General features: G+C 37.3%; 1 protein-coding gene across 4 annotated transcripts; it reads right to left on the bottom strand.

Moving 5' to 3' along the window:
* Positions 1-19,734: 19,734 nt before the first annotated feature.
* On the bottom strand, positions 19,735-50,994 carry BTLA (B and T lymphocyte associated). Of its 4 annotated transcripts, XM_074331957.2 has the most exons (7): positions 50,546-50,984; positions 49,909-49,995; positions 35,214-35,522; positions 27,489-27,524; positions 26,180-26,338; positions 24,667-24,713; positions 19,735-22,080 (listed from the first exon to the last, which is right to left on the bottom strand). In XM_074331957.2, the coding sequence occupies exons 3-7, from the start codon at positions 35,479-35,481 to the stop codon at positions 21,823-21,825; spliced, it is 768 nt and encodes a 255-aa protein (XP_074188058.2). In that variant the 5' UTR covers positions 35,482-35,522; positions 49,909-49,995; positions 50,546-50,984; the 3' UTR covers positions 19,735-21,822. The 4 variants fall into 4 exon arrangements, with proteins under 4 accessions (XP_074188058.2, XP_019590441.3, XP_019590442.3 ...); XM_019734882.3 differs by lacking the exon at positions 49,909-49,995 and having other exon boundaries at positions 50,546-50,994; XM_019734883.3 differs by lacking the exon at positions 49,909-49,995 and having other exon boundaries at positions 26,180-26,320; positions 50,546-50,990.
* Between the last annotated feature and the right edge of the window lie 6,895 nt (positions 50,995-57,889).

Raw genomic sequence — 57,889 nt, 5'->3', positions numbered from 1 at the left:
CATGTCAGTTTGCAAATCCTTTAGCGAGCAGTCATCCCTCCATCTGTCAAAATCAAAAGTTTACCAAGCTCCACAAAATATAAAAGAGAAGGCTACTAATTCACAACAGTCTTTGAGATCATTAGCTACTGATTCTTTAGTTGGAAACTGATACTCTTTTAATGAAGGAAGAAATTATGGCAAAAAAAAAAGTGTGAGGGTGAACCATGGAAATGAATCAACAAGCAAAAAATAAAAGTATAATACTATTAATAAAAGACTTCAAAGATAATGTAGTTTTTATATTTTTGCAATAAACTCTTTAATTTTATTAAATTTTCATGTTTTGTTATGTTCTTTTTAATGCCCCTCTTCTATTTTTCGCTACTTTGTCTTTTATGGAAAAATCACCTTAAGGCCAATTAGTTGCACTGTAGGAATGTTTGCACCACAATGCTTGCAGCAATGATGTTTATGGCAAAGATGCTTAGGGCCAAAACACCCAGACCCACATTATACATATAGCCAAAGAATGGAAACAAACTGCCATAGACTGAATGTTTGTGCCCCGCTCCCAAATTTGTATGTTGAAATCCTACCTCTCAATGTAATGGTATTAGGAGGTAGGGTCTATTGGAAGTGATTAGGTTATAACAGTAGAAACCCTATAAATGGGATTAGTACACTTATAAAAGAAATCCCAGAGAGCTCTCTCACCCCTTCCTTGATGTGACAATACAAAGAAAAGATAGTCGTCTATGAACCAGGAAGCAAGTTCTGACCAGACACCAAATCTCCTGTGCTTTGGTCTCAAGCTTCCCAGCCTCCAGCACTGTGAGAAATAAATGTTTGTTGTTTAAGTCACCCAATCTATGGTATTTTTGTTATAGCATCCTGAACTAAGACACAACCCAAATGTGTATCAACTGATGAATGGATAAACAAAATGTGGTATATCAATATGCGTGGGGTTTCCTGGACCCAGTTCCAATGTATGTGTGTGGAGGCTTCTCCAAACGAACAAGCAATTTTTGGATACCAGCAGAGTGTCTGAGAAGCCAACCCAATTCTGGCACTACCTGGAGGTAGAATCAGATTCCACAGATAAGAACTCAGTTCCACAAGACTGTCCTCCATTTCAGACATGTTAAAAGCCTAGATTACTATCTGTGCTTCTGACCTACTGGCTGTAAATCAGAGGTTCCCATGCCCCGCTCCCTTACTTTGCTAGAACAGCTCACAGAACTCAGGGAACTCATTTACTCACAAGATTACCAACTGATTACAAAAAGTATTAAAGAATACAAATCAACAGCCAGATGAAGAAATAAACAAGGTGTGTTCTGGAACAAAGGAGCTTCTCTCTTTGTGGATCTCGGAGGCTGGCACTGTGGCACATGAAAGCATTCTGATTCCCCAATGTGAAAGCTCTTCAAAATAGAAGGCTCAAGCTACCCTTTTAGATTTTTGTGGAGGCTTTATTACATAATCATGACTGATTAAGTCATTGACCATTGGCCATTAATTCAACCTCAAACCCTTCTTTTCCACCCTGGAAATTAGGGGGTGGGACTAAAAATTTCAATCCTCTAACCACATGGTCGGCTCCTTCTAGCAACCAGCCCCCATCCATAGGTGCTTTCAGAAAGTCACTTCATTAACATAATGAAAGATACCTTGATCACTCTCAACACTTAGAAAATTCCAAGGGTTTTGGGAGCTCTGTGCCAGAAACAAGAATGAACACTGAATGAATATTTCTTACTATAAATCACAATATTCCAGTATACAATGGGGTATTATTCAGCCATAAAAAGAAATGAAGTACTGACACATGCTACATCATGAATAAACCTTGAAAACAACATAATGCTAAGTGAAAAAAGCCAGACATAAAAAACCACGTATTGTATGATTCCATTTACATGAAATGTACAGAATAAGCAAATCCATATAGAAAATAGATTAGTGGTTGACAGGAGCACAGTGACTGCTAATGAGTATGGAATTCCCTTTTTGGAGTGATGAAAATGTTCTAGAATTAGATAATGGTGATGGCTGCACAACTTTGTGAAAGTACTAAAAGTCACTTAATTGTATATTTTCAATGGTGAATTTTATGCTATGTGAATTATATCTCAGTAAACTGATCAAAAATATATTAAGATGTTAATGGTAGAATCTAGGTAGTGGGTATATGGCTGCTAACTTTAAAATCTTCTCAATACTTTTGTATATTTGAATATGCAAAAATGTTGTGAAAAAAATTAGGGGCAGGACTTTCCTGATGTTAATCCCTATTATTTCATGGTCTGGATTTTGATGGATCTTTTTGCTTAGCAGAACTTTGAATTTGATTGCACCAGGACTCACTTAACTAACTTTATTAAGCGCTCAGGCAGGCATGGAGATGGTGAGACAAACATGGCATAGGAACTACTCTTAAGAAATACCAAGCACCAGTAGCCTGGAAGAACAGACACATAAGCACAACAATGCACCTCCCACGGCCCAGAATTTGAGACTGCACGGAATGAAAAACCAGTCAAGGACTCTGAACTAGAAGCAGGCAAAAAACACTTAAGTAGGGACTAAAGCAATTCCAGGGCCCATCAGCCATAAGGACTTTGATACTGAGCCAAACTTTTGCCTCAATGTGAGATTTTTTAATTGTGTTCCCTATGAAAATAGAACTTTTCCTCCAAGTGTGCTTGGCCCAGCACCTAGAGAAAAGTGAGACTGTAATTGGAAAGTGGGAGCAGAGAGAGAAGAAATGTCTTCTGCCTATGGATTTTGTGTTGTTATGGAAGAAAAACTTATTGGGGCAGTAGTATCCTGTGAATCTCCACCATAATGTGAGCCTCTCAACAGACGTAGATAACTTGACATGATTCAGATATATTAATGTAAAATTCATGTATTTTGGAACTTAGATATAATCCATTTACTGAGATCCTATAAAGACATGGCTAATATCTTGAAGCTAACAATACCCAGAAGTGGCATTCCTCCTGTGTGCTTAACCTCTCTTCCTCAGATATGATTGCAATTCAAACTATTTACTCAGCCCCTTTTCACTCCCATCAATAACAACAGTGTTCTCTATATTTAGTATTGAATGGATACTCATATTAGAAACTCCCGGAGAAGAGGGAAACATTAGAATGAAGAAACATACTTGTATTTGAAGCAAGTTATTGGGTAAGGTTTTGAGAATCTTCATTGTAGATGATTCTAATGGACAGTGTTGGGATATAGTGATACCAATACATAATCTTCTTCCTTTCCCTTTTGATATGGGCAGTTAAAGAATTAGACTCATAGCTGGATGATGAAGATCAAAATATCAATGCGCTGCAATCAATATCTGAATTGGAGCATGTAGCTTAAATATGCAGCCACAGTGAGTTTCTTAATACTTCGCTGTAGACTTAAACTGGTCCCACCTATCAACATCCCCCACAGAGGTCAGACCTGCTCTACCACAACCAAGAGCAGGAGAGCAGAGTAGAATGAGCCTGTTTGCAGCCAAGCTGACTCAACGTGAGAGCAAACCCAGAAGTTCAATTTCCTCTCACCAATTAACCAGGTACATATATTACTCCTCTTCTCATAGGAAGGTGTGAGGAAGTGGCAGAGAAATAGAAGTGTTTTGTACATAATGTCCCCTGTTGAATGGAGTAAAAATTCATTTCCTTTTTCATAAATATAAGAAGCAGAGATTGTGTTCCTTCATTAGATATCAACCTGTTCAAAATGATTTCCTATAATAGTAAGCATGTGCATGACATTTTGCAGTTTCCAAAGGATTTTTCTCATAATTATCTCATTTGATCTTTATAAAGTTTTTCTGCGATGTAGGAAGTTGGAGGATCAAAAAAGGAATTCTGTAAGTAACTAGAGCACCCAGCTCTAGTGACCAGGAAGACTGTGCCACTGGGCCCCACAGAGCACCTACTACATAAGGGCACCCAGCCAAGACTGGGAGACATGGAAGAGCTACATAATACACAGAAACAAACACAGAGAGCCACCCAAAATGAGGAAACAAAGAAATGTGTCCCAAATGAAAGAACCAAAGAAAATGCCAGAAAAAGAACTAAATAAAATGGAGGCATGCAACCTACCAAATACAGACTTCAAAGCAATGGTTATAAGGATGCTCAAGGAACTTAGTGGGAACTTCAACAAAGACAGAGCGAGCATAAAAAAGGATGTAGAAACCATGAAAAAGAACCAGTCAGAAATGAAGTCTACAATAACTGAAATGAAGAATGCACTAGAAGGAATCACTAGCAGACTAGATGAAGCAGAGGATCAAATCAGCAATTTGGAAGATAAGGCAGCAGAAAACACCCAATCAGAACAGCAAAAAGAAATAAAGGAATATAAGAAAATGAGAATAGTTTAAAGGACCACTGGGACAATATCAAGCATACCAACATTCGCATCATATGGGTACCAGAAGCAAAAGAGAAAGAGCCAGGAATTGAACATCTATTTGAAGGCATAATGATGTAAAACTTTCCTTACCTGGTGAAAGAAACAGACATACAAGCCCAGGAATTGCTGACAATTTCAAACAAGATGAACCCAAACAGGCCCACACCAAGACACATCATAATTAAAATGACAAAGGTTAAAGACAAGACAGAATCCTAAAAGCAGCAAGAGAAAGGCAACTAGTGACTTATAAGGGAGCTCCCATAAGACTGTCAGCTGATTTCTCAACAGAAACTGCAAGCAGGAAGGGATTGACACGAAATATTCAATGTGATGAAAAGCAAGGATCTACAACCAAGATTACTCTACCCAGTAAGGCTATCATTTAAAATGGAAGGACAGATAAAGAGCTTCCTAGAGAAGAAAAAGCTAAAGGGGTTCATCATCATCATACCGGTATTACAAGGAATGTTAGAGAAACTTCTTTAAGATGAAAAAAAAAAATCAAAACTCTGAATAATAAAATGTCAACAACTACATATCTAGCAACAATTACTTTCAATGTAAATGGATTAAATGCTCCAATCAAAAACATAGGGAGACTAAATGAATAAGAAGACGGAACCCTTACATATGCTGCCTACAAAAGACTCACTTCAGATTGAAAGAGACACACTGACTGAAAGTAAAAGAATGGAAAAAGATATTTCATAAAAATGGAAATGAAAAAGAAAATTCTGGAGTAGCAGTACTTATACCAGACAAAATGGACTTTAAAACAAAGGCTGTAAGAGACAAAGAAGGATCCAGTAATCTCACTTCTGGGTATTTGTCCAAAGAAACCCCAAAACACTACTCTGAGGGGATGTGTGTATCCATAAGCTCATTGCAGCATTTTTTATAATGTCCAAGCTGTGAAGGCAGCTTGGGTGTCCATCGATGGATGAATGGATAAAGAGGAGATGGTACATATATACAATGGAATATTGCTTCGCCATGGAAGGGAATGGGTTCTTTCCATCTTTGGCAGCATGGATAGATCTGGAAGGTAATGTGCTAAATGGAGTGTGTCAGAGAGAAGGACAAATGAAATGTGATTTCACTTATATGTGGAATCTAAAGAACAAAATAAACAAACAAGTAAAACAGAAACAAACTCATAGGTACAGAGAACATTGTGATGGTTGCCAAGTGGGGAGGGGGTGGGAGAGGGTGAAAAAAGAGAAGAGATTAAGAAGCACAAATTGGTATTACAAAATAGTCATGGAGATGTAAAGTAAAGCATAGGGAATACAGACAATAATATGGTAATAACAATGCATAGTGCCAGGTGGGTACTAGACTAGTCAGGGGGGTCACTTCTTCAATGATATAAATGTTTAACTACTACGCCATACATCTGAAATTAATATAAAATAATACTGAATGTCAACTGTAATTGAAAAATTAAAAAGGGTAGGGGGAATGTTAAGGGGAACAAGCGGTCCAAATTTCCAGGTATAAAGTCATGGAGCTGTAACATACAGAATGGGAAATATAGTCAATAATATTGTGATAGCATGATATGGTGTCAGATGATTTCTGGACTTATCATGGTGATCACTTCTTTAGGAATATAAATGCTGAATAACTGGTGTATCCCTGAAACTAGTATAATATTGTACGTTAGCTATATTTTTTAAATAAAAATCTTTAAAAAAAAAAATATCATTGTCTTGCTCTGAGATGCTCTACTGGAAACAGCATAATTGTATTTCTCCCTGGTATTGTTATCCTTTTATAAGTGCCTTTTCCTTCTTCTGTGATTGCTCACTGGTTTAAATTATTACCTTTTTAAAGCACATATACTTCCCTCCATAGCTGAATGTTTTGACTCAGCAGATGTATTATTTACCCACATAGCTGTTAAGAATAGCAGTTATAGTAATGGATTCTCCTTGGCTCCACCTCCAGGAAGAAGTCACAGTATTTGATTAAAAAAATTTTCCCCAGCTTTGTTGAGATATAATTGACGTATAACATTGTGCAAGTTTAAAGGTGCACAATGTAATGATTTGATATATGTACTCAATACAAAAAGATTACCACAAAAAGGTTAGTTCACACATCCATCCCCTCACATAGTTACAATTTTTCTTTTTAGGTGAGAACTTTTAAGATCTACTCTCTTAACAACTTTCAAATATACAATACAGTAATGTTAACTATGGTCACCATTTTATACGTTACATTACCAGAACTTGCTGATCTTATAACTGTAAGTTTGTACCCTTTGACTACCTTCATGTATTTTCCCAACATCACCACCTCTTCTCCACCCCTGGACTAGAGGCTACACTCAGCTGTTGAACAGGGCTGCAAGTATGCTTCCCTGCCTGGGGGAGCCATAGAATGGGCTCTATTGAATGCATGGCTTGTTAGTTAGGGACCTGGATTAGGTAGAACTGCCCACTGCGTTCCCTGGCCAAATGGGGCCCCTGGCTCAGCTCTGCAGATAGTCAGAGCTCTGGCTGGGATCCTTGCTCAGGCACTGCTGTGAAGAAAAATGTGGTCCCCCAAGATGTGAGCACTCGTTGTTTTGAGCCTTGCCCCACTTTTCTGTCTCTATCTGATCCCCAGTGATAAAGCCCTCCAGATTCCTCCAGTGATTTCTGTGAAGCGAGACCTGAGTAGGCCTCCCAGGAAGTGTCCTGCAACACTGGAGGAGTTGTATGTTCATCTTAGGCTGTCTTTTTCCCACTGGAGAAACTGTGGCCCAGGGGACCCATAAGGTGAAGGGAAGTGCCAGCCTGGGGTAGGGGAGATGTGGCCAGAGTGTAGCTGTTCCTCTTATCCAGCTAACGTGGTCCTTGTGGATCTCTGTGGTCCAGGGGTATGCTTCAGCCTCACCCCCAGGATTCTGGGATTTTCTCAGTGGTGTCTTGTCCCTGGATAGTTGCTAGGTGATCTTTTGTAAGGGGAACTGAAGTCAGGAATGACCTATGTCAACAACTTCTTTCTTATTTTATTTATTTTATTTTTTATTGGGGAAGGGGAACAGGACTTTATTGGGGAAGAATGTGTAGTTCCAGGACTTTTTTCCAAGTCAAGTTGTTGTCCTTTCAGTCTTAGTTGTGGAGGGCGCAGCTCAGCTCCAGGTCCAGTTGCCATTGCTAGTTGCAGGGGGCACAGCCCACCACCCCTTGTGGGAGTCGAACCGGCAACCTTGTGGTTGAGAGGACGCATTCCAACCAACTGAGCCATCCGGGAGCTCAGCGGCAGCTCAGCTCAAGGTGCCGTGTTCAATTTTAGTTGCAGGGGGTGCTGCCCACCATCCCTTGCTGGACTCGAGGAATTAAACTGGCAACCTTGTGGTTGATTACCCACTGGCCCATGTGGGAATTGAACCGGCAGCCTTCAGGAGCTCTAACCGCCTGAGCCACTGGGCCGGCCCCTGTCAACAACTTCTTGATGTCTGTTCCAAATGTCATAGTATTTGAATGATAGAGGAATATAAGACTATATCTGTTGCTTGGAAATGGAATTATATTTACATTTAGCCCAAATTTGGTTACATAGGGTGAAGTGATGACCTACCCAAAAGTACCTTTCGGAATACACACTGTCAAAATTAACAGCATAGGTATTATGTCTTGTTAATTTATATTACCTTTCTTGGGCACATGTAAATTGAAACCAAAGCCTGGTATCATATCATGAGATCAGAAAAATAGAAAAATTTTGTGATGTGGAAAATTTGTAAAGTACGTAATTACATTCTCTCCCACCCATGTTTCCCATCTCCAGATCTTAGAAATAGTTTCAGTGGAGTATTCACTTTACTTTCCCTTACAGTCAATCATTTGAATAACTAACATGACCCTTAAAAATCTTTCCTTTCAACTTTTGAGAAACAAGTGTTTCAAATTCCATTCTAATTTTTCAATGAAATCAGGAATGTGGGATAGCCACGCAATATTATTTTTCTTTGTTCATTTCTATACATTTGTAGAAGAAAAACATGTACCTTAATCAGGACAAATATATCCAACTGAGCCAAACTTGCTCTTCCAGACCTTTAATTGTATTCTCCAAGGTTGCTTCTATTACAGGATGAGCAAACCCATTACAATGTAATCTCAATTCTAGTTAAAACCCACTTGTAGGATGCTGGGACTACCAGTAATGGTAGAATGCAATCTATAAACCAACCTTGCACAGGCAGTTGCCTCAAGCAATCTTACCCAAGCCTCTTCAAGGCATTCCTTTCTTATAGACAAACATGTTGTTTCTTATCAAATTAGCCCATCAATTCATGATGTGAGTTCCTTTATCCCTATTTATTTCAGGGGCCCAGGTAGCTTCTAGCTAGGGATATGACTAAAGCTACATGCCTTAGTCGTCTACTCCCTTTCTGATCCAGCAACTGAGGTTTTTCCATGGGCATGACTCACTTCAATTTTCCCTCTAAGTTTCTACAGGAAATTAAAAAACTGAGTTCCTCATATAGGGATGTTCTTTATGTTCATTCATGTAGGTCTCATTTGCCTGGCCATAGAAGCAAGGCCAATGGCTATAGCCACAGTTTATAAGTATCCAAAGTTTTACACCGCTTCTAATGTTAAATAAACAACCCCTCCTCTGCCCATTGTACAGGTTTGTGTTGACTTCTCCCTTTAAGGCTATCCCTCTTTGGGTGCTGCTGATTTTCACACAGGAACATAGCCCTCAATCCAGAAACTCCAATCAGAGAACAATGAACAAAGTCAGTAATCTAGGCCTTGTTTTAGCTGGAAGAAAATCATAAGGTTCTGACAGTGACGGGGCTAGGAAGATCCCCAGAAACCTCTATCATTGTCCCTACAGGCAATAAATCAACTTGCTCCTTCCTGTATGTGCTGGACATCCCCAGACAGCCCCTTTGACACGCTCTTGAGTATACCACTTCCACTGTATAAGAGAGTCTGAGGGCTAGTTCTTCCCTACTGGGCCGTCTCTCTGGCATCATTCAAGACATGATCTGTATCACTGGCCTCAAATTAGTTGATGTTTTCTACCATCAGGGCAGTTTTGACCAAGGCCAAAGAATAAGCTAGCAATTGTTTTTCAAATGGGCAGCTTTTGAGTTCAAAACTTGAGAGGTATCTGTTGAGTAATGTATTTGATTTCTGTCCAAAGCTGCAACAATCATGAGCTGCCGCTTGCCCTCAGCCTGCTTTTCTATAAGACAAATAAAACACACAATTATCAGTTACGAGATTAACTGAGATTGGTTAGATTTCCTAGGAATGGAGCCTAAGAAAGGGATTCATGTGCATAAGATATATTGCGGGAGTACTGTTCAGACAAATCTTTAGAAAGAGTATGAAGCAGAAGAAGGAAATGGAAAAAGGTAAACAGGATGTGACCTCAGGTACACAGTGGCTTTGGCTGGATCCCTGGGGGTGAGGGTGTACTAGAGCATAAATTGCAATACAGAGTTATCCCCCAACTTAACTCTTTCATTGCATTAATTGATTTCAAGTGTTTTTTCCCCAAAATGTGTCAGAAATCCACAAAAAACAAAAAGTTGATATTTTGACTATTTCATGCATTTAATAACAATTTGAGCTGCTTTGTATATAAATGATATTAATTTTATGTATAAAAATTTCCTACTGTTATTCATTCTTGAAAAATGCAAAAAAATAGAAAAATGTACGTCTACTTTCCTAAACTTCCTTTCTGGGAGTTTCCATCCACAGTCAGCAGATAGAAATATTCATTCGGATATATCCGACCATTGCGGCAAAATGGTTAAGGTAAGGAGTTAATCTATCATATTTAGGATCAAGTCAGTCATTGGCCATAGGCTGTGGCGAGGGAGTTGGTAATATTCCTGAGAAGTGACTGGCGTCATCTAAGGGCCTTTCTCCCAGGAAGTGGGCAGGTAGGAGGCTGTGAGCCATTAGCAGTCCACATTTATAACAGCTTGGGGATGTGTGTAGTTGTCGGTAAAGGCATTTTGGGAGAGGAGGCAACACCATCCAGTACACATACTCTATTCCATCTATTTCTTAAACACATAATTGGCTTGAGAACTCCAAATATGAATTAAAGAGGAAACTAAAAATAGTTTAGAAATGTTGTTGGTGAAGTGACAGGTGTATAATACAAGGCAAGTTGGTGTGTTTTGTAAAATGAAATAGACTGCACTCTGGGATCCCTCAGACAAGTGGAAGCACACAGATTTAGTAAGGGTAAGCATACTGATAAATATGGGCCCTCACCCATTAGAGTAGAATTTTTAAAATTCTGGTGGTAGAAAAATTGTCACAAGAATTTATATAATTTGAACTTTTTACAGCCATTCCTTTTGAATAATCACTACCGTTGCCCAATCCGAGGTGATTGTGGAATGAAGTCTAGAGCCAGCCTTTCTTTGTTTCTATATAAAGATTATAAAATTGATCTCCAATATGCACGTTATGTATTATACATACTTTCATCACTGTGCCTCTAATGCTCTTGTACTGTTATCTCCACATCTTTCCTTTCTTGGACTATAACTTTCTTAAATGTAGAGGGCATGTCCTACACATCTTCCTACTTTATTCTCACTTGAAAGCCAGTGTACTTTTGCGGCATAAATGAATGTATGGAGTACTGAGGAAATGTTTTCAGGATTCAGTTTATCATTGGCAAAAAAAAGTCATCATTATTGTGGGGATTGTGTGTAGGATCCTAGAATATTTGTAGTTTCTCAGGAAGTGATTACTTCTTTTCTGGTAAATAGTCATCATAATTCATGAGAACAGTTTCAGTTTTCAAGTTGGTTTACCTTATTTTCATTCCCTCGGCATTATTAGGGCAGATTGAGCTCTAATTATGGCTTGATTCTCAAACACAAGGGAAAAGGGGAAAGCCGGGAAATAAGCAATCAATGAGACATCTCAGATAAGACAAAAACAAATCCTTTGGAAAAATAAACAATACTTAAATTCTTCTTTGACTGAAAGAATGAGAAGTGAAAGTAAACCAATTTATATAATTGACAGAATAGTTTTTAGGGTTATTGACACTGCATTATAGTTGAGTAGAACTTAAAAAAATCATGGATTTTTAATCTTCAGCTTCAGAAATGAAGTAGCAAAACTGAGAGTTTTTCTTTTTAGCAATAAACTATGTTAAATTGCCAAAGTGATTTGCTTTTTGAAATTTTCCTGCATTTATCAGGGTTCTCCAGAGAAACAGATACAATAGGAGATATACATATCTCTATATATGTTCTGTTCTATATAATGAAAGAGAGATTTAAGTAATTGTCTCACATGACTGTGGAGGTTGGCAAATCCAAAATCTTCAGTGTGGGTTAAAAGGCTGGAGACCCAGGGAAAAGTTGATGTTGCAGTTGTAATCCAAAGGCCATCTGATAGTGGAATACCATTTATTTTGGGAGAGGTCAGTCCTTTTCTCTTAAGGCCTTCAACTGATTAGATGAGGCCCACCCTCAGATTATGGAGCTCAATCTGCTTAACTCAAAGTCTATTGATTTAAATGTTAAATTCATTTACCAAATACCTTCACAGAATCTTTAAAATAATACTGGCCAAATATATTGGTACCATGGCCTAGACATATTGACACATGGACTTGATCATCATATTGCCCCAATCCTTTACAATCCTATCAAGTATTTTATTCCTTTTTTCTTCTAATATTTGCATAATTTGTCCTACTCTGAGTCTTGTGCATTTATGCACCATTTAATTCCTATTCTTAAATTTTCCTGGTTGCTTCAGAGTGTTTCATATATTAATCACATCCTCCCCTGAATTAGCTGGAGAGTAAAATTTCCTGTACTTTTGACCCCTCTATAGTTGAAACACTATTTGAATTGTGTTTCAAGAATGCTGAGGTTAAAGTCATAGCAATGAAGAAACAAAGAATGAACAATCATTAACTCATCTAAAATTGCAAATAAATGATTCACAGGATAAAGCTCACACCACAGGTAACTACACACCACTAATCAAGGGAATTAGTCAGAAAATTCTTAACTGATGCACATGAAACTCTCAAAATGTCAATATTAAATGGCAGCTTCTAATCCTAAATGGTATCTATAAGATGATATATATATATATATATATATATATATGTATATATACAATACATATATGAATGTGAATTTTAATTATAATATATAATTTTAATTATAATTTAATTGCATATGAATTTTAATTATAGTATATAATTTTAATTTTAATTTAATTATCCAAGGATATGTTAGAAATGCTCTTCCTATTATATATAAACCACGAAATCCCATCTGTCAAGAAATGTTGACCCATATATACCATTAGAAATGCTGGAATGGCGTTTTGGTATTCATAGATTGGTAGCAACATTACACAAATCTCCATGAGAACAATGGCAATAATTAATGTCTTTTCATTATCCATATATTGTAAACATAGTGGTTGGTAGTATTAGTAGATCTGATCCATTAATTAAAATTTAATCATACGATTTGGTAGCTGGTCCAAAATTTACCAAGTCTTTATTTGGTATAAGTTGGTCAAACTTTCACTTACTTTCTGATTTCTATCACTTATCACTGTGGTACTCTGGGGATGTGGTTGAGTACAGTGTGATGAAGAACCACTTCAAAGAGGGCTTGAGGCCAGCTCTCTTTGTTTTTTTTATAAACCCAAGGGTATTTTAAAAAGTGATGGACATTGAAAGTCATAACATTATTGATAAAAGGGTGAAGACCAACAAACAAAAACTCCTAGACACAGACAACAGTTCAGTGGTTACCCAAGGATGGGGGGGGTAGTAAAAGAGGGTGCAGAGGGTCAAATATATGGTGATGGAAGGAGATGTATTATAGAATTCTACACTTGAAACCTATATAATTTTACTAACCAATGCATCCCAGTAAATTTAATGAAAATGAAAAAAAAAACAAAAAAAAAACGAAAACAAGATAAATCAAACTAACTTTGAAAGAGAGATAACACAGGCAAATGTCCTGCTGTGGTCTGGGATTGGGCTTGGCCACTTTGAAAGCTGAATCAAGCCCACATGTGACTAAATCCCTGAGACCTCACAGCTTAACCCTTCTATTCCTCTGAGACCCGATGACCCGGGGAACCCTCTGATACTCTAGGACCTGTACTCAGGGCTGTGTGTGGAACAGCAGAACCAAAAGGGCCACTTGGGAAAAGCTGGAATTTAAATTCTACTTCAGCCAGTTTTGTTTGTTATGAACATTTTCTTTTCTTAGCTCATTGAGCTTTCTCTCAGTCAACAGATCTGTCAAAAAACCTTAACTGTTAATATGGCGATAAATCACTCAGACATGGTTACAGTAAACGTGGGACAAGAGAGTATTTCCCCTGACAGAATTTCTGCATTCCAGGCCTCCAGATAGCCCTTTCGCCGCACACCACTGGAGCTGATCCTGCCCATTCTGAGTGAGAAATCGACCAGATTGAGAAGGAAACTTTGCTGTTGGAGTTGTGAACCAGGAATAGACGTAAGACTCCCCTGGGACCCTCTACTGCCTGACTTCTCTGCAGCCTCTAACTTAGCTGCCCACCCACTCACCCTATATAAACAATTGGTATAAAGCAACCCCAAGGCATTTCCATCAGGTGAAGCCAAGTTCAATGTCTGAAGATCATCCTTTTGGAAGTTCAGGCATTATGTTTTTTGAGGTCCAGTCCTTCAATTACATCCCTCTGATGTATTTAGCCATCAGATTTAGGCTAATCCGTTCCCTCCCACATGTGCCCCAGAAGGAACACTAAAGGTACAATGGATGGCAGTTTATACCCAGGGAGCCACCTTCTTTTACCACCCCTGGCTGAACATGCTGATAGATATTAATGTAAAGAGGCCCAGTCGAGGGCTCTGGCCAGGCTCCTACAACAGCCTAAATCTAATGGCTATCAGAATGATTTTATTTTCTACTTAGGCTTACAAAATACAACTCTTTTAAATGATTATTTTCACTTCTCTTTTTTTCACTGTTTTAAAGTTTTTAAAATTTTTTTGTTTGTTTCAGGTATACAAAGCAACGTAATAATTAGACATTTACATTCCTCACAAAGTAATAACCCTCCAATTTACTACCCGTTTAACATCGTATATCGCTGTTACTACACCAGGGACTATATTCCCTGTGCTGTACTTTCCATCCTGTGAGTGGGAATATAATCACTTTTTTTTCACATGGTTTATGAAAGAGAGAGAGAGGCGTGTCATTTCCTGTTGTTGAATGTATACACTTTCATGGGGAGAAGAGTTTTATATGAAACCTTCTTGTCTTAGCCTAGTCAGACTGCTGGAACAACATACCATAAACCTGGTGGTACTAAGCAACAAACTTGTATTTCTCTCGGTTCTGGAGGCTGGAAGTCCAAAATCAGGGAGCCAGCATGGTTGAGTGAGGGCTGTCTTCAGGGTGCAGACTCCCTCTTGTATGTTCACACGGTAGAAGGGCCTAGAGATCTCTGTGAGGTCTCTTTTATAAGACACTAATCTCATTCATAAAGGCTCTACCTTTTTGACCTAATTTTAGTTTTTATTTTTTAAGATCTCACACACACACACACACACATTTATTTGTCTGTGCCTATGCTTATGTATGTGTATATGTATGTGTTATATGTATGTGTGTGTATGTGTATATGTAGATATGTTATATCTACAACTGATGCCATTTTTGAGGTTTCTGAGATGCTGTAAGATACTAAAGATATTTACAATGCAGAATAGGGCAGTGTATTTTACTATTTTACCCAAAAAAAGAAAATAACAAATTGTTTGAATTGTGAGGCTCTTCTGGCCTCCTATAGAATCATATACCACGAAGTCAGCATATTTTAAAAAGACTTGTCACCAAAAGAGGTTAAAACTAGGACGTATTGTATGATATGTGGTTTTTAGCAAGTGGGATATCCTCTGATTTCCCCAAGTTGGTTTTTAAACTTATGAGATGTGGGTCTTACCCTTAACTGAAATTTTGGTCCAATGATTTCACTCCTGAGTCTCTGGAGCTCTCCGTTCGTTGGCTTCATCACTGTTTGTCATTGGTTTTTGCAACACACTGATACTTCTAAAGGGAAAGGAAGATGGAGTTGTGATGAGAAATCTCAGGTCTGCCTGACCCCGTTGTCTTCTCCTATCACTGTTGCTACTGTAGCAACCTCCAGGTTTTCTAGCCTCAATTCCCTTCTCCAGACAAGTCTGCATATCTGTCTTTATCTTCTATTTTCTTTATATCTTCTATATCTGTCTTACCTTCTATTTTACACCCACCCCACTCTGGAATCAAGCCTAAGTAATAATGTTAGAGACTCCTGCATTCAAATACAATTGGCTCAGAATCACATCCATTCATGTTGTTGGGCCTTATGCTAGTTTCCTATACCTCATGCCTAATCTCTGGTCACTGTTATTTGGCTTACGGACCTCTTGATTATAGCCTGGTCATTTTGGTATTCTCCTATACATATTTACCCTGATGACCATTTCATGATCTGTCTTTGATATCATCATGTGTACTATCCTTTTCGATGTAGTTTCAGATCCCTGCCAGTACTGATTCCTTCCTTCTACTGATGGCCCAGAATTTATAACTGAGAATTCAGAGCATTACCACAGTTACACAGGGCTTAATCCCATTGCTAACTCAGTTTCGGCAGACAGATCTAAGACATGATAGAGCCTTCTTGTGTATATTATAGGGTTCAGACAGCTTAAATCTTTCTCCAGTGTCCCTCAAGTTGGTGTTGCAATAAGAAGTTGTCATAACATCCCTGGCTCTCATTCATTTGTAGTTAAGTAGATTTTAGGCAGACTGACATCTCCCACTTGTCTGGTTGGGTATCTCTTTTTAGACCTAATTCTTCCTATTATTGGGTCCCAAAGTCAAGCAGTATTTAGGTGGAGAGATTGGTAGGAAACTAATTATGTCTTTGGACCTAAACAATGCTTGCCAATTCACCTTTCCTATTAATATGTTCTCTACTCTGACTCTTTTATTTTTCAAATGATTAAGAACCTGTAAAGACAAAAGGCTCTGATCAATTAGGTTCCCTCAAAAACCCCAAACAATGTCTCAGGACCGCAGATTCTAATAAAGTGAATATAAATGGTCCTTACAGGGAAAGGAGCATACAGTCATGGCATTTTCATAACACTTTTCACTTATCTCCGTGATAGAATTCAACCGTCAGTAATTTTTTTTTTAGTTTCTACCTCTTCATCTACACTGTAAACAATGAAAGGCAGGAATGGAATCTTTCTCAACCACATCACCTCAAAACTTATCAAAGTTGTCTGGTGCCCAATATGTGGTCATAGATTGTTTGCAGATAAAGTGATTCCCATGGAATGTTTACCCTGACTAACTTCAGAATAGGGCCTGTTTTTAAAGATCGATCCCCAGAACTTGTAACTGTATCTTGAAACTGTATCTTGAAACTGTATCTTGATTTCTAGCACAGGATTTTCAATTCCTGTGTTCTCAAGTTCAGCACAAGCCTTCTGTAAACTGGTAATGTTTTCTTTCTTACTTGCCATTTTTACTTTCTGGGTTGAGTGGTTAGGCCTTTCCTGTTACTGCCTAAAATAGAACTTTCCAAATTAATGACTTGGCTTCCTGCCACACCCGACTCCCACTGGGGTAACATGGGCTTCACAAATCTCTTGAGGGATCTTGTGAAAATGAAGATTCTTATTTAGCAGCACAGCATGAGATTCTGCATTTCTAGCAACTGCCAGGGGGTGCCCATGCAATTCATTTGAGGGCTATCCTTTGAATAGCAAGGAAATAGACGACTCACTTCAGAAACACAATCTTTCATTCTTGAAACATTATTTAATTCTACTATGGGCCAAGCACTGGGAAAAGCAACTAAAGAGGAATGGGATATAATCTTTGCCCATAAGAAGCCTACAGTCTAATATTGGCAGCAGACATAATAACAAATCATCGCTACAAATGATATGACCATTAACAGAATGAGAAGACAAGCCACAACTGGGAGAAAATATTTGCAAAGGACATATTTGATAAAGGATTCTTATTCAAACTATGCAAAGAACTCTTAAAATTCAACAATAAGAAAACACACCACCCGATTAAAAAATGGGCCAAATACCTTAACACATATCTTACCATGAAGGTACACAGATAGCAAATACACATATGAAAAGATCATCAACATCGTATGTCCTTAGGAAATTGAAAATTGAGATAATGAGAAACCACCACACACCTATTAGAATGGACCAACTGAAACACTGACAACACCAAATGCTGGTTAGTATGTGGAGCAACAGAAACCCATCATTCATTGCTGATGGGAAAGCAAAATGGTATAGCCACTTTGGAAGACAGTTCGGCAGTTTCTTATAAAACTAAACAGACTCTTACCATATGAGCCAATAATCATGTTCCCTGGTATTTGCTCAAATGAGTTGAAAAATGATATCTACACAAAAACCTGTACACAGATGATTATAGCTTTAGTCATAATTTGCCAACATTTGGAAACAACCAAGATGTACTTCAGTAGGTTATTGGATACATAAACTGTAGAACCTAAAAAGGCTACATACTGTATGGTTCCAACTTTCTGGAAAAGGAAAAACTATGGAGACAGTAAAAGGGTCAGTGGGTGCCAGGAGCTTGGGGGAGAGGGAAGGATAAATAATAGGTGGAGCGCAGGAGATTTTTAGGGCAGTGAAACTTTCTGTATATTATTGTGGTAAAGGATACATTTCACTATACGTTTGTCAAAACCCATAGACTACAGCAAGAGTAAATCCTAATGTAAACCGTAGACTTTGGTTGATAATAATGTGTCAGTGTTGGTTCACGATTGTAACCACTCTGGTACAGGAAATTGATGATGGGGAGGAGGCATGTGTGGGGGGAGGAGGCATATGGAAATTCTCTGTACTTTCTGCTCAGCTTTGCTGAACCTAAAACTGCTCTTTTAAAAAGTATATATATATATATAGAGAGAGATAGATTAATAAATATGATCAGGCCAGAAAATCAATTCTGAGGCCTAGAAAATCTTCATTGGTGGGCAAAATAGTGTGTGTGTGTGTGTGTGTGTGTGTGTACATGTATTTGGGTATAAGGACAGGAGATTAGACCACTGGCCCACTGTCTAGATGGTCACACCAACTCTAGATGGAAACGCACCAGCAATACATTACTTCCTCCAGCAGGCAGGACCATTTTCCACAAAGGATTAATTAAGTGCTAATGGGAGACAATGAGTGACAGTCAGTGACAGGGATCCCCTTCTGAGGCTCTTCTTGCTCTCCCCTCCAAAAAGCCTTTTATTGGGGTCATTACTGTAGATAGGGTCCGCTATCACCAGCATCTTGCTCTTGTCCCACATCCGTACCAAACTAGCCTCTGCACTGGGAAAGCTGTATCAAAATTATCTGGGCTGTCTTTAAACGGTGAAGATTATAGAGCCTTATCTTGGATCTTCTGCATCAGAACTTCTTAGTGCTGAGAGATGGTAATCCAAAGTTTAGCAAGTTCTTCAAGTTGTTTTTATGTGCCGTAAGATTTGAAAATCACTCTTCTATTTCATTTCCGCACACTTTCTGGTACAAAAGCCGATACCAAATTGATTCCAAATAAGTTTTAATAACTTTATCTTCTTATTGGTAACAATCAACAAGTTTAAATTTTGCAGAAAATCATTAAATTATCTACATATTCTTTTTCTTATATTTCATTAATGAAATAGGCCATGCAAATAATACTGATAGGGTAGGTAAATAGATAGAAATGAGCAGGAGAAGGAGAGACCTAACCTGGTTAGAAAGCCCCTTGCAGCTGCTCCTACTTAGATCAAGACTCTTGCAGCTGCCCTCACATTGGGTACCAGTGCCTGACTAGGCCAGCAGGATTCCAGGTTCACAAATGCTTCTAAATCAAAGGGATGTGTTGTTAGAAGCTAGAGAGAGAAAGAAACCATCCTGCTTATCAGAATATACACTCCGCTTCTCAGGGCCATCGCAATGAGCTCAGACAAACTTGGGAACAAGAAGGGAGTATGAAGCACTCCAGCTGGGAGAATGAGAGGTACTGGGGTCGGGGGCGGAGGGGCCGGGACAATTCTACCCATAGAGATAAAACCCTCACATAATGTAAGGAGAGGCTGCTTCCCTCTCTTGGGTCAGCCCCCTCCATGTCTCGGAGTGTACATGCTTTTACTAATAAACTTCTTGCTGTCCTATGCTGCACAAACTCTCTCTTGACTGATTCTTTCCTTCAAGAAGACAAAGAGCCGAAGTACAACATCCTTCCCGATGACAATACTGAAATAGATTTATTTGTGAAATACAGATAGAATTCTGACATTTTTAATTAAGAAGGAATAAAAACATAAATGATTTGTGATTTTGGCAGCATTGTACAAATATCAGTATAAATCATTTACAGAGATGAAATCGTTATCAACATTATCTTTACTGTAAGACATGTCAAGGATATTCTCAACAATAGACAGAAATTTGTTTTGTTTCAATTCAAGAAAATTTTGAAGGAACTGTTCAGCTTTGTGTGTTTATCTGATAAGGACAGCTAAATGTATCCTCCCCATACTTCCTGTTTCTATTTTTAAGAACACCACCAGTAGCTGCTCTAAGGTATCTTTTTTACGTTAGCTGCCCATAAATGCAGCTTGGCTGAAAAAGAAATATAGTACTGGTTGCTCAAAATCCTAGGAATAATGATATCATACTGGCTAGATAACAATAACTCTGAAACAATACCTGCAACCCCAATTTAAGGGGCAAAATCTTAATGCCAGTGTTTGTAAGAAAGGCTCTGGCACAAAATTTGTTTTGTCTTTTTGGGAAAAAACTTTTATGGGCTGTCATACTTCTATCCCCATAATTCCATACATGATTTTCATACATTTTCTTTAATGACTCATTTACTCTAGTATTTTTAGTTTCTTTAGCAAACTGAAATGGTATGTCAATTTTGTCAGTTTTTCTTTTACTGTTTCTGTCAGTCACCTACCCTTCCTTCTATACACTAATACACACACTAATACACACACACACACACACACACACACACACACACACACCCCACATTCATTTGTGCAGCAGCTCTATATTTGTTCAAATGGATCCTAACCTTTACTATCCACTTTGTATGAGGTCTATTGCATTAGTCAGTAGCAGCACCTGAGAAACCTAATAGCCCCAAGCAGTTGAAAAAAGTTGTAGGCTATTTTTTAAACAATTAGACTCAAGTACTTTGGAAATTCAGAAAATGGAGCCCATATCTTCTTGCTATACTTTTAAGTGGCCGCAACCTCATATGGTTAAAACAAATGATTATCAAACTATGCTAGTTTATTGTGTATGATTTGCCCTGATTCCTTAGTAAGAAGAACAGCAAGATACAGATGTGGTGAGTAGAAGTATGTTGACCCATATTGGCCAACAGAATACTCTGGACGTTTCTCCTTTCCATTAATGGTGCTTTTATTTTCCCATCGGCTCAACCGTGAAGCAGTTTAAGCCATCAATCCACATTCGCCTGATGATAACTACTCTTGCTGAGTTTTATGTTTATTCAGACACCCACTCGTATATTAATTCAGCAGCATTACGTCAATTCATATACCTTAGTCTATGTGACCCAAACACCGAGTTATCACTTTGTTCATAAATGTACTATAGATTAATTGCTCCATTACTACATCTATTTGCTTGGCAGTCTAACAGGGTAGATACAAGCATTTGTTTGTCCGGTGTGGGAACATCTGCCCACACCCAGTTAGCATATTCCACATCTTTATTGCACAATTTATTCTTTCCATTCTTGTCTTATATCATCAATGCTAAAATTATCTCTCTTTTACATTTAAGAAACCCCAATATTAGATTGACAGAGGAAAATATCTTATTATCAAAGATTGACTGGAAAGAAACATACTATCATTACTCTATTTATGGTTAGTTAGTCGAATGGGGACATTCTTTTTCAAGAGTGTGTAGTGAATTGATCCGGAAACACATGTCTCTCTTTCCTACGTGTGTTTCTGATAGCTCCAAAGAAAATACTGAGTTTGTATGCTGGGTAAAATGTAGCTAAGTTTAAATATTCTGCTACTCTTCTATTTGTGATATCACTCAGTTTTGGAGAGAAGATTTTGTTGTTCATGGCTATAATATAAAAGACTCCCAGAGAAGTTTCTGGGAGAAATTTTAGTCATTTGTTTTACGGACCGTTAAGACCCAAGCACCAACATGAACCTCCTTAAAGTGAAACTTCTCAGGTCATGAAATACTATTTGACATTCTGTTGGTATTAGATAACGGTGCTGACATGATGATCATCCAATGATCACTAGTGAGAGATCAGAACCAGATTTAATTCCTCACGCATATGGCAGCGTATTCTGTAGGTGCTTCTTCTACGTGTCTTGCCTGTCTTGGGTTCATTCCAATGACGGAGTGGTTCAGCGAAGCATAAACAATGCTTTGTTTGTTTTCCTTAAGACTGGGGTCTTCCTGGACCCCGAACCAGGGTTCGTTATCATAAATTCTAGTTTCTGATGTTAGTGTTTGGGAATTTTGCCTGGTGCCCACTTCAGTTTGCTGACTCTGAAAGGGCTGGGGAACATCAGCCTGTAAGAGAAAGAAAAAGATTGCTTTCATTACCATTTAAAGATGTGATAGTGCATATTCATTAGCAAACTTTGAGTGTAGGCTAAATTGAGTCATTATATGTGGAGAGAAATAATCAACTTTTCCTCATATATGCTGTTGACGTCCACTTTTTTGTGCTTTATAATAGTTATTTTGTGCTTTGATAGTCTCCATGCCTTCCCTGGTCCTTTGCTGCTCTTATTGTGATGTTTGCAGTAGTATGTCTCCTCCTCCTCCTTAGCAGAGTTCTACCATACAGCATGCCTGGCCCTCTCCTGAGAAATGAGGTATCAAGTGCTGAGTACACTGCCTCCCTCTGACGAGGTGACTGCCCAGGAAACACCACTAAGGCTGGGTGACTGAGACAGGCTTTAAACTTCCCTGCCTCTTGGCTCAGACTGACAGTGGCCCAGCCTCTGCTTAAAGGAGCCTGAATAAAGTCACTGGAGGAGCACTGAAGAAGACTGTTAAGTGACCCAGTAAATAGCTATAAATCCTCAATAGATCAACAAGATCCCTGTCGTACTTTTCAATCAGTGTAAGTCTGCCAACTCCGTTACCTGGCTCCTTCCTGAAAGATGGCTTGTTTCCATGGAAAACTGTGTTAGAATGAGTGGGATGAAAGAAAATACGATGCTCTGTGGCTGAACCTATCCTGTGGGCACCTCATCCAAGTGGGTGGTGTCGCAAGGCCAGTACACCGTGCTGGGGTGGGAAGAGATGACAAACACCAAAGCAGCTGTCCTATTCTATGTGTGTCTGACACTTTACAGTTTACAAAGCACTTAAAAAAAAAAATGTATTGAGGTATAATTTGCATACTTTAAAATTCACTTTTTTAACTGTGCAATTCAGTGGTTTTTAGTATACAAACACTTTTATACTCTCAAAGGACCAAGATGGAATAAGATGAGAAATTTGGCTTTATATTTTTACCAGTTCTTTTCTCTACTTTGAATTTCTGTTCCATGGTTCTCATACAAGTTCCTTCTTAAGAAATCTTTAGTCTCAAAGACCTAATATGGCATCTCTTTATTTTATGAAATGTTTGATAAGTCAAAGCTGTGAATTCCTGTGAAAGATATGAGCATCTTAAAACAAAATTCCCAAATAATTGTTTGCACAGAAAAACTTCTTTTGAATTCAAGTTCAAATCATAAATAATTTGCCCAGTTTATACAGGAAGAAATATGACTACATTTTAACCAACCTGGGCTTTATTTGCTCGGTAAATTATTTAGATTATTGTTTTAAATGGTTTCATAGCTTCCAGGCCTGGTTGTAACAGTATGTAGTTTGCTGTTATTGTTCATTATAGGAAGAAAGAAAATAGTATTTAAGAAAATTTCCCTCCTTGAGTAAACAAAGCCTTAGCACACATCACAATGATGCCTACTAACACTTACTAAAAACTTAATACCCGTTTATTAAGTTGAATGTATCTGATTTGATTTAAAATTAGGCAACTGGTAGGGAATGATGAGTGCTATTTAATATTATATGTAGAATTATTGGCTATATGTGCCTGGCATTTCTGAAACTTTCAAACATCTTTATCTCAATTCTGGTTTACTGAAACACACACACGTTCCTTTGCAGTACCTCATTTATGACTATAGTATTTGGTTTTGTTTATGTTTTTAATTTTTTGTTGGGGAATATTGGGGAACAGTGTGTTTTTCCAGGACCCATCAGCTCCATGTCAAGTCGTTGTTTTCGATCTAGTTGTGGGGGGCATAGCTCAGCTCCAAGTCAAGTCATTTTTTATTCAATCTAATTGTGGAGGGCGCAGCTCATTGGTCCATGTGGGAATCAAACTGGCGACCTTGGTGTTGTGAGCACTGCACTCTAACCAACTGAGCCACCCGGCGGCCCTAGTATTTGTTTTTAATTAGAGTTTCATAAAAAAATTTTTCAGAAATATATTGCCTCATGTTGTATTCATTTTTGAGTCCCAATGTTTATACACAAAGGAACTCAAAAGAAAGGCCTTAGGTTATAAAGCCAAGAACTTGTAGGAAAATGGCACTGCCTCCAAAACACCCTCTCCTTCTCTGGGAGGTCTTGATGAGCCCACACACATTATGAGGCACTCACTTTTGCATATAGTAACTAGGTCTGTGATCATGCTTCTTTATCTGCTTGTGCGATTCACACCCCATTTTATGGTTATTTATGGTTCATTCTTTCATTAACTCTCAACTGTCTTCCAGAAAGACTGTAAGGTATTTTTGTAAGAATAAATGAATAGCCTGAAGTCACATAACAGGCCAAGAGCAGTGCCAAGGTTATGCGGCTCAGTTTGGGTTTTCTGCCTAGAGTCTACACTGCCACCCATGCTCTTCTAAAGGACCACTTATTTTGAGACTTGTTAATCCTGAAGAATCTTTGCAGCAGATGGAGGTGAATGTAAAAAAAAACACATTTTTAAAAATAAGTCAATATATATAGCACTTAGAACAGTGCCTGGCACATGGTCAGTATTGCAGAGAATTAACTTTAAAAAATGTATAAATAGTAAGATAACATAGATTGTATCTGTTTTAACAGATACATTAAACATACCAGATTAATTTCCCTTTCTTCTGTATCTGAAGACTTCTTTTGTTTCCCTGGAATTCAAAAAGAAAAATAAGAAACCAAAGGGAGTAAAGGACCACACAAAATTCTTCTACAAGTTGCTGTAAATTAGGGTTATGGTAAGAATATGGGCTCTGGAATCATATTGCTAGGTTGAACTTCAGTCCCTGGAGCAGAAGTGGAAGGCCCCTCCACTCACACCCTCCCACTTGCATGCCAGTGACAGTGTTACTATTAGTTTCGGTTTGTTTATTTGCTGTGACTAGCGTGGCACACGCACATCAGTTTGTGAAAACTCATGCTGCCCATTTTGTTCACTGGTTGTTCACCTCTCACTCCAGAGATGCCTCTGGCATATTCAAGGGGAAAGGGCAGGATCTGGTACTCGACTTTAAAAAGGCTGGAATTCCTTGTTCTGGGGACATTCTATACTCAATGCCCGACACACTGCTGGCCTGTCACCTACATAGCCAGGCTCTACTACTGCCCAGTTCCCTTTGGATGTGGTAAATCAAAGGATTTATCCCTGACTCTCTTTCTGAAGTTCTGAGAGAAGTTCCAACAGCATCAGGAAAGGTGGTGAAATCTGGAGAGAAACCATGGAAAGATCCTTGGAGTTGCAGATGTGAAGTTAAGGTTACAGAAGATTCCCCTCAGTATTCTGAGAAGTTTCTGGGGTTTTGGATGTTCTCACCACAAAACACCAGAAGTACTTTTGCCCAGGCAAAGATTTCTCTCATGGCAAAAATAAGAGTTTCTCTGTTTAGCTTAGTGTTTATAGCTACACTGAGGCTACTGTTGTGGGGAAAGGGATGGGAGGAAGAAAGAGAGAGAGAGAAAGAGAGAACTATGGTGGTTTAGACCAGAGCTAGATCAGTTTTCCATACATCTGTCTCTTACTGTGTTTAAGTATTTCCTCATGACATTGAAGGAATTCTTACAAAAGCAAAAGGGAATTGTTTTTAAAATATCATACTTCACCCATTATGGCAAAACCCACATTTTTCAAATGTATTATTGTTGGGTGAGGGTTCAGTTTAAGCATGTGTTTGTAATGGCAACAGAAAGTACAAGCATATGAATTTCTTCTGAGGACATTGGATCTTCATTTAGACAATGGTATGTATGACTGACATGTTAATCTGAGAGATTATTTCAACCTCCCTTTCAACACTTTTGAAGTTTAGAAGAGCTTTTCACACAAACCTAAGACTTACGCAAGCAGAATGAGTAAGCCCCAGTAATGTTCCCTCCTTACCACAATTCTTGGCTGGTGCACTATGCTGTGGTGAGCATGCCTCACCATGACTAGAGCGAACCTGAATTAATCTATTTGGCTTTTTGGTGGAAGGATGAGTTATCCCCCAGGAAATCATTATCCTTGGTTTATTGCAGAATATTGGGAAAGAAAACAACAGGAACCAACTAAAAATATGTCAGTCCTAGTAATTGAACCCAAATGTGTGGCACAGAGCAGCAGAGGGAAGATGGAACCCACCTTGGTGCCTTCGCAGGCAGCAGAATAGGTAGAAACAGGTAATGAGTAGAGGCAATCCTCCCAAAGGAATCAAACCGTAAAGGATCCATTGTCTGCCCCCCATATTTTCCATGGGGGCTGGTCCTGGGGCACTGGCTGTATCTGAAATGTTAGTCAATGCTAAAGACAATTAGGAAATCTGAGATATAGTAGGATCCCCAACACCTTCTACATTGTTAGAACTTGAATGAAGGAGATTTCTAGCTGATGCCTCCATTTCCCTTCCAGTAGGCCTTCCCTAAGAACCCCAGTTCTCAGTACTCTCACCCTTCTCTTTATAGCTGAGCATGTGTGAGTGGGTCTGGGTTATAATTTATCTTTTCCAAAAATTCTTGTTCTGCTAGGGTAAATCCCCTGTAAAACAATATCCATAAAGCTCTCAGAAAGCACTTCACCAAGGCCTTTCATTCACATTGTCTTATTTAACTCTCATATTTATCACTTAAGAAAAGTAAGGAAGCCATTATTTTTATCTAGTTCCATGCCTTGAGAAGAGTATTATTGTTGCAAGACTTGCCCAAGGTCAGACAGTTAGTGAGTGGCAGTTCGGACTTAAGTCAACATGTTTCTGATACTAAATTCAAGTTCCTTGAACACAATGCTTTCTCATTGTCTCATAACTCTTTGGTATCTCCAAATACCAAATATTTTTGATAATTCCATATATCTTTGGTATTTCCAAATATGGTATGCTGGTCATATAGCTGATGCTCATTACTTTTGATCAATATTACCATGCATCAAGGCCTTGTTTGTCCAATGTAGGTTGCAACTTATTTGTGGGTCATGAAACAATTTAATAGATCACAAATAATATCAAAAAATGAAACAATACAGAATAGAAACTATCAGAATGCATCATATATCTTTAATTTTGTACTGGGGTTGAATTTTTTTATGTAGCAAAGCTTTGTTTCTAAATATATTAGCATAGTTATATATTAGCTTCTCCATATGCTTGATTTTGAGGTAAAGGTGATCAGGAGTTACTGGAGCTGGGCTTAAAGTGGTTTGGAAATTCAGAGTGGTAACACATGTTGTATTGTTCATGCTACAGCTGCTATTTAGATTGGGCAAGCAGCCAAGTCATTGCCAAGGGTGACAGACACAGCTGTTTGGGGGAGGGGTATGGATAGGAATAGGAACTAAATTTTCTACAACAGATAACCTAATACAAACAAACCCACTCAAGGAAATCCAACTTTTACTATTTCTCCCACCATCAAACAATCTAGTTTCCTTAATTTTATTTGACTAGCTTGATACTTACTTATTAGAGGATGTTCGGAATAATTTTGAGTGCGTTCTGAAATAGAAAAACATAGATAGATACTGAATTTGGTTGTGAAAATAATGCAAGCATATACTCAGTTATGTCCAAAATCAGAGCTAGTACTGAGAGGACTCCTGCATTTATTTGCACACTAACAGAGAATCCAATAATCCAGCAAAAGGCAACTTGAGTGATTTGTAGATTACTTGGAGATCATGGACATAAAGTAAATTCCTGGATTTATTCTGAGGCTCAAAAAAGACTGTGTAAATACAACACAACCTTCATTTGTCTGCTTTGATTCTCTCTTTCCCATTCCTTAAGCATAAGGACACAATATAGCCTGTATGACATCTTCTGGTACCTAGAATAACAAGACACACATTCAGCAGGTATTCCAAGTGAATGTGGAAAGACAAAATGAAAGGATGCTTTCGATGATATCCTGGGTACTCATTCTGAAACCGAGACTGTGTTTCTCACTTCCTGCCTACTTGTACCACCCTCGCTTTCCTGCTAAAACAATGACCACTTGTCTGTGAACTTCCAAATCAGGAACTGACCAAAGCCAGATTGGGGAGGATGGAATTGCAGGCCATTGTGTGTTCCAGTGACTCGTTCCCAGCTCAGTCAACTTTCCCTCCGGAACTTTGCTTTGCAAAGTGCATTTGTTCATTCTAGAAAAATATTGCTTTCTTAAAAGTGTCCACGCTCCATATGCCTGTTCTTATGTAGATAATTCTTAACTTGAATGTAAAAAGCAATTGAGAGTCAGATACAACTGTAGGAAAATTCCAGTACCCCCTAAGAAAGATATTTCAAAGGGAGAAAATGAAATTTCTTTTTATCATACCTCCAAAATGTATTTATGAAAAGGGTGGTCTTTAAATATAGTTTCAGGGTATATTTTTCTCCTCACCTCATACTTAGCTCATGAAATACACCCAGGAATGAGAGAGGAGGAATTTTTCTTTGATCCTTTCCCTGTTGTTTGTTTTCATTACTTCATGAAAGGAAAATCCACACCCAGTTCAAAGCCAATTCCAAAACAATTCATTTGTCTTTAGTGAGGGAAGCAGAGATGACCTAGAGAACTATTGCACAGTGTCTGCTTCCCAGGACAGTGAAATCCTTGATGGGAATAAACACATTTCCATACATGACTACAGTACAAGGAGCTGTGCGGTAATTGAGAGGCACAGAACTTAGATGGCATAAAAATTGCTAGAAAAGAGAAATCACTCCCCCAAGGGTGAACATAGAAGTCTTCACTAAGAACTTGGGAAGTGCGCTGGGCTTGACAGGAGGGGTAGAATTTTGATAGGTGGCGGCAGATGAATGAGTGCCTCATGAGTGGTGGGAACAGCATAAGAAGGAATGCTGAAGACATGGCAATGGCAAGAAAGGCTGTTAGGCTGGAGGTGAGAATTTCTATGTGGAATCCAGAAACAATCCATAAAGGTAGGTGGGGATGGACTATGAAAGGTCTTGAATGCTTGTTGACAAATGTGAGCCTAATGTTATAAGCACTGGGGATGCTCTGCAGGGGACTCAATAAAAGAGTGATATTACGAATGAAGCCTGTTAGGAACATTAAGTGTATCAGGAAGATTTTTGGCTGACATGGACCAGATTTGGAAAACACTAAAGACAAGGAGTCCATACAATCAATTGTAATGGAAGTCTGAGATGCTCACAAAAGCTGTAGGAGGGAACGAATCACAGTGGAAAGTTATTGACAGATAAGAGTAGAAGACCAAAGCAAAGTCCTGGAGAATTCCCAATAGGGATCAGGAGTATTAACAAAGTGATAAGAAAGGGAGTGACAACAAAGGAAGGAACGTCAGGAATTGGGAGAGTAGAAATCATCAAAGAGAAACGTAAAAGGCCCTTAAGGTGTCCAACTCAGTTCTTGGACTTTCCTTCAGACCACTTCACCCTTCACACCCTTTGTCCCAGTCTGAGCCTAATAAGCACATTCCCTCAGGGCACAGGGGTTAAAAGGGACTGCTGCCTCCCTTTCCACTGAAGTTAGCGCCACCCCCCCCAGCCCCCATTCCATAAGGGAGAGATTATTAGTCTTAATTTCAGCCTCCACTTGATCCTTAGAACAGGCATTTTACAAACTGTACAACCATCTATAGTGGTCATGGAAGGACCCAAATATGGAAAGTCATTTGACTAAATTCTTCCTTATTATACAGAAGTGGATTGGTTCCCATGAAGAAAGGCTGTATTACACAAGAAGACTGTCTTCCAAGGGAGGTGAATTTGATGTCAGTACATTTAATTTTATTATACATTAAATGCATATATGTAATATAAATTATCTAGTAGTACTTAATTATTTTATATTTAATAGTATATTTAATGTAGTCCTGGAAATAATGTTTTTGCAAGTTTTGCCTATTTTTGTCATTTATTTTGCCAGATAAAAAGGTATTATTAATTCTTTAAAAACTCAATATTTTATCTCATTATGTGAATTAATAATGCAGTTCTCTCCAGAAAGCATTCATTCCATACATCCTCAATATAGGCTTTTCCAAGTTGTTAAAGGCATTTTTTTTTTACTTCACATAGATTATGTTATTTAATTCATTTACAAATAAATCTTTATTGAGCACCCACTATGTGCCAGACACTACGCCATCTATTCGTAGAGAAGCAAACATGTTTAAAACACAACTTCCATTCTAAAGAGATTTATAAACCAGTGCACCATTCTAAAGAGATTTATAAACCAGTGCACGGTTGATCACAGGCAACCAGCATTGAGTTTGACCCCAAATTTGCAAAAGCCGAGTCTCCAACTCTACCATAAATTCCTTCTACAGTTCTGTACTTCATTCTAGAGAGTTGAGTTAACACCAGAATACTATGTATTCCCTTATTTGCCTGCTTTAAGGGATTTAAGAGTGATTTAAAGAATTTTAAAGGAATTTTAAGTGGATTCCTTCATTGGACTACTTTAAGAGAATTTAAAGACTGACTCCAAACTGTGCATATAAAGTAATAAATTAATTAAACACACACACACACACACACACACACACACACACACACACACAATGTAAGCAGTCAAGTGAATGGTAGCCATAGAAGAAGTAACTGTATGAGACTGCATGTAGATTTCAGACATGTACCATACCTTTTTGAAATCTCTTTTGTGATAACCTTCAAGGTCAGTGTATGGGCCACCAAAGAAACTCCATCTTATTTCTTATAATTAAAGGGTAATATTCTTTGATCCAAATATATTTTACGTGTTAAAATGAATACAAAGTAAATTTACTATTTTAATCATTTAAAGTGAACAATTCAGTGGCGTTGAAGGTATTCACAGTGTTGTGCAACCATCACCACTACCAAGTTTTAGAACATTTTCATCACCCCAAAAAGAAACCGTGTACCCGTTAAGCTGTCACTCCCCATTCTCCTTTTTTCCCAGTCCCTGGCAACCATTGATCACTTTCTACTCTATGTATTTACCTATTTTAGGTATTTCATATAAACAGAATCATGCAATATGTGATCTTTTGTATCTGCCTTCTTTTACTTAGCATAATGTTTTGGCGGCTCATCTACGCTATAGAACGTATTAGTACGTCATTCCATTTATAACTGAATAATAGAATAATATTCCATTATATGATTTACCATGTTTCCTTTATCCATTTATCAGTTGATGGACATTTGGATTGTTTCCATTTTTTGGTTGTTGTGAATAGTGCTGCTATAAACATTCATGTACAAGTTTTTTATGGACATATATTTTCATTTCCCTTGAGTAATTACCTAAGAATGGAATTGCTGTGTCTGTGGCAACTATGTTTAACCTTTTCAAGAACTGCCAGACTGTTTTCCAAAGTAGTCACACCATTTTACATTCCCACTGGCAATGTATAAAGGTTTTAATTTGTTCACACCCTTGCCAGCACTTACTTTATTATTATTTTTTTAATTCTAGACTGTGAAGTAGTATTATCATAGTTTTGATTTGCATTTCCATGATGCCTACTGACACTGAGCATTTTTCATGTGCTTACTGGCCATTTACTTGTACATATCTTCTTTGAAGAAATGTCTGTTCAAATCTTTTGCCTATTTTTAAGAATTGCATGTTCGTAGTAGAGTTGTAAGAATTCTTTATTTATTCTAGGCACTCATCCCTTATTCGATATATGATTTGTAAATATTTTCTCACATTTTGTATGTTGTCTTTTCACTGTCTTGATAGTGTCCTTTGATGCAGAAAACTTTCTAATTTTGATAAATATAAGTTATCTATTTTTTCCTTTTGTTGCTTATGCTTTTGATATCAATCTAAAAAACGATTGAAAAATCCACGATCATGAAAATTTGCTCTATGTTGTCTTCTAAAGAAACATATATAGTTTTATATAAATACAGATTTTATAGTTTTAGGTCTTATATTTAAACAAGATCCATTTTTACTTTTTTTTTCTAATTGTGTGAGGTAGAGATCCAAATCACTCTTTTACATGTGGATATCCAATTGTCCCAGTATCACTTATTGAACAAATTATTCTTTTCCCATTGAATGGTTTGGCATTCTTGTCAAAAATCAATTGACCAAGGATGTATGGGTTATTCTGGACTCTCAATTCTATTTCATTGATCTACATATTTTTCCTAAAGCCAGTACCACAGTTTTTATTATTGTAGTTTTGTAATAAGATTTGAAATAGGGAAGTGTTGAGTCTTCCAATATGGTTCTTCTTTTATAACTCTCTTTTTTTTTTTGTCTATTCTGGGCTCATTGCAATTCCATGACTTTGAGAATCAGCTTTTCCATTTCTGCAAATAAAAGGTTGTTGGGATTTTGATAGAGATTACATTGAATCTGTAGATCACTTTGGGAACTACTGCCATCTTAACAATGTTAAATCTTTTAATCTGTGAACATGGGTTGTCTTTCTATTTATTTACATCTTTAATTTCTTTCAGCCATGTTTTATTCAGTGTATAAGTCTTGCACATTCTAGGTTAAATGTATTCCTAATTATTTTATTCTTTTTGATGCTATTCTAAATGCAATTGTTTTCTTAATTTCCTTTTCAGATTGCTAGTTCATTACTAGTGTATACAAATATTACTGATTTTTATTGTTTTACTTATTTATTTCATTAAATTTATTGGGGTGACATTGGTTAATTAAATTATATATGTATCAAGTATACAATTCTATAATACATCATCTGTATATTGCATTGTGTGTTCACCACCCAGAGTCAGTTCTCCTTCTATATTTGACCCCCTTTACACTCTTCTATCTCTCCTATCTCCCACTTACCCTCTGGTAACCACTAAACTATTAGTTTTGGTTTGTTTGTCATGTTTATTTGTTGCTTTCAGTTTTATATCCCACATATGAGTGAAACCATATGTTCCGACTTTTTCTGACTTATTTTGCTTAGCATGATAATCTCAAGATGCATCCATGTTGTTGCAAATGGCAGTATTTCATCTTTTTTATGGCCTAGTAATATTCCATTGAATATATGTACCACATCTTCTTTGTCCAATCATCTGTTGAAGGACACTTTACTTGTTTTCATGTTTTGGCCATGATGAATAATGCTGCAATGAACACAAGGGTACATATGTCTTAACAGGTAAATGTTTTCAGATTTTGGGGGTAGATATCCAGAAAAGGGTTTGCTGGATCATATAGTAATTCTATTCTTAATTATTTGAGGAATCTCTGTACTGTTTTCCTAGTGGCTGTACCAATTTACCTTCCCACTAGCAGTGTATGCGGGTTCCTTTTTCTCTGCAACCTCTCCAATATTTGATGTTACTTGTCTTATTAATAATAGCCATTTTAACAAGTATGGAGTGGTATCTCATTGTGGTTTTGATTTGCATTTCCCCAATAGCGAGTGAAGTTGAGCATCTTTTCATATATCTGCTGGCTGTTTGTATGTCTTTTTGGGAGAAGTGTCTCTTTAGGTCTTCTGCCCACTTTTAATTTGATTGTTTGTTTTTTTGTTGTTGGTGAGATGCATGAGTTCTTTTTATATTTTGGATATTATCCCCTTATTGGAGGTTTTGTTTGCCAATATCTCCTCCCATTCAGTTGGTTGCCCCTTTGATATGCTGATGGTTTCTTTTGCTGTACAGAAGCTTTTTGGTAATATACAGATTTAATGCAATCCTCATCAAAATCCCAATGGCATATTTTGAAAAAAATATATTTAAAAAGTCATCAGATTTGCATGGAATCACTAAAGATCCTGAATAGTCAAAGCAATCCTGAGAAAAAGGAACAAGGCAGGAGGTGTCACATACACTGACTTCAAATTTTACTACAAAATGACAATAATCAAAACAGCATGGTATTGACAACGGAACAGAATTGAGAACACAGAAATAAGCCCACATATGGATGGGCAAATAATTTTTGATGAAGAAGCCAAAAACACAATGGAGAAAAGAAATCCTCTTCAGTAAATGGTGCTGGGAAAATTGGAAAGCCATGTGCAAAAGAATGAAATTAGACTGCTATCTGTCACCATACAGCAAAGTTAATTCAAAATGGATCAAAGACCTAAATATAAGACCTGAAATGATAAATTGCATAGAAGAAAACATAGGTATCAACCTTATAGATGTTGGTCTCATAGAGGATTTTATGAATTTGACCTCAAAGGCAGTAAAAAGAAAAATAAATGAATGGGACTATATAGAAATATTACTGATTTTTCTTTTGATCATACAACTTGTCAAATGCATTTATTAGCTCTAGCTAATCTGTAGATTTTGTGGATTTTTAAGAATTTTCTCCCCATAAGATCATGTCATCTGTGAATAAAGATTTTTACTTGGTTCCTTTCCAATTTGGATGTTTTTATTTTTATTTTTTTTATTTCCTAATTGCTCTGGCTAGAACTTGCAGTTCAAGGTTGAAAAGATGTGGAAAGCAGACATTCTTATTTTGTTCCTGTTCTTAGGGGGAAAATTTTCAATCTCTCACCACTGAGTTTGATACTAGCTTTGGGATTTTCATAAACCAAATATTTTTTTACTCTCTTTTACTCCACTCTTTCCTTTTTCATGTTTCATTTAACTTGGTTTTACCCAACTTAACCTCAATCTGTGTTTTCTTTGCTGTTTGAGCCTATTGAGGTCCTCTGGAGAGGGTTTGGGGAGACAGCTAAGTCTATGAATAGTCCCAAAACTCATCAGGGAGTCAGGTTATTTGTGTTCTGTTTGCCTTCTGTGAAAAATATGAACTATTAACAAGTGTATAATTTTCTGAGCACTACAAACATAACTTCAAGTAATTATTATCACTAAAAATCAAGGACAGAAAAATGGAAGAAAAAAAAGACAAGAAAAAACAAGGACAGAGAATAGAATGCTATCTACTACTATTGGTATTCATTTTGTAATTTTTCCCATATTTCAGTGATCTACTTTTGGACTTATTAAATAAATTGTATACCCTCTAAAGGCAAAAGCAATAACTTTCATTATATTTTCTCTACTCTGCTCTAATTAACTCACCTCAAAACATATATACACATACACGTGCACACATGTATGTGTACACATGTCACAGTTTGTGAGTTGTGGAAGTGTTCTAATGTTTTATATAAGTTCAGTGTCTAACATAATTACTTGAGAATCTGGGTTCTCCTTTTCCTTGAAACATAATGAGACAAACATTAGACAGTCTTGGTGTCTAGAACTCACCTGTCACATAAATGGTTATTGAATGGCTTTCCAAGAGTCCAGATGAAGCGTTTAAAGAACAGCGGTATGATCCATTGTCACTAGCCAGCACTTGATCAAAATGCAGAATAAAAACAGAAGTGTTCTTCCTGTCTTCCCAAGTCATGTTTCTATGCCCAAGAATTAAACACCTTTGTTCTTTGAACTTGCACCAGGTCACATTAGATTTGTTAGTACAGTGTCCCACAGGGCATTCCAGTTGAAGTGAATCCCCTGCTGTGACGTTCATGGACTTTCTCTTAACATAAAGTTGTTCACATGATTTGTCCCCTGAAAGATGAAAACAAACTTAAAATCAAATCTATTCTGGAAGGACCAGATATTTGCCACTTCAACAGTTTCCGCCAAAGACTTCTCAAGCATGATTCTATCATTTTTCCAGATATTTTCCAGCAATTAACCCTCACTAGCAAAGTGTCTGATACATAGTAGGCAAATAACAAATATTTGTTGAAAAAAAAACAGATAAATCATTTCCTCAATTGTTAAATAATTTCCTCAATTTCCAAAATATTAGTAATATTTTTATTATTAAATTATATTTTATTGTATTTTTACTTATTTTATTATTTTGTAGCTATTACAATAGGTAGCAAATAATAACAGCAATTTTTTGTTAATTACTTATTATATTCCTGGGGCTGTTAAAATGCATAAATGTTTTAACTCATTTAATCCACACAACAAAAATGATATGTTATTATGAACCCTGTTTTACAGATAAGGAAACTGAAGTAGTAAATAATTTGACTAAAGTTATATGCTAATAATTATGAGAATCAAGATTTAAATTTATATTAGAGTCCATTACTCTATAATTTATTAACTGTTCCTCTGTAGTTTCATGAGCAGTAATCACATTTTCTATTACTAGCTCTAGTGTATTCCAATACGTGGAAAAGAGGAATTTTTGTAGACAACTATTTTCCTATAATACTTGGCATTAGAAACTTTTTTTACTTGTTTTTCAGGGCTTTAATTCTGCCTTGAAATTTTTTCCATGACTTTTTTCCATGTATGAGACATGCAACTCAAGATGCTATCTGAAAATAGTATGATCTGAGATAACTTGAATTTTTCATGTTTTCCCAATTGGGAAGAAGAACAGTGATCTACCTCTTTTGGAAGTTCTGCCTACTGGCTCAACACACAGGAAATATGCCTCCTTTTGTTTTGATGGGGAGATATATTTTTCTGGAAATAGATTTTTCTATCATCTTCTATGAACATTCTGTTAGTAATTGTCAATTGAATATAAAATTTGCAGCCAAGAAACAATTTCTTAAATATCCTATATTATTGAATAAGTTCTGTTACCCAAAACTTATCATGAAAATATTTACTGGTAACCTCAACAACTAAGATATAACTGAGAATGAAAATACATGAAAAATAAATCTTTAAGCAAGCAAAATAGATATTGCAAGATTTAAAATTTATCGCATTTTATTCATAATTCTTACAATTCCTTTATCATTTCCTAATTAGCCCAGAGGGCAAAATTGTGTTATATAACACAGAGTAATAACTATACTCATAATGATAAAATTGAACCAACAATAAAACATTAAATTATATTTAATATTACCCATTTTTTTGAAACAAAGAAGTATTTAATCTCTTTTAAGAATTTCATCAGGAATGATTAGTTCGAAAAATGTTTTAGGAAGAATAGCCTGAAGTCTAGCTGAATAGAAGTCCTACAACTAACGGCATACAGAGGAAGCCACCTTGATACTAGCAAGAGGGGCAGAGATGCAGAGTGAGCTGGTTCCACACTATCATGTGATTGTTAAAAATTGAGAGGACTATCTTGGTTGCAGAGGTCCTCCTGGAGGAGCAAGGGGTCCCAGACCCACACCAGACTCCCAAGCCCAGTTTCCAATGCCAGGAAGCGAAGTCCCCACAACTTCTGGCTGTGAAAACCAGCAGAGATTGTGGCTGAGGGAGATGAAATGCAGCTGGAGTTCCAGGCATTCCTCTTAAAGAGACTGTGCATGGACTCATTTGTTCTGAACTCCAGCACTGGGGCAGCAGCTTGAAAAGCACAAGAGACATACAGAGAGGAACTGAATTATCTGGCTTCAGGGCGAGGGCTGGAGGGGCAGCATTCTCCCAGACAGAAGTGCTGATAGAAGCCATTGTTCTTTGTTGAGCCCTCCCCTCACCCAGCATGCAGATGCGGGTGGCCTCCATATCTGAGTTTCCATCAAACTGGCTAACTCTGGTCTCTCCACCCGGGTGATTCTCTGAGAAACCACCCCACCCAAATTGCAGCCCCATCCAAGCTGCTTCCAGTGGCTTTGCCATACAAGTACACTACCTTGATTTATGCTTTGGACTTTCCTAAAAACCAAAACAAGCATCATCTGTCTTTGGTGTGTCCTGCACTTCTTCCTGAGCAACCCTAAATCTGGCACTCATGGCAGCCAGCCTCAGTTCGTGGCTTAGCCTTTCCAGGGAAATTCCAAACACAGCATGATTGGCAGCAATCTGTGAATTGCTTTGTAGCTCATGCCAAATGGCCCTGGGCAGGGCACAGGCTATACCTGAACTTGGCCTGACGTGGGGCCCCTGCCAGGAGGGCTTGGGGCTGGCACACCTTTTGGCCAGCTTCTGACCATGCTGGAGCACCACCCAACCTCCTCTGAGGATGACACACTGAAAGGGAATACTGGGAAGAACCCTCCTAAAGTGAACCCTGCTCCATAGGGTCAACCCCTACACAACAGCTCCTTCACTGCAATCATGGCCAGTCCTCACAAACAATCAGCCTGAGAGTCAATCCCTTCCATTGACATGCAAGAAACAACCAAGGCTCAACTATAACAGGAGGGCACACACAACCCACACAAGTGACACACCCGGAGCACCTGGCTCAGGTGACCAGGGAGACTGTGCCATTGGGCCCCACAGGACACCTACTACATAAGGCCACTCTACTAAGACTGGAAGACATAGGACCCCTACCTAATACATAGAAACAACCACAGGGAGGCAGCCAAAAATGAGGACACAAACATCCCAAATGAAAGAACAGAACAAAGTTCCAGAAAAAGAACTAAACAAAATGGAGAGGCAATCTACCAGATGCAGAGTTCAAAACAATGGTTATAAGGATGCTCAATGATCTCAGGGAGAACTCCAACAAAGCCATTGGAAACATAAAAATGGAGGTAGAAAACATAAAAAAAGAACCAGTCAGAAATGAAGAATATAATAACTGAAATAAAAAAATACATTAGAGGGAATCAACAGTAGATTAGATGAAGTAAAGAACTGAATCAGTAATTTAGAAGATAAGGAAGCAGAAAACACCCAATCAGAACAGAAAATAAAAAGAATTTAAAAAGATTAGGATTGTTTGAGGGGCCTCTGGGACAACATTGAGTGTACCAACATTTGCATCATAGGGTACCAGCAGGAGAAGAGAGAGCAAAAACATGAAAACCTATTAGAAGAAATAATGACTGAAAAGTTTCCTAGCCTGGTGAAGGAAATATACATACAAGCCCAGGAAGCACAGAGTCCCAAACAAGATAAACCAAAAGAGGCCCACACCAAGACACATCATAATTAAAATACCAAAGATTAAAGACAAAGAGAGAGTCTTAAAAGCAGCAAGAGATAAGCAGTTAGTTACCAACAAGGCAGCTCTCATAAGACAGTCAGCTGGTTTCTCAGCAAAACTTTGCAGGTTAGAAGGGACTGGCATGAAATGTTCAAAGTGATGAAAAGTAAGGACCTACAACCGAGATTGTACCCAGCAAACTGTACCCAGCAAAGCTATCATTTAGAATGAAAGGACAGATAAAGAGCTTCCCAGACAAAAATAAAGCTAAAGGAGTTCATCACCACCAAACTAGTATTACAAGGAAGGTTAGAGGGATTTCTTTAAGAAGATGAAGAATTAAAAAAAAAAAAAGATTTAAAATATGAATAGTAAAATGGCCATAACTATATATCTATCAGCAATACTTTAAATGTAAATGGGTTAAATATTTCAATCAAAAGATAAGGTGGTTGAATGGATAAGAATACAGGACCCTTATATATGTTGCCTACAAGAGACTCACTTCAGATTGAAAGACATACGTAGACTGAAAGTAAAGTGATGGAAAAGATATTTCATGGAAAAAAGAAAAGCTGGGGTAGTAATACTTGTACCAGACAAAACAGACTTTAAAACAAAGGCTATAGCAAGAGACAAAGAAGGGTCCAGTAATCCCAGAAGGGCATTTATCTAAAGAAATCCAAAATACTACTTCAAAGAGACAGGTGAATCCATATGTTCATTGCAGCATTATTTACAATAGCCAAGATATGGAGGCAACCTAGGTGTCCGTCAATAGATAAATGGATAAAGAAGATGTGGTACATATATACAATAGAATATTACTCAGCAATAAAAAAGAATAAAATCTTGCAATTTCCAACAACATGGATGGACCTAGAGGATATTGTGCTGAGTGGAGTAAGTCAGACTAAGAAAGACAAATGCCACATGATTTAACTTACATGTGGAATCTAAAGAACAAAATTTGCCTCAGTTCGTGGCTTAGCCTTTCCCAGGAAACTCCAAACACAGCATGATTGGCAGCAATCTGTGAATTGCTTTGTAGCTCATGCCAAGTGACCGTGGGCAGTGCACAGGCTATAGCTGAACAAACAAAACAGAAACAAACTCATATGTACAGAGTACATTTTGATGGTTGCCAGATTTGGGGGAGGGGGGTTGAGTGACAAGGAGGAAGTGATCAAGAAGTATAAATTGGTAGTTATAAAATAGTCATAGTAATAGTCATAGATGTAAAGTAAAGCATAAGGAAAATAGTCAACAATATTGTAATAACTATTTATGGTGTCAAATGGGTATTAGATTTATTGGAGTGATCACTTTGTAAGTTATATAAATGTCCAATCACTATACTGTAAATTTAAAACTAATATATATTGTATCCCAACTGCAATGGAAATATTTTTTAAATGATTAAAATTTTTAAAAGTTTTGGCCTCCAAGGGGGCAAAATTCAATTACTTAGATAATACATTCATGTGGAGTATTCATTCTCTGATAACTGCTGGAGTATGCTGTCTCTTTTGAGACTCATGCATAAATGGAGCATGAGAAATGATACCAATTTATGACACCTACTTAACCTTTTTCATCAGTTACATCATGAGTGTGTATAAATCATATAATGATCTACTACTACAGAATTGACTGTGCTGGTAAAACAAAATAAGTAAAAATCAACCAAGATTCCCTTTGGTTAAACACTTTGTAGTGATTTATATCTTTTTATTTTTCCAGTAGAGTTAAGGCTAAGCACATGGTCTTAAGTTTGTTTTCTCTTTAAGTTCCTTTTCCTACATCCTTATAGTTCTTTCTTGGTTCTGTTTTTCTCTGTTTTGAACTACTGTTTCAGAATATAGCCCCTCATTAATTGATTTCACTCATATTCAAGCATTCTTTTGAATAGATTCACAGTATCATAGGTTATAATGACATAAGCATAACTCAGATTATAGCCAAAATTCTCTTTTAAAGACAAAGAGGGCTAAGGACTAATCAGATATTGAACTGGGGGACAACTCTTGGCCCTCTGTTCCACATATTGCTCTAACTAACATAATGTTCCATTTTCTTTCTACACTCTTGCCTTCACAAATATGCTCATTTTTAGCTATTTCCTAATACCCAATAAACTTCTCACTATAATTTATGCTTACATGTCATCAATCCTTACTCAAAATAATTGTAACCTGACTGAGTTTTCAGGAATCAGATGGAGACAAGGGACCCGCAAAGAACTTTTCAGAACCTCTGAATATTTGAATATTTATAACTGCTCTGAGACCTCAAGCAAGTTCTCATTAAGACTTCCTACTTTGTTTGCTCCAAAAATTCAGAATAAAAATGAAAGTAAACTAAAGGCCAGTTATGAGGATGAGGTTTTCAAAAAATTGATGAGAGAGTATAAGATACTTACCAAAAGGAAGTGCCTAACAATGTAAAACCTAGATGTGGTTAGATTTCTGACAAAAAAGCAAGGAGGCATGGGCAGAAAAGCCAAGTGAAACCCTTATTTCCAGAAGTTGAATCCTCTCCCTAAAGTTAATAGGCTGTATCAGCCTTCTAACTTCCCTTTACTTGGATAAGTCAGTTATATTTAATGGAGTCTATACCTCTGTGCCAGCATTGTGAAAAATGACTAGATAGTTACAAAGACCTTCCCTCAAGGAACTTACCATTTAATTGGTGGGACAAGATTAACTAACAACAAGGTCTCTTTTCTGGAATAAATTTACTATCTACCACTCTTTTTTTCTTCAAGTTTACCTGAGCTGAAAGCAAGGCTCAGAGGGACCTTGTATACTAGTTGTTAAGGGGTATTGGAATAAATAAGACATAGTGCCTGTCTTCATGGGGTTTGCCTTCCAGAGGAAAATAAAGGTATTAGACAAATGGGAGAATGAAATAACATGGCAAAGCAGTGCACACTTTTCTTATTTTTTCTTTTCTTTTCCCTCTTCTTCCGCCTCCACCCCGCCCCCACTACGGTTCAAGCCATTGTTTCTCAGTCTAGTTGTGTAGGACACAGCTCCCTGGCCCATGCCGGTGTTATGAGCCTTGCGCTCCCCCACCCTGCTGAGACAGAGGGTCGCTGGTCATCGGTTGGCTGCTCACAGCAGCTCACGGCAGCTCTTGCCGGCCACTCACGCTAGTTGCTGGCCACTCACGTTGGCCACTAGCCACTCCTGGCAGCACACGGTAGCCCACGGCAGCACAGCAGCCTGCAGCAAGCAGCACAGCAGCCTGCAGCAGCACACAGCAGCCCATGGCAGCCCAGGGCAGCTACGGCAGCTCACACTGGAGGTGCACATTTTCATGGGTGTGCAGAAGATTCACTTCAGCTGTGGCTGTTGGGGCAAGGCTTAATGGAAAGATTGTGTTTGATCTGCATTGTAGTGAATGAGGAGCTCTTTGATTATTAGAGAAGTGAACAGGCATGGGAGGTATTTTATAACTGAGGAAATGAAAGGGCAAAAGCAGAGAAGCCAGGAATTTCATGGCCGTTTCAAAGACTTGATACATATTTGGATCAAGATTTTATGAAATAATGACATGAAGACCACTAGTTGTTTCAGAATAAATGAAATAAGCATTGGGTGGGACAAGAGAACCATGAGAAAATACACAGCCTGATTCTTTGGGGTTATTTATAAAGGGCATAGAAATAACTGAAAATGAGAATATTCATTTGAACACACTGTGATATTAATACACTCACCCAGTCCTACTGGCCCTCAGTTTTTAAAAAAACTAAATAAAAGGATTGGATTCAAAAACAAGAAAATTCTTATCCACTATCCTTCCTCCACAAAAACACGTATACAACTTCACCTCCCTTAGTGTGTGACTAACACCATAAAATCACTTCTACACCTCACTTTCTGTGACAATACGTTACCTTTCCATTTAGCCATTGGGCTGTCAAGCAATGCTAGTAGCACCATTGGACATTCCTTCTAGTTCCAGCATTTTACGACTATAGGCTTGGGAGGAGCGCACACAGTGGAGAAGAGCGCTCGCTAGCTGTTGGTCTCAGCCACGTCACTGACTTGCAACGGGATTGTGGAAACAAACTGCAGTTCCTGCACTTTCTTCTCAGTAGGGTGAGGATCACTGACTGAGTGGAGGAATAAATAAATAAATGCAGGTTTGCCAACAGACACTAAAAGTCACCAAGAATACTCCCCTTTGTATAAAGAAGGTATTGTATTTCCTGTGTATCTGAGACTGAAACTGATGTTTCTAGTGCAGGAACGATGCCCTGAGCTAAGCGGCACAATTTTAATTTTCCATCCGACCAGTGTGTTGACACTTTGCTGCTTGTCTTGACTTATGCATAGCCATCTTATGTCACTCAGGACATCCCAAGCCTTCCCCATGGGGTTTCTCTTGTCAAAAAAAAATTTTTTTTTTCAGAAGAGGGATGAAGATCACAGTTGCTTTTGGCTGGGATTTATAAGCCATTAGTTATGGTTGTTCCTGCTGTTACTGCTTGTGCTGTTTTTCTCAAACATTCATATTTAATGGTAGGAAATTTTCAATGTTAAAAATAAGTTTAGATACATGCAGTAAAAGGATGAAACTTCTACCATCCCCAGGCCATCAAATGATACAGTATCCCTTTTCAAGTCACCATAGATTTAGGAAGTTTCTTATTTTAAAAATTCTTATGAAAACCACTGCTATATTATCACAGTATGTATATTCCATGACTAAGCTGTAACTAGCATATTTGATGCCCAGAGTATATTTTTGAAAACATATGGAAAAATATTTTCAGAAATAATCATGAAATGAAACAAAAAATAAAATGAACAGAAAAGACACATAGCCAGTGAACACATAGTTCATTGAAGTTTATATGTAAAACCATGCAAGGTAAAAGATATTTGAAACATAATATTAGAATAAAAAAGGAAGACTGTACAGCTATTTTTAAAGTAATTTTTATATCTACATAAATTGTGTGAACTTTGATCCTTTAGTTATAGCCTGATATAGTAATTTATATAAATAATTTGCCAGTAACTATAAATGAGTTTCATTAAAACTGAAATTCTACAAAAGATACAATTTATGGAATTACTGAATTGTACCACTAATATGCAGTGGTTTTTTTTATTCATTTTTTAAATTATAAAACAACACTTTAAAGAGAATATATTTCAATTGTAAAGATTTTAATCAATAAAGCATTTTATGTGTGAACTTTAGTTCTTATGTTAAATTACCTCACAATATGTACAGTTTCAGTATTTTAAATTTTAAACAAATAAATATTCAAAATGGTTGCATAGAATGGAAGAAATAAAACTACTGCTCACATTCTGTTTCTTTGTCTCTATAATCACTGAGGTATTATTGTGTATTTAAAACCTACTACTTAAATGCAGAATTGTGGAGTACCACAGGGACTGAAGATTCAAACTATGCCTGGAGAAAGCTGGAGTGATTCCAAACATTATGAATGTACTCTTGAAATGTAGCTGAATTTGTATATGTCTAGGGCCAGCTCTATAACTGGGGAGTTCTCTTAGTTAACTTTCATGTAGAATGCAATGGTCATCAAAAGGTAAGTATTAAAAATGGGTTATTTAGAAGCTAACATACCTATATTAAAACTCAGCAGTAACCACAGTGATTATTTAGAAATTTAGACCAGAACAATCGGAGGAGAGGAAGGGCCAGTATTTTATCACTGATATTGTTTAGACTTGCAGGTATATGGTGATAAGTAAAAGTAGACCAACTTTAACTTGTTTTTAAATTCTGTACAATGTACCCCCTTATTGCCCACACCCAGGATTGTGGACATCTCACTGTCATAACTATTTAGGAATGTGACAGTTTCTAGTGCAGAAAGAGGTTTACATTGCTCTTTAATTTTCCCATTAGATTTTTCTTTGATTATCTTGAACAAGATACAGTCTCTCAGAGCTTTCAAATCTCGAAGAGAGAGAGAGAGTCTTTCTGTCTGGGTCAATCAAACAAGCCTTCCAAAAGGAGGTTGAACCCCCTCTTGCTCCAAACCCCACCCTGAAGCAAATCTGGTCCCCCTCCCATTACCATAGTACAACACCACCGTTTACCTAGTCACATGGGAGCTATCTTGGTCTCTTTTCCCTTTACTGCTCCATTCTACCAGTCACCAAGTTAACTTGATTCAGCATCCAGAATATCTTTCTAATTTGTTTCCATGCCAGTGCTTTCATTTGAGTCTCATTCTATTTCATGTCACAGCCTATCAACTAGTCTTCTTCATTCCAGACTTAGCCTTGCTCTCCTCTCTCCACCCCAATCCTCTCCACATCACTGTCACAGTTCACATACTTAAAATGAAAATCCCATCACAAGGCTTTTTACCTAAAACCCTCCAGAGAGTCCTCAATGTCTGCAGGAACATGTTCAAACTTCATCAAATGGCATTTAGCCCCTGAGTTCTTACGTAAACTCACCCACTCCTATACTCCAGCAACCCAAGTCCACTTAATGTTCACCCCCAGCCCTGGTGAAAGTCCCATGTTATTTTGTGTGACATGCATCACTCTATTATAATTAAATATGCGTTTATGCATCTGTCTTCCTACCTGCTCTATGACCTTCTAGGATGGTACCTGTCTCTGCATAAGGAGACAGCCTTAAAAAAGGTATGAAAGTGAGATGGCACAATGTACCCTGAGACTGAACACAGAGAGCTTCACAAAGAGAAAAATCTGTTCACAACTCTAACTAATGCTTTCTGTGCATTAGGACACAGAGCAGACACAGCTGAGCCCTTAGAGCGATGATCCAAAGGTACTGAGGTGAAGAATGTATGCATCTCAATACACCCTGTTGTGGTTAATTTATAACCATGAAAAGCAAAAACAAAAACAAACTAGATCTCAATAGTATCAAGTATGGAAATACCTGATTTATGTTCACTAAGGGGTGATATTCAAAATATTTAATGAGTGGTCATCCAGATACCTGGATCAGCTCGTCAGAAAGGCATGCCAGCCCCAAACAATTGTATGGTCCAGTACCTTCCAGCTGAGCAAGTGTAGCTGCAGGTATAAATACCATCAGGAGCCAAAGAGGGAAGATAATTTGTGAAACTTATTAGCTCTTAAAAATAAGAGGTTCGTGATTATGAATCTTATGAGAAATACAATTATTTCTTACCTTTAAAGACCATATACCTCGATTATAACATTACCATGTGGAAAATCGGAACTGAGCTTCACTATCCTTTCATTGAAAACGTCTTACATAGTTCAGGTGGGCCTGTCTTTCAGAGATGCTATGCCCTCTACTGTGGTCACAGTGATTTCAGGAAGAAAAGTTGGGCTGAGAAAAGTGAGAGAATATTTTAGAAGCCGTGGGCAGCACCATCAAAGAGAGCCTTCAGCATTTTATCAGAAACCAACGTGAGTATTCCTAACTATTGCCATCAGTGATACGATGGTTATGTGCAATGCTCAGAGTAAATGTGGGTTATGTGTTATTAGAAACACACAGGAAAAGTTAATCTCCTCCCTCTCCCAGATACTTCCTGGCCTCCTAATACATTGTGCTACAGAGATCACACTGAGATTCACTGGCATTTTCAAAACCCTAATAGATACTTAATATCTATGTGGGCAAAACTGCAAATTGCCTCCCAATATTAATGCTCTTCTTCTAATATCGTAGACGAAAATGAAATGGGGCGAGGACCACCCAGCTAGAACCTAAATGCTCCAGCATTTCTTATATCCACTTCTGGACAATGGGCTGTTTGTGATGTATGTGGGTTCCAGGTTGTGCTCATAAGATAAATGTGGCTATTAGGTATGAGAAAAAGAGAAGTTACAGAGCTCTACCAGCGAAACTGATGTTTCTCTATGACAAGCCAGCATGGCCCCTCTAACACTCTCCTGGACTGTGTTCAAAGTGAACCTCAAATTGTACATGTTTAGATTCTGAGCATACTAAAACGATACCCCTGCTTGTGTACACACAGACACATGCACACACGTTATTTCTTCCATAGAAATAAGCACGGAAATCAGCCCATAACCATGAGAGGATACCAGAAAGGTGGATAATATTGAGTTGATTTTGAAGGGAATGGAGAATATTAGAAAATTCAAGTAAATTGCTTATGATACAATTCAATGACATTAAGTAACTCAAGTCTCATGACTCACAAACTCTATTATCATTTCTCGATCACTGGAGATAATAGATCATGATATCAAAAGTTATTTATAGATGACTTTGTCAACCCAAATGAGAAATGGTTTCCTAATACTACTTTCTGAGAACTATCAAGATAATTAAATTTTGGACTAAAAGGAATTTTAAAAAAACATTAGCTAAAGTTATACAGCACTTACAATGCATCGGGCACTGTTCTAAGTGTTTCACAGAATTAATTCACTTAATACAACAACACTATAGGGTCACTATCATTATTGTCCCCATTGTTTAGATGAGGAAAGAGAACCAGAAAGGTAAATGGCAGAACAAGTAAATGGCAGAGATGGGATAGTAATCCATGCAGTTTGGCTCTAGCGTCCCTGATTTTAACCGCTCCACCACTGCCTCTCCAAAGAACAAAGCAAAAGGCTGATTTTATTTTTGGACTTGATTACAAATGCCTGTGAACAATTTTCTTTCAACCATTCTGAACTCCAAGTAAAGGTGAAACTCACAAACAATGGAAATTAATTAGAAAATCTCCAGTGAAGCAAGCTAAACAGCATTTGATCTCAACATTACAATAGAGGAAATTTTGATAGTGGGATAGAGGAAGCAACAATTAATTAAAGAGCTTTTCAGTGTTTGGAAAGTCTATTCAAGGCTATGATCAGCACAGGGGTTAATCTTTTCATACCTTTAATCCAGGAAATCCTGCAGTTTCAGTATTCTTAGACAGTTACATAAAATGTAGTCATATTTTGAGGCAGACATTCTTCCAATAACAATACACAGGTATTTGGCAGAAGGCAGAGCTCCATCTCTAGCATTCCACATGCACATTTCAATGGGAAAAAATGGCTACAGCCATAGAAATAAGCCTGGTAAAGACTCTAGAACTTCAAGGAATGAGAGACACATGCAGATCACCTTCTGCCCTAATGTTTCTGCTCTGACTCAACGATGTGGCCAGTTCACAGTGAAGCAACACAATCTGTGTGGCATGTGGAGTATGGATCCATGGTCCCTATTGAACTGTCACAGGTGAGGTAAAGGAGGACGCAGGCAACACCCAAATGGAGACATAGCCCTAACGATTGTTTTCTCAAAGGAGACAAACTATAAGTGTCGTCTGGTACTAGACCAGATTAGGATTATTTTTTTCTCACAATGAGCGGTGATCAATCAAAGATTTCTTATTGCCTTCATTCCAGGTCATATATAATACCAAATGGTAGCCAGATATTAACTTCAGTGCTCCTGGCTATTTGATGGTGGAATTTTCAGTTTGTTCTCAACTGAACAAGTGGTCCAGGCTCACAGCAAGAGCCACTCATCAGCAATGAGACAGGTGACAGGGGCTTCTCCACCTGCAGCCTAGTTCTCTCCAGCATAATCTGCTCACCTGTCCAGGAAGGGAAGGTGCTGACACTTTAATACTTTTTGTCGGGACAGAAATCCTATGCGAGATACGGAGGGACAGAGTCCTCCCTGATTTTTTTGAGAAACACATAAAGCAAGTAAACATAATTTTATTATAAAGAAGGAAGTTTGTAGAGAACATTGCATTTTTTCCAACCTTATTCTTGATACAGCCTGATTCCTGGGAAGAGACACACAGATCTCACATTGCTTTGAAGTGGAGGTGAAAAATATTTTCTAAAGTCATTTTTAAACACTTTGAAACTGTGCCAGTATAAAGAATTCAGTAATTAAGTCACAGGAAATCCCCAAGATATAAAGGTTAAAAGTAATATGATTTTAAGGAATAGTCATCAGCTTTGTCTGGGAGAACAAATCTTACCAATCATTCCTTATCTTAACCTGTGTCCTTAATTTAATGCAAGTAACTCTGCACTCCTTCAACGGCTATGATAAGACACCTGGTCAGAACCTTGTCCAAGGTTTTCCATTTCATTTTTTCAAATAATTTGATTCACTGTATTTGGGGCTAAATATATTATTGTACAATATATTTCATTTATTCATTTTATTTTTGCTTAACAAACTCAACTGTTTTAAATGATAATGTTAAAACTTATTTCCTGTTTAATTGAATTTTGTGGGAGTTGCTTGATGAAAAGAATATTAACAAAAATATCGTTAACGTTTATCGGCTTTTTATTGTGTTCACTTACTGTGCCAGGTACTTCATTTACTGCATTTATAGTCTCCACAACAGGCCCATAATTTAGGTACAATTATTAACTCTATTTTACAAATGAGGAAACTAAGGATAAGAGAGGATAAGAGGTTTAACCAAGATCACACAATAAGTGGCAGAGCCAGTAAATTAACCCAGTCTAACACCCAGGTTCATTTTTGGAAGCACAGTCAGAGGAGGAATAGACGTTGTACCCCACTCCCAGTATGATACAGCACTGAAAATTATTTTACTTCATTTCATAGGGAATAGTTTATGTATTCTTCAAATTGCTATGAATTCTGTTTAATAATATTTGACTCCAGTTGTAGCTTTGTGATTGTAGGCATCTGATAGTGAAAAATCCAGTCAGCCATCTAAGTCCCTTGTCAATATAATATCAGATATACACACATAAAAATATATAAACATGAAAAAGCTTAGATGAATGAAGGGGAGTTTTGTTTTGCTCCTGGTTATGTGCCGTCCTAGCATCACGCAGACAAACTCCGAACCACCCAGTTCCAGAATTGAAGGTGACATTCTATAGGATTTCACTGACCATATTTTCCGATCTAAAACCACAGCACACAGACTCATAAGAGTATGTGTGCTTGTGGGGATTGTAAAGCAGGATATTTGAAAGCAAAACAGAAAATCCGAAACCTCTGCTAGCTATTTACAGCCCATCCCCCTTTACAATACGCAGGCCCCTGTGTCAATTAAGGGTGCAAGTGAACTCACCAGAAGGAATGAATTGATTGTTTACTTACATAAAATCTTTGCAGAAGGGGCCAAACATCATCTATGCAGAACCCAAGTTCTTTCCTGTGTCGCATGACACCCAAGTTGGAACCATTCTATTTCAACATAACAGACACAATGACGGAATGCTCACATCCTGTATTTTTCAGCATTTTCTCATTCAGTATTCTGAAGGCACACACCTCACTGAAGCAAGTAGTGTGGTTTCATTTAGCAACGTTATTCAAGAGCAACCATGGAGTAGGTATAACCCCAGTTACCCAATGCTTATCCTACCCGACTGAGTATTACAACACTGTGCTAAGCCTCAGTTTGCAAAGAACAAGCTACTCACCATCGGCATGACATCCAGAGCATTTGCTAGTAGTAGTGATAAATTTGTGCCTAACTACTTATAACATCTGCCCAATTCCCTTTTCTTATCAGCAGAACCTGTTTTTAAGAACATCATCCAAGCTGTGACTTGAATACCATGTTCCGATTTGGTTTATGTCTTAGAATGTCTTCCGTGAGCAAATCTAAATATTTGGTTTCATTTATACCCATCACATAAACACCACATCATACTAATATCAGAAAGGGAAAACATGACTTTCAACACCCCCTGAGAAATAAAACAAGAAATAATCTAAGTACGCGCTTTACCTTCGACACTCCAGATGCCCAGATGTGGGATTAGGAAGAGGACCCAGTACGATTTTCCAGATCCAAGCATGGCCGGTGATGTCTTCATTTCCTGTGCATATCAGGAATGGAATAACTTCTCAAGTACAGAAGGCTTCCCTCTCTCCCTTGAGTTCTTCAGAGTTGGATCACGTTAACTACCCCCAATGACATCTGTGAAATGAAAAGAAAGAGGATGTAGGAATGGACAATAGTCTGAATAGTTTGTGAAACAAAGTGAACAGAAAGACTATGTGATACTCTTCTGTGGTTTTTGTTTCTTGTCAGATTTGGGTGTTCACTTTCAAATGCTCTGATCTGCAAAGCAGCTCAGTCCTGAACTTCTCTTTCCGCTTACCACCCTTTTTGCTCCACGTTGAGGTTTTTCTCATTCAAAGTTCAATCAAATGAACAATTAAACTCTAAAGAAATCTATATTGTTGCAATCTTTAGGTTGAGATTTTAATCAAATCAAGGTCAGGAAATTCATGGTAAAAAGTACCGATGGTATGAACACATTTCCCCCTTTTCATAGTTTGTGATTATGAAACTTCTTTTATGTAAAAGATTTTAGAATTATCTTCCCAAACATGTCATATTAAGGCAAGAATACTTATTGTCATTAAACCAGTGAAGATGTACTTGAGGTTATGGAGAAAATGAGTGGCAGGAAGCACTTCCTCAACAGGTGAGGGAAGGGCAATTGTCTTTAATCTGCAGAGAAATATCAATGGAACAAGATCATTGGTAGTATTGGCTACATGCTCTTTCTAAATAATAAAGTGCCGAGCTAAATAACATCTTGAATATCAATTAAAGGAAAATTCCATTTTCAGCATTCTTCATGTGTTTATTGTGTGGATTAAATAGAGAAGAAACAATGAAGGAAGAAATGGAAATGTTCAAGATCAGAAAGCTCAGGGTTGACAAGGGACTATTTTCTCCACAGCCACTTGTAATAATTATCTTAGCTTCTAATTCCTAGAAACTAATTAAATTCACCCATGTGAGATTAAAAATGAGAAATCTAGATTGGTAACATCTGTGGTCATTGACAGAAATTGGTTTTGTAAATCTTTCTCTCAAAGGCTGGTAATTGGGTTTTCAAGGCCAAACATCAATGGTTTTAAGTGCATAAAGTTAAAAAAACAGTTTCATGTACTAACTGATTCACAAATAGACATTGTGTGATGGTTGGAGGCACAAAGCTAAATGAGTCACTGTTCCTGATTTTAAAGAACTCAGTCAACAAGTACTGTAATTCTCTCATATGAAACTTTAGTGTTGAAACTTAAATATTCATGCATTTCTACCACCATAATGTAACATAGAGCAACTATATGCTTCCTAGAACTTCCATCACTTATTAAGTAAACATGCTGAGAAATATTCATGCAGAATTTACACAACTTTCTTTTCCATGCTGAAGGTAGAGTGAGTATTCCTGTGGCAACTGAAGCAACTTGGCCCTTTTAAAATGATCCCAGAGGTCAAACCATAAACCAAAGTTCTAAGGATATTGTTGCAAACCAGAAAGTAGTCGTATAAACTTTGTTTATCTCAGAAAAAAACCTTTATGATTCACTATTTCAAAGATTTTTTTCATATAGTAAAAAGTCCAGGCTAATTAGGTAAAATTTGAAAAAAAATAAAATAAAATCTTTATGTAATGCCTAATGTATTTTTAAAAGAATTATGGTTTGTTACTTTTATTGGCATGACCAGTCCTTTATCTTTCCACAACTAGAGTCCTGAGAACCCCATGGTAGACAGACTCCTTCCTCAAAATCTGACTCCTGCCTTAATTCTAGTGAAAAAATAAGTGAAAGAAGCCTGGCTCAGAAGTTTGTTGGCTCAGCAACAAGTCAATTTTGCTTTACATTTACATCTTATCTAGTAATTAAGCTTTGATCTTGATCCTTGTCCCATTATAATCACGTACTGTTAGATCGTTAGATCAGAAAATTATACATTTATGTAAGTGTGCAAATATAAAGAATTTACTAAATTCTTAAAAACGATTGCATTGCATTTTAGAAACAATTAAAAAACTTGAACTTATCTCACATTTTACAGTGAGAGACAAAAAGCAAAATAGAATTTGGCATCTTCAAATTCATTTTGTAGACATTTTAGGAGCTACTTAGAGGACAAATTCTTCAGTTCACTTACAGATTCAGTTGCTTTCATGCATCATGAAACAGCTGTAATTTCTCCAATATTTTAACCTCAGGGTGATCAGAGAAACATCAATCACAAAACAAAACACAGACTCCTAGAGAGGTCTTGTCACTGACACTAGATTTCAGTTTAGAGGAATGAATCTTGGTTCTGAATTTTTAACACCCCCAAAACATTGCATACCTTCGACCACAAATGTAGTTCAGCATTTAAAACGTTTCTCATTCTTCTACATAGCGTCCACTCCTGATCAATGTTACTGATAGCAAAGGTTTATATACATATAACTGTACTTTAGAATCAGCCTGGGCACTTTTTATAAAATGTGTGTGATTCCTGGATCCCCTCCATATCCATTGAGTGAGAATCTCACAGGACTGAGACCAAATGTCACTATTTTAAAGACATCTCTAGGGGAAGATCCAAGTTGGCAGAGCAGATAAAAGCTGTACTTGCCTCCTCTCATGACCACATTAAAATTACAATTAAATTATAGCACAATCAACCTGGAGAACCATCTGAAGTCTAGCTGAACAGAAATTTTATAATTAAGGATAAAAAGAAGAGCCAATCGAGACTGGTAGGAGGGGAGGAGATGAGGAACTGGCCAGCCCCACACCTGCTGTGGCAGCTAAGAATAAGGAGGGAAACTCAGTTGTGGAGGTCCGCCAACCACCAGAGGAGAGACAGATCCCAGCCGCACAACAGGCTCCTCAGCCCAGAGTACCTGTGCTGGGAAGAGGAGCCCCCACAAAATCTGGCTATGAAAAACAGTGGGGATTCCAACCATCTGAGTACGATGGAAGGCTGTCGGAAACCCAGATGTCCTCTTAAAGGGCCTGCTCACATACTCACTGACATGTAGGCACTCACCCTAGCTTCTGGTGAAGGAAAGGTGCCTCAGGAGGTTTCAGAGACATATGGGTAGAGACTGAATTGGGTAAATTTAAGGCAAGGACTGGAGGGACAGTCGCCATTTACCCTGTGTAGAATCCTCCTCCTATGTAGCTGGCAGGCAGGTGCCATCTCTCCTGTGTTGAACCCTTTCTGACATGGCTAAATCTGAATCTGAATTGGCATAGTGAGTTCATCACCACCAAACCAGTTTTATAAGAAATGTTACAGGGACTTCTTTAAGAAGAGGAAGTGTATGTGTGTGTGTATGGGAGAACATAAAGATGATAATAAAATGGCAATTAAAATGTACCTATAAATAATAACTTTAAATGTAAATGGATTAAATGCTCCAATCAAAAGATATGGAGTAGCTAAATGGATAAGAAAACAAGACCCATACATATGCTGTCTACAAGAAACCCACTTTAGATCTAAAGACACACAAAAACTGAAAGTAAAATGATAGAAAAGATATTTTATCAGAATGGAAATAAAAAAAAAGCTGGAGTAGCAAAACTTATATCAGACAAAAATGACTTTAATACAAAGGCTATAATAAGGAACAAAGAGGGACATCACATATTGATAAAAGGATCAATCCAACAAGAGAATAATCCTTGTAAATATTTATGTACCTAACATAGGACCAGCTAAATATATAAAGCAAATATTGAGAAACATAAAGGAGAAATTGACAGTAATACAATCATAGTAGGAGACTTTAACACCCCATAGGCACTAATGGACAGATCTTTCAGACAGATCAACAAATAAACAGAACCCTTAAATATCACACTAGACCAGATGCATGTAATTGATATTTTTGGATCATTTCAACTCAAAGGAGCAGAATATACATTCTTATCAAGTGTACATGGAACATTTTCCAAGATAGACCACATGTTACGTCACAAAACAAGTCTTAATAAATTTAAGAAGATTGAAATCATATCAAGCGTCTTCTCCAACTACAATAGTATGAAAGTAGAAATCAATTACAAGAAAAAACCTGGAAAACATAAAAACACATGGAAATTAAATAATATGGTACTAAATAATAAATGGATTCAACAATGATATCAAGTAAGAAATCAAAAGATACCATGAGACATGAAAATGAAAACACAATGACCCAAAATCTATGGGACACAGCAAAAGCAGTTCTAAGAGGGAAATTCATAGTAATACAGGCCTACCTTAAAAAAAACAACAAGAAAAATCTCAAATAAACAAGCTAACCTAACACTTGAAGGAACTAGAAAAATAATAGCATACAAAGCCTAGTGAATAGAAGGAAAGAAATAATAAATATCAGAGTGGAAATAAATAAAATAGAGGCAAAAAAAACCTGCAAAAGATTACTAAAATCAAGAGCTTGTTCTTTAAAAAATAAACAAAATTGATAAACCTTTAACCAGACTCATTTAAAAAAAGAGAGAAAGGAACCATATAAATAAAATCAGAAGTGAAAGAGAAGTGACAATTGACACCCCAGAAATACAAAGGATTATGAGAAAATATTGCAAACAATTATATGACAATGAAGTGGACAATCTGGAAGAAATGGATAAATTCCTTGAAACTTAAAATCCTCCAAGTCTGAATCAAGAAGAAACAGAAAATCTGAACTGAGAGATTACTACTAATGAAATCGAATCAGTAATCAAACTACTCCCCAAAAACAAAAGTCCTGGACCAGATGGCTTCACAGGTGAATTTTACCAAATATTCAAAAAATTAACACCTATCTTTCTGAAACTATTCAAAAACATTCAAGAGGAGGGAATGCTCCCAAGCTCATTTTACAAGCCACAATTACCCTGATTCCAAAACTAGGAAAAGATATTACAAAAAAAGAAAACAATAGTCTGATATTCCTAATAATATAGATGCAGAAATCCTCAACAAAGTGTTAGCAAACTGAATTCAGCAATACATTGAAAAGATAATATACCATGATCAAGTGGGATTCATTCCTGGCATTCAAGGAGGTTCCATATTCGTAAATCAATTAACATGATACACCACATAAGCAAAATGAAAGTTAAAAATCATATGGTCATATCAATAGATGCAGAAAAATCATTTGACAAAATCCAGCATCGATTTATGATAAAAACTCTAAGCAAAGTGGAAATAGAGGGACCATACCTCCACATATCAAAGGCCATGTATGACAAACACAAATGACATCTTACTAAATGGGGAACAGCTAAAAGCATTCTCCTTAAGATCAGGAACAAGAGAAGGATGCCCACTTTCACCACTTTTATCCAACATAGTATTGGAAGTCTTAGCCACAGTAATCAGACAAGGAAAATAAATGAAAGGCATCCAAATTGGAAAGAAAGAAGTAAAACTGCCAAAATTTGCAAATGACATGATATTATATAGAGAGAACCCTAACGGTTCGACCCAAACTATTAGAATTGATAAACGAATTCAGTAAAGTAGCAGGATACAAAATTAATATTCAGAAATCAGTTGCATTTTTATACACCAATAATGAACTGTCAGAAAGAGAAAGCAAGAGAAAAATCCCATTTACAACTCATCAAACAAATAAAATAAAATACCTAGAAATAAATTTAACCAAGGAGTTAAAAGATGTGTACTCGAAAAATATACGACATTGAAGAAAGAAATTGAAGAAGATACAAATAAATGGAAGCATATACAGTACTTATGGATAGAAAGAATTAACATTGTAAAAATGTCCATACTACCCAAAGCAATTTGTAAGTTCAATGTGATCTCTGTCAAAATACCAATGGCATTTTTTCATAGAATTAGAACAAAGAATCTTAAAATTTATATAGCACCACAAAAGATGCTGAATAGCCATAGCAATTTTGAGGAAGAAGAACAAAATTGGAGATATCACACTACTTGATAGCAAACTATACTACAAGGCTATAGTAATCAAACCAGCATGATACTGTGCTTGCTTCAGCAGAACATATAGAAAACAGCATGGTACTTGCATAAAAGCAGGCACATACATCAATGGAATAGAATAGAGAGCCCAGAAATAAGTCCATGCCTATATGATCATTTAATCTACGAAAAAGGATGCAAGAATATTCACTGGGGTAAAGACGGTCTATTCAATAAGTGGTGTTGGGAAAACTGAACAGATACATGCAACAAAATGAAACTAGATCACCCACACCATATAGAAGAATAAACTCAAAATGGATTAAAGACTTAAATGTAAGACCCAAAACCATAAAACTCCTAGAAGAAAACAGAGGCAGTAAACTCTCTGCCATTGCTCTTAGTGATATTTTTTTCTAATGTATCTCCTCAGGCAAGGGAAACAAAAGCAAAAATGAACAAATGGAAACACATCAAACTTTGCACAGCAAAGGAAACCACCAACAAAACAAAAAGACAGTCTACTGAATGGGAAAAGACATTTGCCCATGATACATCTGATAAGGACTTAATATCCAAAATTTATAAAGAACTCATACAGCTCAATACCAAAAAAAAAATAAACAATCCAATTAAAAAATGGGCGGAGGACCTGAATAGATATTTTTCCAAAGAGGACACACACATGGCCAATAGACATATGAAAAGATGCTCAATGTCACTATCACAGAAACACAAATTAAAACCACAATGAGATATCACCTCACACCTGTCAGAATGGCTATCATCAATAAATCAACAAACAAAAAGTGCTGACAAGGATGCGGAGAAACGGAAACCCTCATACACTGTTGGTGAGGTTGCAAGTTCGTGCAGCCACTATGGAAAACAGTTTGGAAGTTACTTAAATAATTAAAAATAGAACTACCTTATGACCCAGCAATTTCACTTCTGGGTATTTATCCTAAGAAATCCAAAACATGAAGTCAAGAAAAATATATGCACCCTTATGTTCATGGCAGCACTATTTACAATAGCCAAGATATGGAAGCAACCTAGGGGCCCATCAGTAGACGACTGGATAAAGAAGGGGTACATATACACAATGGAATATTACTTGGTCATAAAAAAATGCAATCTTATCATTTGTGAAAACATGGATGGACCTAAAGGGTGTTATGTTAAGTGAAATAAGTTAGACTGAGGAAGACAAATACCATATGATCTCACTTATATGTGGAATCTAAAGAACAAAATAAACAAGCAAACAAAACAGAAACAGACTCAGATACAGAAAACTGATGGTTGCCAGAGGGAAGGGAAGTTGGGTAGTTGGGTGAAAAAGGTGAAGGGATTAAAATACAAATTGGT

Source organism: Rhinolophus sinicus, chromosome 17 (genome assembly GCF_057876585.1).
Source record: "Rhinolophus sinicus isolate RSI-liver-muscle chromosome 17, RSI-T2T, whole genome shotgun sequence".
Taxonomy (NCBI): Eukaryota; Metazoa; Chordata; class Mammalia; order Chiroptera; family Rhinolophidae; genus Rhinolophus; species Rhinolophus sinicus.
Note: the sequence above shows the minus strand (reverse complement) of the source record. Positions and strands in the feature narration are given on the sequence as shown.

What these genes read in the sequence shown, in the direction of transcription:
- BTLA (XM_019734882.3), bottom strand. Translation starts at nt 50,633, where the DNA reads ATGAAGACATCACCGGCCATGCTTGGATCTGGAAAATCGTACTGGGTC. An exon ending in GGGCATCTGGAGTGTCGAAG is followed by an intron (nt 35,523 to 50,545) that starts GTAAAGCGCGTA and finishes TTCATCTTTCAG; the next exon opens with GGGACAAATCATGTGAACAA. An exon ending in AATAACCATTTATGTGACAG is followed by an intron (nt 27,525 to 35,213) that starts GTGAGTTCTAGA and finishes TTTCTATTTCAG; the next exon opens with AACGCACTCAAAATTATTCC.